This window comes from Dipteris shenzhenensis, chromosome 15, assembly GCF_047967505.1.
Source record: "Dipteris shenzhenensis isolate YYH24624 ecotype China chromosome 15, Dip_SZ_1.0, whole genome shotgun sequence".
Classification (NCBI taxonomy): Eukaryota; Viridiplantae; Streptophyta; class Polypodiopsida; order Gleicheniales; family Dipteridaceae; genus Dipteris; species Dipteris shenzhenensis.
In genome coordinates, this window is record NC_141610.1 from 43337154 (window position 1) to 43409242 (window position 72089).

The following is a 72089-nucleotide window of genomic DNA, read 5'->3' on the forward strand; positions in this document are numbered from 1 at the left end:
GCAAAAAGTTGGACGGCACTAACTATCCACTCTAGAAGTTCAAGATGAAGACCATCCTAAGCGCATACGAGCTTTGGGATACTGCTACTGGGGTGGACGTGAAGCCGGTTGCGAGATCGGATCTAGTCAATGCAGGACAACATATAGTACCAACTGCGGATCAAATTCTCACGTGGACAAGAAGAATTGCAGTTGCGTTGTGTTCTATTGTCTGCAGTGTAAGTGATTCTGTCATGGCGTTAATTCAACATGTCACCACAGCGGAGGAGGCATGGACGGTCTTGAAAAATTAGTACGAGACCACGAATCAGATGCGAATTCAGAATCTAGAGACTCAACTCGCGAATGAGAAACTGTCTGAGTCTGAAATGGCAAAGAAGTTCATCACCAGGGTGAAGAATCAGCACGATTAGATGACTGCGATGTAAAGAACAAGGGAGAGAGATAGGAGACTCAAGTTCAGCTTTCTTCACAACACACAAAAGAGAGAGGACACAAGGTTGGAGGGTGAAGCCTTTCTTCACTTTTGCACACAACAACAATACAATAGAAGAGGGAAATACCCTATATGTCAAAACCTAGAATACATGGTTCATATGTGAACCCAAACCAAAAACATACGTGGTAGTCTAACTACACCACGAGTACAACTAACATAGACGGTGACATAAATGATAGTCATCCAGGAGATATGTCGGGGATAGAGCTTGATATCTCAACACTCCCCCTCAAGCTCAAATCCATCTCATGTACACCAAGCAAGCTCCTAAATCTGCGAAGCTTCTCGGTACCCAATGCCTTCGTAAAAATATCAGCCACCTGCTCCTCAGTGCTGACATAGACAAGATCAATCTCACCAGCTAGAACCTTCTCTCTCACAAAGTGATAATGCACCTCAATGTGCTTCGTTCTAGCATGATAAACTGGGTTATTAGCAAGCATGATGCTGCTAATGTTGTCACAATGAATGACAACTGCTGCATGAACTGACTGTCCCATATCTCCAAGTAGCTTCCGTAACCAAGCTACCTCACATGCAGCCATTGCTGCACCCCTGTACTCAGCCTCTGTGCTCGACAAGGCAACTGTTGGCTGCTTCTTGCTGCTCCAACTGATGGCACCACTCCCAAGGGAAAACATAAAACCACTAGTAGATCTCCTGTCTGAGACACTACCAGCCCAGTCAGCATCTGTGTATCCATGTACCTGTAATGCACACCCAGCTTCATAAAACAGTCCATAATGCAATGTGGACTTCACATACCGCAGTATGCGCCTAGCCGCATCCAAATGTGGCTTCCTCGGTGCCTGCATAAACTGACTCACCAGCCCCATAGCATAGCTCAAGTCTGGTCGGGTTATAGTCATGTAAATCAAGCTACCTACTATGCGCCTGTACATAGTAATATCTTCAAGAAGCTCACCTGACTCTGCATTGAGCTTCACATTCTGCTCCAATGGAACAGAGATAGGCTTACAGCCTGTCATCCCATATTTGGACAGCATGTCCAAACCGTATTGCCTTTGCAACAGCCATATCCCACTCGGGGATCTAATAACCTCAATGCCCAAGAAGTAACGCAGCTCTCCCAAATCCTTCATCTCAAATTTCTGCTTCAACAGCAGCTTCACTTCATTAATGTCTGCATCACTATCACCTGTAATAATCAAGTCATCAACATAGATGACTATAAGCACAATCCCTCTGTTTGTCCTTTTCACATAAAGTGAAAAATCTGAATTGGAAATCTGAAATCCAATAGTGACAAGATATTGCCCTATCTTGTCTGACCATGCCCTCGGCGCCTGTTTTAAGCCATACAAGGCTTTGCGCAACCTGCATACAAAATCAGGGTGTGCATTATCCTCATAACCTTCTGGCTGCATCATATAAACCTCTTCCTGCAAGTCACCATGCAAGAAGGCATTTTTCACATCCATCTGATGCAAAGACCATCCCTTTGCAGCAGCCATAGCAATTACTGCTCTCACGGTTGCCATCCTTGCAACTGGGCTGAAAGTTTCCTCATAGTCAATTCCATATGTCTGTGCAAAACCTTTGGCAACCAATCTTGCCTTGTACCTGCTAACAGACCCATCAGCATTGTGCTTTACTTTGTAAACCCACTTGCAGCCAATAGCCTTCTTATCATGAGGCAAAGGCATCAAATCCCAAGTGTGGTTTGCATCCAAGGCAGCCATCTCTTCATCCATAGCTGCTTCCTAATTTTTATGCCCTGCTGCATCCTCAAAACATGTGGGCTCTGGCTCCTCTAGAACCTTGACCATATAAGCATAGTGATGTGCTGTATACCCATCATATCTCAGCCTGTCAACTGGATACTTAATACGAGTGGACCTCCGTACAACTGGATCAGTTGCAGGAGTCTTTAAATCATGCCTGCTTTTTCTTGCACCAGGTGTAACAACAGAAGGAATCCCAAGTTCCTCATCAAGACTCATTTCAGAGCCGCTTGACTCTCCATCAACATGAGAGCTACCAGCAGACACATCAAATACTGGAGCATGGTCCACTTTTTCTTTTCCCTTATGTGATACCTGCACAACACTATCAGGACTGCCATGTGACGATTCACTAGATCTCAATCTCCCTGTCCATGCATTAGATCCACTAGTAGAGGACTCTCTGGGTCCACTCAAGGCTTGAGATTGCTGCTCTGCATTTATTGCAGCATTCCCATTTCCTGCATCTGCATCTCCTACCATAACAGTTGGTGCATACCAGCTGCCCATTTCATCAAAAACAACATCTCTGCTCACTTGCATTTTGCGGGTGGAAGGGTTATAACAGCGATACCCTTTCTGGTGCTGAGCATATCCAATAAAGATGCATTTTTCTGCCTTTGGATCCAGCTTTGTTCTCTTCTCATCAGGAACATGAACATAAGCTATGCAACCAAATACCTTCAAGTGAGAAATATCTGGTTTTTGGCCTGTATACATTTCTTCAGGCGTCATGCCATGGACAGCTGCAGTGGGGGTTCTGTTCATAATATAAACAGCAGTTGCTACTGCTTCAGCCCAAAAATAATCAGGCATGTTTTTCTCATTTAGGATCGCCCGTCCTACTTCTGCAATATGCCTGTTCTTCCTTTCTGCAACCCCATTCTGCTGAGGGGTAGACCTGCATGAGTACTTCCTTTGAATTCCCTGTTCTTTCAGATATTCACAAAATTCTTCTGAAAAGTACTCTCCCCCTCCATCAGATCTTAGCACTTTAATATGCACACCTTTCTCTTTTTCAACCATGGCCTTAAAAGCCTTGAAATGGCTGAACACTTCACTTTTGTGCTTCATAAAATAAATCCACACCTTCCTAGTGTAGTCATCAATAAACGTCACATAATAATGGCATCCACCAATAGAAGCAGCTTTGGTTGTCCAAACATCTGAATGGATCACTTCCAAAGGTCTTCTGCTCACCTTAGCATTTTTGGGAAATGCATGTCTGGCCTGCTTACCCATTTGGCATGCTTCACATACCTTTTGCATTCCCTCAACTCTGAATTTAGGCAAACCTGCAACAATGTTTTTCGTTTGCATAGATTTCAGCCTTTGTATATTCACGTGCCCAATGCGCTTGTGCCATATCTCAATATCTGCAATGACACCTCTCCCATGCGCAAACATAGCAGCTTTCACCTCAGGCATATCAACATCCAAGGTGAACATTCTTCCATTTTTGTTGCCTTTCGCAACCAAGCGGCATTTATTTTTCAAGTCCTCAACAAAGCATCCATCAGGATTAAATCTAACCTGCACACCTTGCTCAACCATCTGGCCAACTGAAACCAGGTTCTTAGTGATTTTTGGAACATGAAGTACATCTGCCAAGTACTTTGTTTTGCCATCCTGCATAGCCAATGGCACTTTACCAACCTGCGTAATTGGGTGCGCAGTATCATCACCTGTTTCAACATAACCTGGCTTATCCAAATTTCTGACATCATGAAACCACTCACCATGACTGGTCATGTGGTTAGAGGCACCTGAATCAACATACCAAACATCATTGCAAGCTGCAGCATCTCCTGACATGGAGTTAACCATATGCTGCATCACAAAAAGGTGCTCATTTCTGTCGTCACCATGCCCACTTGATGATGCATAGTTGCTTTGCTGCAACTTCCCACTTTTGATGTCATTCTGCTTTTTATAGCATGTATTCTCCTTGTGTCCAGGCTTTCCACAATAATAGCATTCTATGCTGCTATTTACTTGCTGGTTCCTTTGCCATGAACCACGGCCTCTTTGGCTCCCCCTGCCTCTAGAACTACCACGTCCTCCTCCATAGGACTGGTTTTCCTGTTGTTGCTGTTGGTTCTGATTTCCTGCATGGCCACCAGAACGGCCTCTTCCTCTACCCCTGCCTCTACCTGTATTCGAGTAGAAAGCAGTCTCTTGAGAAGTTGAGGTGGCTGAACCACCATTCCTTTGCTCTTCACTCAGCAAGAGAGCAATAAGTTCCTGAAAATCAGGAAATGTTTCACGGACTCCAATGGATGTCCGAAATTGTGCATAATCTTTCCCAAGACCATTCAAGGTCACGGACACTAAGTCCTCATCATCAACAGGTGCTCCAATGGAGGCAAGAGAATCTGCAAGGCCTTTCACCTTCAAGGAATACTCATTTATATTCAGATTTTTCCTTTGCACATTGTGCAACTCCTGCTTTAGCTGCATCTTTCGTGCTTTGGTATTTGTGCTATACAGCTTCACCAATGTATCCCATGCCTCCTTAGGCGTCTCTAGATCCTGTATATGCACAATCATAGAATCTGAAATGCTAACGGACAGCCAATACAGGCATTTTCTGGCTTTTTCATGCCATTCTTTAAAGGCCTTCAATTCAGCAGGAGTGGGAGCAGCACCCAAAACTGGTTCTGCAGTTTCACCACTGATGTAATCCCAAACTCCCTTTCCCATAAAGAAGTTTGTCATCCTGAACTTCCATGCTTGGAAGTTGTTCTTGTCAAGCTTCTCACTGACAATGGTAGACAGATTCTCAGACATTTTACAAATCACGAATTGCAACAGCAACCTGTAAACACAGCAAATGCCTCAGAAGGGCAAATAGCAAAACTTCTGCAAAGAGCCTCACAGGGGCAGATCTGCAACACTGACGAAAGTGGTATTTCACCACACAGTCACTTCCTCGTGACGATTTTGCATCAACAGGCAACAGGCATGAATCTGCAACTCCCAATATCTCTGCACATAGGCATACGATGCAATTTCTATGGCACCTTTCCACCGACTAGCCGCGCGGTGGTCGCACAGCAAAAACAGGGCCTTTCTCTGAGTGCCTGCGAAGAACTTCCGCCTTCAAAACGGGCCCCAAAACGGCCTCAAATCAGAAAAATAAAGTCTCCAAGGGCTTTGCCCTTGCCCGCAGCATATACTGCGCTCTCGCCGCACCGCGAAGGGCCTCTCAATCTGAAGCAGTGCACTCCTGCACTTCTGGCTGTGCTACCTGCAGAGATTTGCTCCCAAACTCGAAATAGGAAAGCTACACTGGTCCTCTTACCAGGACACCACAAACTTGGCTAGCTTTCTTGAGATCCTTACCACGAACAAGGCTCTGATACCATGTAAAGAACAAGGGAGAGAGATAGGAGACTCAAGTTCAGCTTTCTTCACAACACACAAAAGAGAGAGGACACAAGGTTGGAGGGTGAAGCCTTTCTTCACTTTTGCACACAACAACAATACAATAGAAGAGGGAAATACCCTATATGTCAAAACCTAGAATACATGGTTCATATGTGAACCCAAACCAAAAACATACGTGGTAGTCTAACTACACCACGAGTACAACTAACATAGACGGTGACATAAATGATAGTCATCCAGGAGATATGTCGGGGATAGAGCTTGATATCTCAACATGCGATTGGCATCACCATCACTAGCAAGAATCTAGCACGAAGGTGCATACGGATTCTCCCACCAAAGTACGATGGTCTTGTTACGGCGCTGAATACACAGAACAGAAATCCGCCCCTCAACTTTGAGGATTTCAGTGCAATGCTTTTGGAGGAGGAGATGCGCCAAAAGATGAGGACTGGAGAAGATTCGGCTTTCTCGGCTGGATTGAAGAAAGGTAAGGGTAAGGACTCTGGTAACCCCATCTTCTTCTGATGATAAAAAGAGAAAGAAGAAGATCAAGTGCTTCTATTGCAACAAGGCAGGGCACAAGCAAAATGAGTGTCGAAAGAAGATTGCAGATAAGAAGAATGGAGTAAAGAAAGAGTCCAGCAATAGCGCGCAGGTAGAACCAGTAGAGCTGTTTGTAGCAATTGAGGAGATTTGCACGGAGGCAGTTCATGTACCTGTGGAAGAACCTTGGATTATTGAAAGTGGTGCTTCGCACCACATGACCAGTCGAAAGGATTGGTATACCTCTCTACATCCGGTAGGGAATGACATCCTGGTAGCAGTCGGCAATGATGCAAAATGTCCAGCAAAGGGAAAAGGTATGATTGCTCTCAAGTCAGATGGAGTTGTAAAACAGTTGTCCGATGTCCTTTATGTGCCAGATCTCAAGAGGAACTTGTTGTCTGTTTCTGCAATCATGGATCAAGATCTCAAAGTTCACTTCGATAAGAATGACGCACAGATTTTGGATCTTCAAGGGAAGGTCATTGGTAAAGGTACACGATGCAACAACATCTACGAACTGTCAGCTTTCAGTGCTCGAGCCGATGTGAGCAACACTAAGCTGTGGCATGAGAGGTTTGGTCATCTAAACCTTAGTTCTTTAAAGGAGATGCATAAAAGTGGAATGATTGCAGACCTACCAGAAATTACAGATTTGCCCGATGTATGTAAAGCTTGCATGATGGGCAGCCCTTTCCTAAAGAGGCCAGTAGGGCAAAGGCTCCTCTAGAGCTCGTTCACACAGACCTCTGCAGAAAGATGGAGACAGAAGCTTTGGGTGGTTCCTACTACTTCATGACGCTGATCGACGACTACAGTAGAAGGATATGGATATACTTCCTGAAGACTAAAGATGAGGCTTTTAGTAAGTTCAAAGAATGGCATGTAATGGTCGAGAAAGAAACGGGGAGGAAGGTGAAGAAGTTGAGATCAGACAGAGGTGGTGAGTTCACATCAAATGAACTCGAAAGTTACTGCAAAAGTCACGAGATCAAGAGGCAGAAACCGCCGCCACATACGCCACAGCAAAATGGAGTAGTAGAGCGCAATCTGCAAAATGGGCAGGGATATGACGAAAGGGAAAGATTTGCCAAAGACTTTATGGGCTGAAGAATGTAACACGGCAATTTACATTCTGAATCGTAGCTACACGAAGGCTATGAACTGGATGACTCTGTAAGAAAACAATACAACGTCTGTGCTCAACTGATAATAGGATTTCGTATGCAAGAGAGAAAAGCAGATAGTATGAGGAATCAAAAATATGATTACTGTAAAACTGATACAATAGATGGCGCTGCCTCCCAGCTGTGCGCTCCTGTGAGAGAAGCTTCGCTGGAAACAGTAGAGGACGGAGGCTGGATGCTAAGGAATCAGGGTTGCTGTAGCCAGTGATGATAATGGGCTTCACGGGCTTGATCTTATATAGTCACCACTCGTAATCGGTTAGACCCAATTGGGTGACTGACCCAGTCCGCCCAAAAAGGCTGACTAGGGGTCGATCTCGAAATAGGCCACTCACCACACAATAGAACTGTGGCACAAAATAGAGCATTTGACCTATGGTTACCGTTCGGCCCAGAGCCATCCAGGATCATCTGGGGCTCCAAACGGGCCCTGCAACCCAAGAGTGGTGGGCTGCCTCGGGAAATGCTCCGTCTACCCTAAGTGTGGTCAGTCATGGGATACCTTCCCGCACTTGCATGTAGCCTAGTTGGTAGTGTGCCAACTCTATCTAAAGCTTGTCTAGCCCATCAGGCCACACATGGCCCCCATCTGGTGTCCAACCACCGGATAACCGAGCTACTCAAATGCCTTCTCCTCATATGGGGGGCTTGTAAGTAGAGTTAGCTCGATCCCGCATAGTTACACGTGAGTGGAGCATTGATATCTAGCACCCCCCTCAATGTCCACCCGCAAGTGAACTTACTTTTTCGGCCCAATGTCAAGTCGATGAAGATGCCTCTCCAGCAAGTCTCTTCCAAGAGCCTTCGTGAAGATGTCCGCAGCATTCTCTATAGTCAGATAGTACACCAAGTCGACCTCTCCATCCATGATGAGCTCGCGTACAAAGTGATATTGAATCTCAATGTGTTTTGTGCAAGCATGGAACACAGGGTTCTTTGCAATCACCATGCAACTCTGATTGTCACTTGATAACTGCGTAGGCTTGTTTTGCACTCCACCCATGTCCCCTTAAATCTTCCTCAACCACATTGCCTCGCAAGAAGCAAAGCATGTAGATTTGTACTTAGCCTCGGTAGAAGAAAGAGCAATTGTGGGTTGCTTCTTGCTAACCCATGACACAGCTCTAGATCCAAGTGAGAAATAGTAACCTATCACTGATCTCCTGTTGTCCACGTCTCCTACCCAATCCGACTCACAGAATCTGATCAAGATGTTGCCTTTGGTATAGGTGATGCCATAATCAAGTGTGCCTTTGATGTATTTTAGCACCCACATCCCTGCCCTCCAATGGTTCTCCCGGGGCTTATTGGAAAACCTAGTTAATACACTAGTCGCAAAGCTGATGTCCAGCCGCATGTTGAACAAGTAAATCAAAATGCCCACAAGCCTTCTGTACTTTGCTTCATCCACCAGTGGTGATGAATCCTCGTTTAAGAGCTTCATGTCAACCTCCATAGGGGTGCCAACTGTCTTGCACTCAGCCATGCCAAATGCCTTCAGTATCTCTCCAGCATACTTCAGCTGTGAAATGAAGATCTGTTTTGGCTCTTGCCAAACTTCAATCCCCAAACAGAAATGCATCAGTCGGAGGTCTGTCATTTCAAACTCTCTTCCTAGCAAATGCTTTGTTTGTGAGATCTTTTCTTCATGGTTTCCTGTTATGACAAGGTCGTCCACATAAAGGACCACGATCATAGACTTGCCTCCTTCTCTAAAGATATACAAATTTGCACCAGATGGGCTCCTCGTGAACCCATTTTGCAGAAAGTGGGCATCAATCCCCTGGAACCATGTTCGTGGCGCTTGTTTCAGCCCATAAAGTGCCTTCTTTAGTTTACAGACTTTACCTTCTGAACCGGGGATCATAAAACCTGGTAGTTGTTCCACGTATACCTCCTCCTTGAGATCTCCCTTCAGAAAGGCAGATTTTACATCCATTTGAAATACGGGCCAACTTCCCTAGGCTGCTAAAGCCAAAACACTGCGAATTGTCGTTAGTCGAGCTATGGGAGCAAAAGTATCTTGATAATCAAAACCATGTACCTATGCAAATCCTTTTACCAGGAGCCGAACCTTGTACTTATCCAACGTGCCGTCGGACTTGTACTTGGTCTTGTACACCCACTTGGTCCCGATTACCTTGCGTTTTGGTGGTTGATCCACAAGGTCCCAAGTGTTGTTCTTCATTATGGAGCCATACTCCAACTGCATAGCCTCCATCCACCTATCATAACCCTGTGCCTCTTCAAGACACTTGGGTTCATCAGCACGGATCACCTCTGTCATCAAAGCATAGTTGACCAAGTGTTCTTGCACCCTTCTTTGCTCCTCTAATCTCTTGGATCGGCGGTGTTCGGATGGTTCCTCCTCAATGGCTGGAGGTTCTCTGCCATCCAAAAGCTGCTTTACCCACTTCGGGAATGGCCGTTGCCGTTGTGGTTCTGCAAGCTCTTCTTCCTCTGCTTTATCTTGAATCCTCCCAAGCACCATTGGGGGAGTTCGGTCTACTGTTGGTGGTTGTACTGGATGGATATCCTGGCCTGGTTGTCTAGGAAGGAAGCATCCTCCTCCAATTGATGTGGCTATTCTGAGAAGACCACATCGCGACTTACTATTACCTTCTTGGTAACAGGGTTATAGAGACGGTAACCCTTTGCCTCTTCACTATAGCCCAAGAAAATACACTTCCGGCTCTTCGGTTCCCATTTGGTCCTGTTAGCATCAAGGACACGCAAAAAACAGTCACATCCAAAAACTCTAAAATGTGCAGCTGAAGGTTTCTTACCAAAAAAGGCCTGCAATGGAGTCATCCCGTTCACAGCCTTCGTGTAGCAACGATTCAGAATGTAAACTACCAGGTTACATGCTTCAATGCAGAAAGTCTTTGGCAAATCTTTCCCTATCATCATACTCCTGCCTGTTTTGTAGATGATGCGCATCTTTCATTCAGCTACTCCATTTTGATGTGATGTATGTGGCGGGGGTTTCTACCTCTTGATCCCATGAATTTTGCAATAACTTTCAAATTCACTTGATGTAAACTCTCCACCTCTGTCTGATCTCAACTTCTTCACCTTCCTCCCCGTTTCTTTCTCGACCGTTACATGCCATTCTTTGAACTTACTAAAAGCCTCATCTTTAGTCTTCAGGAACTATATCCATATCCTTCTGCTGTAGTCGTCATCAGTGTCACGAAGTAGTAGGAACCACCCAAATCCTTCTACTGTAGACCCAATTGGGTGACTAACCCAGTCCGCCCAAAACGGCCGACCGGTCCCAAAATAGGCCACTGACAACACGATAGAACCGTGGTGCAAAATAGAGCTCAATGAGCAGTTGATTTTGTCATTCGAATTCATTAATGGTATAATACATGAAGTTGAGCTCTGTTCAAGAGCTTTGATCACAACATTAGCCATGCATGTATAAATGATGAGGCAACTCACCTTGAGAAAAAAACACACAGAGCATAGAATATGGTGAAGAGCTACTTTTTCCATCATGCTAGAGGCACTGGCTAGCAAATCTCTAGCATTCTAGTTTTGATTAGTAGGAGTATTACACATTGTTGCAACTATCTTCCCTTTGGGATAGCATGCTTAGACACAGTCTTGTTTGAGATAAGCACGCATTGCTATGATAGTTGGAATTGGAACAACAACTCAACATAGGACTAGAGATTTTGAAGAGAAGAAGAAGGCAATTTAGAGAAAGATTTTCCTTCAATTCTCCTTTGGACTTTATGGTACTTGATTAATTATGATTGCACTGATAAGTGAAGACACATTTCCCCATTTTTTAATGATTACATGGACTTGATAGAGGATTTTTTATTTAGGCATACATACATCCAAGTCAATTTATAATCATGGGATTACATGCTTAGCCACCTATTTTCATTTTCTTTTCCTCTAGACCATTGGAAACTACAAGAGACTATGAGCAACGAATGTTTGAAGATGTATAGCCCATGACTAATAGTTCAACTTGTTGTCCCAAAGTAAGATAATAATTAGGGATATACACATAATTAGAGAACTCCCTAATAGTTGTCGATTCTTTCACTTTAGTATATATTTTCACCAAATGATGTTAAGAAGAAAAAAAGAACAGATAACTAATGGTTCATCCTTTTACTATAGTTTTTTTTATGAGTGACTTTGATGGAATTTTATTAGCTGAGAACTTTTTATTAGCTGAGAACTATGGACCTCACAAGCTATGCATTATGCAATAGATTGGAGATTCCATAGGTCATACATTAAGCTTGGCACTTGAGATGTTTTGGACTCTTTTTATGTACTTAGAGCACCTAGGTAATATTTTACCCTTAGGATGGTATTGGGTTACACAACACTTTATACTTTGATATGTTACACTTTACACTTTATACTTTGATAAATGGAAAAGGCCATCATTTGTCATGAGTCGGTAACTTGCCAGTAGTCTTTTTTACATTGTGTTGCATTTCTTGAGAACTTCTCCTAATGTGACTAGGGAGAGAATTACCATCAGAGTATTCTTTTATCTTATTAGTTATTGTAAGAAAACAATACAATGTCTATCCTCAACAAATAATAGGATCTCGTATGCAAGAGAGAAAACCTAATAGTATGGAGAATCAAAAATTTGATTACTATAAAACTGATACAACAGATGGCGCTGCCTCCCACCCATGTGCTCCTGTGTGAGAAGCTTCGATGGCATGCTAGAAATAGTAGAGGACGGAGGTTGGATTCTAAGGAATGAGGGTTGCTATAGCTAGTGATTATATTGGGCTTCACAGGCTTGCTCTTATATGGCCACCAGTCATAGTTGGTTAGACCCGATTGGGTGACCGACCCAGTTCGCCCAAAACGGCCGACTAGGGGTTAGTTCCAAAATGGGCCACCAACCACACGATAGAACCGTGGCGCGAAATAGAACAACTAACCTACGGTTTTCCGTTTGGCCCAGAGCCATCCGGGATCATCTGGGGCTTCAAACGGGCCCTGCAACCTGACACTGGGCTGCCCCGAGAAATGCTCTGTCTACCCTCAGTGCGGTCATACATGGGATGCCTTCCCGCACTTGCATGTAGCCTAGTTGGCAGTGTGCCAACTCTATCTGAAGCTGTCCAGCCATCAAGCCACACATGGCCCCCATCTGGTGTCCAAACTAGGACCTACCAAATAAGCGAGCTACTCAAATGCCTTCTCCTCATATAGGGGGCATTGATATCTAACACCCCCCCTCAATGTCCACCCGCAAGTGAACTTACTTTCTCGGCCCAATGCCAAGTCAATGAAGATGCCTCTCCAGCAAGTCTCTTTCAAGAGCCTTCGTGAAGATGTCCGCAGCATTATCTGTAGTTGGACAGTTCACCAAGTCGACCTCTCCATCCATGATGAGCTCGCGTACAAAGTGATATTGAATCTCAATGTGTTTTGTGCGAGCGTGGAACACAGGGTTCTTTGCAATTGCCATGCAACTCTGATTGTCACATGATAACTGCGTAGGCTTGTTCTGCACTCTGCACCCATGTCCCCTAAAATCCTCCTCAACCACACTACCTCACAAGAAGCAAAACATGCTGACTTTGTACTAACTATGGGTTGCTTCTTGCTGACCCATGACACAGCTCCAAATCCAAGTGAAACACTAACTTGTCACTGATCTCCTGCTATCCACGTCTCCTACCCAATCTGAGTCACAGAATTTGGTCAAGATGTTCCCTTGGTATAGGTGATGCCATAATCAAGTGTGCCTTTACTGTATTTCAGCACCTACATCCCTACCCTCCAATGGTTCTCGCAGGGCTTATTGGAAAACCTGCTTAGTACACCAGTCGCAAAATTGATGTCCGGCTGCGTGTTGCACAAGTAAATCAAACTACCCACTAGCCTTCTGTACTTCACTTCGTCCACCAGTGGTGATGAATCCTCATTTGAGAGCTTCATGTCAACCTGCATAGGGATGCCAACTGCTGTCTTGCACTCAGCCATGCCAAATGCCTTCAGTATCTCTCTAGTATACTTCAGCTATGAAATGAAGATCTGTTTTGGCTCTTGCCAAACTTCGATCCCCAAACAAAAATGCATTAGTCCAAGGTCTATCATTTCAAACTCTCTTCCTAGCAAATGCTTTAGAGAGAGAGAATAAAATAAAATGTTATATTATATTATACATATTATTATATATGATACAGTATAGTATAGATTATCATAAGATATTATAGATATTTATATTTATATTTAAGAAAAATACTAGAGAGAGAGAGAGAGAACAAAAGAGAGAGAGAGAGAGAGAGAGATTCATGTCCCACCTTGGAAGAAGTGTTTGACAGTCGGGCCACTGATGTGGGAACAACTATGGCTAGGTTACATAGTGTAATCTCAACAATTAACTACACACATGAACAAGATCAGAACATAGGCCTCGAACATTGCATGTAGTTTTGATCTCAATATTTTGTGAGTGTGTATGCTCTAGATAGAAACAAGGGGTTTCGTCCCTTCTCTCTATAGAATTATGGATGTAAGAAAAGACAAAGCGAACTATTGTAATTAAAGGATTACAAATGCGAATTGCTCTATTACTCAAAGAATCTGACCACGCATGCACCAATCTTTCTAGCCTATTCTATGAGGAAAAGTAGGCTATGGATGATGTGGTTTTAAGAAATTGAGTTCCATGAAGTTTGGGTTGTAAGCTGTGATTCTGGGCACTAATTTCGTGACATTCCCTATAAATTTTGTATATGGTTATGATTAAACATAATTGTTTTAAACTTTTTTTTTGTTTTAACATGCATAAACAATATAGATAGAGATGAACAGAGGGAGAGAGAGAGAGAGAGAATATAATATAATATAATATTATATATACTATAATATACATATCATAATATATGACATAATATAGTATATATTATATTCTATAAAATATATAATATACATATATATATATATACATACATACATATAGAGAGAGATAGATAGATAGATAGATAGTTTTTTAACGTCGTAGGAACAATCCCAAGGAGCCAGTTCTGACTCATCCGACGTCGATCCCTGAGGATCGAACACCCAACACACAATGATAGAAACCAGAGCCTTAACCACCAAGACCCACGCGGGTTTTTTAAAACTTGGTGGGGAAGGATGGCCTTATACACCAGGATAGATAGTTTTTTAACGTCGTAGGAACAATCCCAAGGAGCCAGTTCTGACTCATCCGACGTCGATCCCTGAGGATCGAACATACAACACCCAACGACAGAAACCAGAGCCTTAACCACCAAGACCCACGCAGGTTTTTTAAAACTTGGTGGGGAAGGATGGCCTTATACACCAGGATAGATAGTTTTTTAACATCGTAGGAACAATCCCAAGCAGCCAGTTCTGACTCATCCGACGTCGATCCCTGAGGATCGAACACACAACACCTAACGATAGAAACCAGAGCCTTAACCACCAAGACCCACGCGGGTTTTAAAACGTCGATCCCTGAGGATCGAACACACAACACCCAATGATAGAAACCAGAGCCTTAACCACCAAGACCCACGCGGGTTTTTAAAAACTTGGTGGGGAAGGATGGCCTTATACACCAGGATAGATAGTTTTTTAACGTCGTAGGAACAATCCCAAGGAGCCAGTTCTGACTCATCCAACGTCGATCCCTGAGGATCGAACACACAACACCCAACGACAGAAACCAGAGCCTTAACCACCAAGACCCACGCGGGTTTTTTAAAACTTGGTGGGGAAGGATGGCCTTATACACCAAGATAGATAGTTTTTTAACGTCATAGGAACAATCCCAAGGAGCCAGTCTGACTCATCCGACGTCAATCCCTGAGGATCGAACACACAACACCCAATGACAGAAACCAAAGCCTTAACCACCAAGACCCACGCGGGTTTTTTAAAACTTGGTGGGGAAGGATGGCCTTATACACTAGGATAGATAGTTTTTTAACGTCGTAGGAACAATCCCAAGGAGCTGACTCATCCGACGTCGATCCCTGAGGATCGAACACACAACACCCAACGAGAGACACTGAGAGATAGAGAGAGAGAGAGAGGGGGGGGGGGTGGGAGGAGAGAGAGGGAGGGGGAGAGAGAGAGAGAGAGAGAGAGAGAGAGAGTATAATATTATATTATATTATACATATTATAATATATAATATAATATAGTATATTATATATATACATATATATAACGTAGTACATACATATATATATATATATATATTATATATATATATAATGTGTGTGTGTGTGTGTGTGTGTGTGGCAGAACACTATAAGACTGCATGGGTGATAGCGCGGGGCATAGAGCATTGCATTGCCATCTGGCACCACAACATTCGTCATCAATAGGGATAGGGGCCAGGGGCCGAGAGAGAGAGACAGAGAGAGAGATAGAGAGAGACAGAGTGAGAGAGAGAGAGAGAGAATAATATAAGATACTATATATATTTATATTTATATTTACAAAAAACATACTAGGGAGAGAGAGAGAGAGAGAACAAGAGAGTGAGCGAGCGAGCGAGCGAGAGAGAGAGAGAGAGAGAGAGAGAGAGAACAAAAGAATGAGTGAGCCAGAGGGAGAGATGAAACAAAAGAGCAAGAGAGAGAGACAGAACAAAAGAGCGAGAGAGAGAGAGAGAGAGAGAGAGAGAGAGAATAAAATAAAATATTATATTATACTATATTATACATATTACTATATATAATATAATACAGTAGATATTATCATAAGATATTTTATATATTTATATTTATATTTAAGAAAAATACGAGAGAGAGAGAGAGAGACATTCATGCTCCCACCTCGGAAGAAGTGTTTAACAGTCGGGCCACTGATGTGGGAACAATTATGGCTAGGTTACATAACGTAATCTCAACAATTAAGCAAGAACAAACTACACACATGAACAAAGATCAGCACATAGGTCTCGAACATTGCATGTAGTTTTGATCTCGATATTTTGTGAGTGCGTATGCTCTAGATAGAAACAAGGGGTTTCGTCCCTTCTCTCTATAGAATTATGGATGTAAAAAATGTCAAAGCGAACTATTATAATTAAAGGATTACAAATGCTAATTGCTCTATTACTCAAAGAATTTGACCACACATGCACCAATCTTTCTAGCCTATTCTATGAGGAAAAGTAGGTTGTGGATGATGTGGTTTTAAGAAATTGAGTTCCATGAAGTTTGGGTTATAAGCTATGATTCTAGGCATTATGACATTCCCTATAAATTTTGTATATGGTTATGATTAAACATAATTGTTTAAACTTTTTGTATATGGTTATGATTAAACATAATTGTTTAAACTTTTTGTTTGTTTTGACATGCATAAACAATAGTCTCATAAAATTATGGTTCAAAATCATGCCCTTCATTTCTCCATGCATGAACAGATGCAATGTTCCAATCAATATTTGTAGGGGTTTTACTTAGGTGGTGGACATCGTAGAGAGCACGATAATAGATTTGTGATGGGCAATATGGTAGATTTTACCAAGTACAACATGAAGAGCCAATGGAGATGGGATCGACAATCTTTATTGGCCTCCTTTATCTTTTGACTGATATTACATGTGCCATAACTCCCATTGCGGAACTTGAAATCTTTATTTCTTGGCGTTGCAAGCTTTTCATATTGATGAGCATATGGGTCTCAAAGAGCATATCAGTAAGGTTCGACCTTCAACCTCAACGTCTCGGCTAATTTCTTCTACAAGAGGCTGGCCCACCCTTTTTCACTTAATCGCCTGATAATAGAGCAATGTGGGCCACTATAAGAAAATACATGCATGGAGGGTGAGGCCTATGTAGGTACATAAAACTTTTTAAATACTTAAATAATCTTTGTATGTGTGTTTGTGTTTGTGTGTGTGTAGTTTTTAAATAATAGTTTTTAAAGATACTTTTTATTTAATGTTGATTTCTTTTTTGAGGCCTTAGAGAGAGAGAGAGAGAGAGAGAGAGAGAGAGAGAGCTAAGGTGTCATGTGGCACCCATGTGGGATATGATTGGCTCTCTTTGAACTCACTTTTCTAGATCGGAATGGGAAGGGAAAGAAGAAACTAGGCATCCATTTTGTTCATTCATTGGAGAGTGAACCTTACACCTTTAAATATCATGGAAGTATACATGTAACACATGGAAGATCAACAGATGGAGAGAGAGAGAGAGAGAGAGAGAGAGAGAGAGAGAGAGATTTTATATTATATATAAGACATTTATCTATATTTTTTCATTTCATCTTTATTTTTATTTTTTTTGGGTGTGTGTGTGTGATACTCTTTAAATAATCATTTTTTAATACTGAGAGAGAGAGAGTCTAAGGTGGCACATGGCACTCGAAGGGCAGTGCAATATGACACTGCTCATTAAGGGATGGATGTGATGGCTCTCTTTGAACTCACTTTGCTAAGTCGAAGTGGAAAGGATAAGCACAAGATGAACATTCATTTCATTCGTTCATTGGAGAGAGCAAACCGTACACCTTCAAGTATCGTGGAAATAAGTGATATGTGATTTCGTTGTTGTCTCTTTTGCTCCATAGCATTTTGATGTGAGTAGAAAGTGTGTCTGCCCTTTAGAGTAACAACCCATACCTTAAGGCTAGAAAAGCTAAACAACGACACCTTCCAATATATAATCATTTCTTCTCAATAAACCTATCTCTATCTCTATATTCCTTATTTGTGAGGTTGTATTCCTTATTTGTGAGATTGCAAAAATGCCATGTGGCACCCGTCCTTGCAACCTCTCTTATGAAGGTAAAGAGCAACACCTACCTCTATATAATTATCTCTTCTCTATATCTCTGTCTCTATATTCCTTATTTGTGAGGTTGCACTCAGAGCACACGTGGGTATGTGATGAAGAGAGAAATATGATATGTTCACTAACAGAGAGCGTGTGTGATATATATATATATATAGAGAGAGAGAGAGATTGTACATGTATGCTCAAGATAAAATACTCATGCATAGAGTAAACTAAGCATAAAGCCAAGGCCAGCAGTGCCTAGAGTGGAGGGGGTCTTGAAATCAATTCTAAAATCCTACCTTGAGACCCAACGGAGCGAGTCTATAGCCCGTCGTGTAATAGTCTCCGTATAGAATAGAATATATAGAATAGATAGATAGATGAACTTATTCTAATTCCCATAATCCCATTAATGAGTCTCCCACTCAACTCGAGTCTCCCGGCCTTTTCTATTTACAAACACTCACATGGCAAGCGATGGCAAGCGATGGAACAAGCCAACCAAAAAGTGAAGGGTGCCATAAATTCTAATCTCGTGGGAGAGGACGAGGACAGCCACCTGCCAAAAGCAAGCAAAGCAAAGCACATTCGTCTTCCATCACCATGGCTACCCAACTCGTAGAGGATCCACGGCGAGCCGATGCCCTCATCATCCATGGTGACCGCCCTTGCATCTCTAAAGCTGTCTCCCTCTTGGAGTCCATGGGCCTCCCCAACGGTCTCCTTCCTCTCGACGACATCGAGGAGGCCGGCAATGTCGAGTCGTCAGGCTTTTTCTGGATTAAGCAGGCGAATAACAACTCACAGCACTACTTTAACCCAATCAAAACGCTTTGCTCGTACGCCAAGGAGATCACTGGCTACCTCGAGGATCAGCGCCTGAAGAAGCTCACCGGAGTGAAGGTGAAGGAGCTCTTGATCTGGGTGTCTATAGTTGAAATTTACTGCGATGAGAGTCGGCCCGGGCAGGTTTACTTCAAATCTGCTGCGGGGCTCGGAAGATGGCACCCTTCAGAGACATTCTCTTTGGAAAAGTAGAGTATTTGGCTTTTTCTTACTGTGAAGTTCTGCGTGCGGACGCCGTATGTATTTTTTGTCGTCCATTTTGGACGTATGGATCGTTGAATTCCTGGTAAACTTCTCAACGGCGACCTTGGTACTTTGGAAATTATCATTCGTGCTTTTGCTCAAGCTATATTCTCAAGCTGGCATGGTGTTCACCGAAAATACTTGGAGCAACCAATACAAAAATCTTTGCAAGCTAGACTTTGCAAATTTTCCACAAAAGTTCAAAGTAAAGCTGAGAGCATATGTTTTATTTGAAATTTGTAATTTTAGCATATATAATTACACGTTTCGATTTTAAAATTTTAGATTTTGCACACAACAATTTAAATATGGCACATAGCACTTTGCATTTAGCACATAACCACATATTTGTGTGGGAGAGAGTTGGCACACTTCCTCTCCAAACGTCATACAAGCAAGGAGTGCGCCCTTTCTTAAGGTTTATTTCAATTTGCGTTTAGCACAAAGCAATTTGAAATTTGCAATAGCAATTTGAATTTGACACACATCACTTTGCATTTGGATTTAATACTTTGCATTCATCACATAACCACACATTTGTGAGGGGAGAGTTAGCACATTTTCTCTCCAAAAATTATAAGACCAAGGACCGTGGCTTTCCTTAGGTTCAACTTAATTTGCATTTTGCATAAAGCAATTTGAATTTTGCACGTAGAAATTTAAATTTGACACATAGCACCTTTGCATTTGGCTTATAGTACTTGCATTTAGCACATAATCACACAGTTGTGTGGACACACTTCCTCTCCAAAAATTATAAGACCAAAGGAACTTATCCTTCCTTGGGTTTCATATAGATTTGCATTTAGCACATAAAAATTTGCATATAGCATATAGCAATTTGAATTTGGCACATAGCACTTTGTAGTTGATAATAAGCATGAAGAATTTTGCATTTGCATTCAACAAATAGCACTTTGCATTTGCACTATATGCAATTGGCTAGTGTACTCAATTAAAGAAAAACCAGTATGGAAGAAAACTTTACCTTTGAGTAATTTGAATTTGACACATGGCATGTTGCGTTAAATAAATTTGAAAACATTTTACAAAGATAAGAATTTAAAAAATGTGATCTTCACTTTGAATTTTAGAAATGAGATAACCAATTATTGTATTATAACTAGATAACACTTTGCATTTTATAAATAGCAAAGTTCAAGACATTTTACAAAGTTTGGAAATAAAAAAATGTAATGTTGACTTTGAATTCTAGAAATGAGAAGTAATTATTGTATTATATAATTAAATAACACTTGACATTTTTTAAAATAACCACGTGTTTTGTTTTCCAAAAATTAAATTTAGCAGGGGGCAAAAGAAAATGCAATTACAACTTAATGATGATAGCATAGATTAATGCAATGACACAACCAAACATGAGATAGAAGCAGTTTTACCGTCACAAAGAGCTTTAAGTAGACCTACATCATCACAACAACTACCCAAGGCTGAGGCATCTCCTATCAATGATCAAACCTATATGACTTGGAAGCAATGACAACAGAGATGGTCATATTTTTTTGCTTGAAGCCTTCTACTTCATTTGACCAAATAGTTGTTGCAAAGCTGTCTATAGTTGGGCCAGTGAGCAAACTATCTCACATATAAGCACAGCTCACAAGATCTAAAGCATGGTCAGGACAAGGGCTGTTCTAAAGAGTAGATCCTCCATCTGCTTCATAAATTTGGCTTCTTACACATCTTAATAACCAAAGCTCCATCAATTCAATACCTTCCATTACGGCTAAAGCCACTAAGTCCACTAACATGGGTACATAGCAACACAAGCATTTACTAATATTCTACTAGATTGCTCCACCAACCCCACATTCCCCGCCCAAACCCCCCCCACCCCCCAGTGGCTCATAGCACGTTTAGTTATCTTCCTTCAGACGAACGCAATCACCAGTTTGGCATCCAACTTGTTCAAGACCACCCATTAAGGTGTCTCTCCAATTCAGGTGATCTTCTCATGTAATGAATACTCAAAATCAAGAAACGGAGTACTAAGGATGATAATTGCTCGAGTGAACATCCACATCTAAATCTATTATGCAATCATGCACTTCTACTCGAGCTGATCTTGTTCTACCTAAATGAAACTCTCACTGACATACATCAGTGGAGGACCATCTGCAATGTGTCCACAATACCTCTAGTCCATCGCAATCAGCTTCTTCAATTGTAGCATGGCAGCCAAGCTGGCCATCACATGCATATAGCATTTGCACTCAGTGTGTCCAGGCTTATTGCAAGGATTGCATTCAGAAGGTAGCATTAGGAAACTGCTTAGACAACAATGATACAATTCACACCTTTGCACAATTATAACACTAACACAGCATGACACTTAATTACAAACAAAATTATTTGAGAGAATTGAGTTGAACAAGAGCAACTATCCATTGCATAATCATTACACCCAACGTATATAAGCATGAACTACAATATCTAGACCATGGTTGGACTGAGGACCGCTCTGATAGTCAATGCCAGTGGACCTGCAATCTCCACTATACATCCCCCCTAACAACTACGGTAACATCAAATGTAGACCTTTCATTCATCTCTAAAGCCATTTAGTTGCAACCACTATCCTAGCAACCACGAACAAAAGCCCAGCCTTTTCTCACATTACAAAGGTTCTATATATAGATCTCTACATGATACCCAGACTGACTTCATCCTCCACCTCAAAGTATTCGGCCTACATTTGACCAAACAATTTTGCAGGACCCCCTTGCTATGCTATATGGCAGGACTTTGGCATACTCGTAATCATGGGAGACTTCCCCAAGATCACAATATCTTTACAGTAATCACATACTGTATGTGCACATAATTCATATGAGACAAAGGCACGGATATGAGACACAGGAAACCTCAATTCATCTCAAGCATAAAGGAAAAAATCTCACTTTCTCCTATCCGTGCAAATCCTATTCCGGGAGACTATATTTACAGGCACCCCACCAATTGTATCTGTTGGAAAAGCTTAGCACTTCCTCAATAAGCCCATGTTGCGCATACCCTACAAATTAATGTAGTCCATGAGACTATGTTTTGAACTGGAACCTTGCCGCAGTTACCATGCACATATGCAGGCCCCTTCTGTAGGTACTTCTCCGGATGCCAAGGCGTTAACGAAATAATCAGTTTTTGAGACATCGCCTATCGTAATACCCAAGTAGAATGGCCCTTGAAAGCCCCTCTTTCTATCATTAGGTCGGGCTGAAGCCATAAAGCAATAAACTAGAGTCCTAAAGAGTGATCGAAACCATATTGTTCTTTATGGAACGGGTTTCATAAATCGGTAAAAACTCCTTGATACCCATTAACAGGTCATCCTGGGTCCAATTGACTGAACGTCCATCTTTCGATTGCGTAACGCAAAGAGCAACCCACATTTTAAGCACATTGCTTCACAAATATGGGAACTACTTCATTGATTCAAAGTAAAATACCTGGTATCGGATGAAGGGGAAGATACCTACACCGAGGAATGCCCAAGGTGCCAAAGTAGGTCCGGATCGCTTGCTTGCAATTGTACCTGCTTGCACCACGCTTGCAAAGCAACTCATTCCACTCGACTACAAAACCCAAAAGGAGGTTCCAGGCTTTCCTGCTTTCGCTCCCTTAGAAGCCTTGTGCATGCTAAAGGCCATGTCGTTGGGTTTCACTCAAAAAACATATGTTGTCAGACATTGCGTAAACAAATTGACTAGATGTAAGCAAGGCGAGAGATACAGTGCAGGATACCTAACAATGACTCGGAGGATAAGAAAGGAGGACGTAGAGGAAAAGAAGGCTTATGGTCCTTCCAATTTCACATTTAAAATTCTTTTGTTTTTTATGTGTAGGTCAAAAAATTGCAAACCCTCAAACCTTGCAATTCATGAAACGTTCTAATTTATTTTTTCAAGGTTTTTTCTCAAATTTTCCAATTCACTTGACATTAAACCTCGGTTTTTCGTGAACACTGGCTGGCATACTGTAAGAGCCAGGCCCTATGCCCTGTCAAACGTACCGCCATCTGCGGATCTACATTTCCAGGTGGCGCAAATTTCACCACCCACCCATCGAAATGCGACGGAGGCCCCATGCCAACCAGATATGTCTCACCCGCTCCGTCAAGTGCGCGCCATCAACCGGTAGCCAATAGGTCAAGAACCGTTGGCACTCCACGATCCACCATGCCCTGTAGCAAAAGCTTTCCTCTCAATGATCTTCCATGCCCTGTAGCAAACCCTCCACTCTCTACGCATTCTTCATCCAATGGATCGTGAAGACCTTGCAGGCATTGCTGTTGCACCTATGGCAATCGGACTCTACATACAGCAGTGGCTTCACCTCATGCGCAATCTCCACGCTCAGACCACAACCTGCAGGACCTCTGCTTGAGGCAGACACTCTGCCAGACTACACGGACGGGGGAGATGAGTCGGACGAGGAGGAGTCGGAACTGCACCTACAGGCATTTGTCCTTTTCACAGCAGGTGCAATGGTGGATGAGTTCTTGAGAATCGAGAGTATTCACCTGGATTTTGGTACATCAAGCCCAGATCACTTCACTTGTCGAGGAATTTCTTCCACGTAGTGGATGATGATGACTTCTGGTTCGAGTCAGTAGTGTGGTTGCCCCGAGAACTGTGTCGTTTCATGTGCGACTTGCTATGGGACGATCTCTCCCAGAAACCCATCTCACCCTTGCAACCCCCCTAAATCCCTCTAAGTAGTCAGATGAGAGCACATTTGTCATTTGTGACTGGGCAATGATCCTCTATTTCTTGATCCATCTTCGATATTATTCATTTGGACTATATAATAAAAAGACCCTAAGGACAACTTTTCATAGAGCGCAAAGCACACAAACGTTGTAGATGTTTGGATAATTTAGAGTGAGAGGTGAGGTCTATGATTTGAGATAGGAATTCAAAACATCTCATTACAACTATCTAAACCATGTCCTCCCCAGGAAACCACCATCTAGAGCTTTCAACAATGTGTTGCTCTATCTAGGACGTAAGCATATTTTATCAATAGTAATTTCAAAACTCAATAGAATCCATTCACCGGCCATGTTTATAATGTATGTTAAACCTTTTGTTAGTATTATTGACATTCGAAAAATAAAGAACCCATTCACTGGCCATGTTTAGAATGTACCTTAACTTTCTTAACTATAAACTACAATTTGGGCCTCAAGCTCCTGTATTTTGTAATTCTCATAAGTTTTGGGATCCACTACAATGCTTTATTAAAAAGAGTATCCTGATAAGTATCCATGTATACTTCGAGGCATCAAAACCTGATTTGCCAGATCTACATGATAACCTTGGCTAAGGAAGAAATAGGATGGGAATGGAAAAAGGTGATCCATGGATATTTCTATCCTATTCCCATCCCACCATGTGCTAACAAAAAAGGAACTAGGGATGGCTTTAGGTGGAAGAGGACACATGGCATCATTTCATGTGTTTAGGGGCTGGGTACTACATGGGGAGGGTGCTTCCATGTTTTTTGAATCCTTAAAAAAGGGGAACCCATTCTGGTTGCCAATGTCTAGAGGCCGTGGTCCAGGAAGGTAGAAAAAGTGGCTACTCCCATTCTAGATCCGTCAAGGTCCGCAATTGACTGGAATTTAATTCCAATCGTTGGATCGTTGGCACTTCCTACGAGGAATTCCTCATGGACTCACATGTTAAATCATTGTTTGTAAATTGTGCAAGCTTTATTGGCTACTAGAAATACGCTTGCACATCGCAATCATCTTGGAAGATGAAGGAAGTAAGTTTGCATGTCATTTTCAAATCCTCTTGCGGGGCCCTCGACGTATGGGAAAATCCCAAGGTAGGCTTTTCTCAAAGGTTGCGAGCCATTTTTTCATCTTGGGGAAAATCCTACCTTGGGATTTTCCCTTATACATCCTAGACCATTTGGTCTAGGATGGGAGAAATAAATTCCCATCCTAAACCCATCCATCCTAAGATGGGCTTAGAGCCAGAACCCATGCCCCCGACGATGCACCTACAAACCACCATCTTGACTCAATGCCTCCCATGACCAGCCGGGTGGAATGCGGGATTGCTAAACTAGGAGTTAACAACTCGTCCAAGGAGTGTACAAGGCCACCCCTCACACCCGAATTCCTCCACTGGCCATTCTCGGGCCTTACATGAATGCATGCAACCGGTGGCCATGTCGATCACCACCCTCATCTTCACATCCTCCATAGTACCTCACACTGCCAAGTCGCAACGCGACATCCGTTTGGAGCTCCAATGTGCGTGCAACCATGGATTGATGTTCCTTCCTCTCACAACCGCACCTGAATGATGACTCGATCGAAACCAGACACAAGTTCTTAACGATGCATCAGTGGACATGATGCGTTTGCTCGACATTGTGTCGTCCACGCAGGTATCGGTCCTCTCTAGCGCAGGAGGAAATGCTCCTCCAGGTGTAACACAATGAAGGTCAAGCCCAAGAATGGGAAGCAAGGGAACTCGGCCAAGGCTGGTGCATCAAGGCAGGAACTTGGAGCTGCAAGAAAGAAACAGAAGACCAGTGGCACGGAGGCTCTTGACAAGACCAAGTGGAAGGAGTGGGAGGTTATGGTCTTGGTTGAGAGCAAGAATAAGTTCAACATGTTGCTTCAGGAGAAGAGCATACATGCATTGTGCAGGACCAATGGAGCAAGACTTTCGAATGGTGCATTTCTAGGAATGTGCTGCAAGCTTTTGGAGCATTGATACATGTGGCAAGCATTGAGGATTGATACATGTTCACACAGTCATAACATGGCATATTAAATATAGTAACAATGGTAGTACACACAAGTCGACTCATAAATGCATCACTATCTTTTGCATGTATTGGACTCAGGCTTGTGCGATCACGATGTTTACTCTATCGACTTGGGACAGGAAATTATTTTCATATGCAGATGTTTTAATGAAGCCAAATGGGTGTCTGCCACGTGGAATTTCAAAGAAAGACATTTTTCATACGCGAAAATTAGCTAATTTTTGCTTTGCTAAATTCCAACCCATGCTAAGGCTACCGGAGGGCAGGCCAAAAACTCCCCTATTTTAGCTTTGCCAAAGTAGAACCATTGCTAAGGCTACCCTCTGATGATGAAAGAGGAAAGAGTCTCTAATTCTAATGTCCTCCTCCTAGATGCAGGAGGTGTGAACCGAACCACGACCCCTATTGAATGCAAATCTCGTGGGTGGGAGAGGACAGCCACCTAACAAAAAGCAAGCAAACAAGCAAGCAAAATACTAATTTGTATTCAGATTTGTATCTGTTTCTTCTTCTCATTGTACATCACAGAGCTTTTGAAGCTTCTTCCATGGCTACCCAACTCTTAGAGGATCAGCGTCGAGTCGACGCCCTCATCTTCCATGGCCACCCTTCTTGCTTCTCCAAAGCTGTCTCCCTCTTGGAGTCCATGGGTCTCCCCAATGGTCTCCTTCCCCTCGACGACATCGAGGAGGTCGGGTTTGTTGAGTCTTCAGGATTTTTCTGGGTTAAGCAGTCCAAGAACAACTCGCAGCACTACTTCAAGCCCACCAAAACGCTTTGCTCCTACGCCAAGGAGGTCACTGGCTTCTTCGAGAACCGGCGTTTGAAGAAGCTCACCGGAGTGAAGGTGAAGGAGCTCCTGCTCTGGGTGTCTATCGTTGAGATTTTTTGCGATGAGAGTCGGCCCGGGCAGACTTACTTCAAATCTGGTGCGGGGCTCGGGAGATGGCACCCTTCAGAGGCATTCTCTTTGCAAAAGTAGACTTTGGAAGATAAGCTCGGTTACGTGCTAGCAATAATAGAGCTCAAGTGGGTATACACTTGTGCTCCGCAAGCCCATCTTAGTGCCACATTTTTCGTGGATGGACCGAAGCGTTATTGTCGTCCTCCCGTGTAGATCTCTCAAATCAGATTGTGATGCCCAGGAGTATACATGGATACTTACCAGGATACGCTTATTAGTACAGCGTTGTAGTGGATCCAGACGAACTTCTGAGAATGACAAAATACATGTTTAATTTGAAAACGTTTTCAAACTTAGTATGCAACAAATTTGGTGGTTTCTTCAGGTCCAAAATGCAGTTATCTTTTTAGTGGCTGAATATGTCTCTTGATCCTTTTCTGTTTTAATGTCTCTTTCGCTCGTATTGTAGTTTGGAAAGTTCTTTACTCCAGAAGGTTCCTTTGGTTCACCTACATTTTACTTACATTTCCAGTTTCTTGCCCTGCCACAGCTCAAGGTTTCAGTTGAACTGATTGCTCGTTACTTCTTACTAACAAAAGGTTGAAAGGTGCAGTATAAACATGGCCGGTGAATGGATTCTATTGAAAATGACAAACTCATTATGCCCACGAATATGCTTCTCTTACAGGTTGGTTTAAATTTGAAATTATTATTGATAAAATATGCTTCTGTCCTACGCATTGCTGAAAGCTGTCCATGGTGGATGCTTAAGATAGCTGTAATGAGGCGTTTGAGTTCCTATCTCGTATCTTAGACCTCACCTCTCGTCCTAAAGTCATCCAAGCGTCTGTAGCGTCTTTGTGCCTTGCTTACTATGAAATTCTTTCCTTATGGTACTTTCATGTTGTACTCTAATGAATCATATCAAAAAATAGAGGATCATCGCCTAGTCACAACCGACAAATGGGCTCTCACCTGACTGGTTAGAGAGATTTAGGACGGTTGCAAGGATGACTCTAGGACAACAGAGAGCAAAAGACTACAACGATAGGTCACACAGTGCACATAAATATAGCAGATTCAGTGCTTTACTTGCAGAGTGCACAAATTGAGAGTACACACACTTTCACATGCGCACAGGGCAGGGACGCAAGTATACCATAAAGCTTGGAGCATTGATACATCTGGCAGGCATAGAGGATTGAGACACACATGTTCACACAGTCATAACATGGTAGAGTGAATATAGTAACTGGCATTTGCATTGCAGTTACAGTAAACACAGGTCAACTCATACGTTGCCTTGGACAGAAATTATTCTCATGTGCAGATACCCAATACACAAGCACACTCAAGTTTTTTCTCATGATGCTGTACAGTAGTGGGACACACAAAATATGGTTTGCAAGTCAATTATAAAATAATACTTGCACAGTATAGACACTACCATGTCACTGCTGTTGGCAGTGTTTATTAGGTATGAGAAACTTTGCTGCTATTCAAAGAGTGCCGACATTCATGAAGTGTGAAGGTTACCATCTCCTTGCAAATGACTTATACTCTACTACTGTTGTTTTTTGCCATTGCTTGACGGTGTTAAGATAGAACCTTGATGTGTCGGTTTGTGCCAGCTCAAAACTGCCTTATCCCTTGATTGGCCTTCACCTTTATTGCTAGCCTTTGCCACTGCCTTCAACTTTGGAGTGCGGACAGACACTCAGTACAAAGTCCTTCGCATAAATGGATGCTCAAGTATGTGTGGGTGTGTGGATATGTATTTGTGAGAATATGCTTTATACTATGGTCTACAACCAAGAGATTTCGGAATCCTTTGAAATCCAGATGGCAGCAATGCTAGGGTAGTGATGGAACATGCGTAGCTTTACTTGCTAAGTTTTTTAATTTGTAATTTCTCTCATTTGCTCATAATTTTGTCTAAAGGTACTTACAAATTCCCTTCTTTCCTTTGTTCTTTTGTTTCTCGGTAAGATTTGATATATCCTAGATCTTATGAAGGTATAATATGGTCTACACCCACCGTTGGGTGCTGATGACATCGGTGGGGACGGCATAGTAACTAGTCCCTTCTATGCATGATGGAGATCATGGTTTTCAACCTTGTTGTCATGAGATTGAAAATGCACTGTGTTGTCTTCAGAGGATGACTTTGGGCATGTTCCCGGATTCATCTAGATATATGTTACTGCCATATTTCACCTTGTGAAGTTTTTGTGCATGTTGCAGCTTGCTGATATTGCGATAAATTCTTTCTATCTTAAAATGGTGCGTTGGCCTATTAGCTAGATTGTCTAACCATTTTTTGCTTATAAATGCTTGTTTGGGAGACGCTAAAATTGTATAGTCTATAGCTTGAATGAAGAGAATGTCGACTATTTTTTATTAGCCTTCTCCTTTAGTGTTAGCATTTGTGATGGCTGAGTCTGCCCTTCACCTATGGAGTGCTGAAAGAAGCTCTGTGTGAGGACCTTTGTATAAATGGATGCTCAAGTATTTGTGTGTGTGGACATGTATTTGTGAGAGCATATGTTCATACTATGGCTACACCCATAGTTGGGTGCTAATGACATCACTGGCGACGTCATACTAGCTAGTCCCTGCAATGCACGATGGAGATTCTTCTAGGTGTATGCAAAGCTTTGGAAGCTTCGACTTCTAATTCTTTCTGAGCTGGATAGCTAATGAATGAAGCGTCTCCATAGTGACTGACTGAAGTGGCTTGTACAGAACTGATTCTTGAGCTGATGTACGTGAAAGAACCCTTTTTTTTGGACCTGCAAGATCCTAGGCCAACTGGTCCCATCTAGACCTGGTTATTTGTGAGAGATGGTGTAATCCAACCTCCTGGCATTTCTCAAGTTCTGCTGGGGTATCTGGTAGTGTCATGACATCATCACACTTAATCTCATATCAAACCTTCATTGAATGTCTATCTTCATAACAATGGGTGTAATAAATTTATACCAAGACATGATGGGGTTTGATTCATTACTCCAGTCATTGAAGAAATGAAGCCTTCATGTGAGGCCCTACAATGAGGACGACAACGGGAATTGACGCTACAATAAGGGTGCCATGCAGGTGGCATGTGGACTGCTATATGCGCAGTACAAGCCTGTGATGTGGGCGTATCTGAACCCGTGGATGGCTTACATGGGATTAGTAAGTGTGATGTGGGCTCTGAACATGTAGATGACTGACATGGGATTAGTAGGTGTGATGTGTGCGTATCTGAACGTGTAGATGACTGACATGGGGTTAGTAGGTGTGCAGCATCATGGCCTGCCATGTGGGCAGCAGATCTGAAGGCCCAGCCTATTGACAGGCCAAGTACAGGCACACGGGCACTGGAACAAAGCTGACCAGGGGTTGCAGCTGTTGCTTGGGGGTTGGGCTGTATTTTGGCCTGGTTGCCCTATCTATGGTCAACCATGTAATGCGTTGGTAGCAGGGTCCGCATTCCTATATGGGGTCAGTGCTTGGAAATTCGGGGGGAGGGCATTGTACCCATCCACCAGTCCACTTTTTGGTGCTCAGTAGGAGCACAGGTAACACAACACTTTTGGCTGTAGTGGATCAGCCCTGGGTGGTCCACGTGGAGTTTTTTGTGACGCTAAAATCACTCCATGTCCACATGTTCGTAGAGTACGGTAAGGAATATGTTTCGCTGCCTACATTGTGCTGTACATCTCTGGACTTAGGTATGTGTTTGATCTACTTGTGTGTATACGTTGTGAGGGAGATCTGATCTATAGAAACTTCTGCCATGGGGGTTTGGCTACAGCAAGCATTTTCGGAGGGGGACCTGTGTGAAGGAAGGGGACTTGAGTTCAGTCATGGCTGCCAATTCTCAACTTTCAAAGCATGAACTTTGTTTGAGACTAGTGACTGTTCGAGGATCATTATGCTCGAGCATCAAATGTTCAGCATGAGGGTGGATTCTGGAAGAGGAAGATGTGCACATGATTACCTCATGAGAGTGAAGGAGGCCAGAGGTCAAGTGACGGCAGTTGGTTTGAAGGTGGTCATGCTCATACTCAACGTGCTTGCCAGGAGCTTCTTCCAAATGTAATCACCCTAGAGCGAAGCAAAACATTTGTGTCAAAGGACTTGGGTCATTCCTTTTGCAAGAGAACAGCTAGAGAGAAGCTATATAGAGGAGCAAGAGACCCGAAGGTCTTAGTTACTATGGGCAACGGCAAGTTGAAAGTAAGCATAAGCCTAGCAAGGGCAAGCCCAAGAAAGGAAGGATGACGTGGATACATTAGAAAAGGGTGAAGACTATTTAGTGAAGAAAGAGGTAAAAGTCAGAGAAGCTATTTGTTACAAGAACTAAGGTCCAAGCTATGTAGACATGGAGTGACAACGTATATGTAAGAGATTGAGAGAGGGCTTGTAGATTTTAGAGCCTTCAAAGACAATATTGAGAGATTGAAATGTGCTTAGATAATGGGACTGAGGACCTAGTAGCCATCTTTGGAGGAGATGGAGATTTGGATAGAGACTTTAGTAGGGACTTGGCTTGTTGTGTTGGTAGCAACATTGAGTTAAAGTCTAAATGAATGCTATGTGGCTAACCGTGGCTCCACGAGAGTTGGTCTCCAATGGATGGGAGGCAATTCTTGTGTATGTATTTATTCTACATTGTTTGATGATTTTAGTAGATAGCTTCGAGATGTTGTTTGTTCTAATGTTCTAAGATGAAGAATTGGAGGTTAAATGCCCTTTTGACAAATAAAGGAAAATATTTCTTTCGGCGCCACGGTGCATGGTGATTGTCATGCTTGATTAAGGAGGTCACTCCATGGTAGTCTAGTTGCAATATAGTAGAGAGATGAGTGGCTTGGACTTGGAATCGAAAACTCTATTATTAGAGAGTATGATGGTGACCTTGGTAGACTAAGAGCCCTTTTGACAAATAAAGGGAAATATTTCTTTCAGCGCCTCGGTGCATGGTGATTGTCATGCTTGATTAAGGAGGTCACTCCATGGTAGTCTAGTTGCAATCTATTATTAGAGAGTATGATGGTGACCTTGGTAGACTAAGAGTGCACTAGGTTTGTCTCCCAAGATGGAGGCCACAACCAAATGTTCCACAACAAAGTCATAGCAATTATCGTGATTATCTGCAAAATGTTCAACAACCAAATGTTTCACAACAAAGCCATAGCAATTATTGTGATTATTTGCAAAATGTTCCAGAACAAAGTCATAGCAATTATCGTGATCATTTGCAAAACATGAAATGTGCAAAGATTCAATGGGATATATGATAATTTCAAGGGATACTCAAACATGGTAAGCCAACCAGGGACTTGGCACTTTGCGAGTTTTTTTTGTGCGAGTTTCGCAAATTTTTAACCCTATAAAAATATAGATAGTGGCTAGCTATACATGCACCCTAAACATAATCTCCCTTTGCTCCCCTCTTCATCTCAACAAATAAAAGAGTTACCGTTGCTCCCCTCTTCATCTCAACAAATAAAAGAGTTACTGTTGCTCCCCTCTTCATCTTTGACAAATAGTGGGATTTCATAAATGTTTGTTGAAAAGTCTCATGCATTAGTTATTTCTAAGCCAAAAGCAAGACACATGTTAAAAGTAATAAGCTTGCAAAGACAAATTCTAAAGCTCAAAAAACCTTGCTCTCCTTAGCCAAAAAAATTAAGTTTGGATGTCCAAATGGATTGCTTAACAACATGAACAATAATTTCATATGTTAAGAGCCAACAACTTCCACAAATGTGATGCCAACAATTTCATATGTTTAGAGCCAAGAGCTACCACAAATGTGATGCCAAAAGCTTAGCAAAAAATGTAGATTTGCAATGTTTTGGATCTCATGAACAAAAAGTTTCTTAATAAATTTTAGGGAAATTCTAGAAGTCTCTCCACCCCAAAAAACTAATTGACCAACTTCCTACCACAATAACTCAAACAACCTTGTGGTTTCAAGAATGAGACAAAACTTGGAAGGGTTCCCTTGGAGAGAGTTGTGGTTGGTGGATGCACACATTATGGTTTATGCCAAGACTTAATACGACTATGTACATGAACTTCCATTTCTTAGGCCTCTGGACAAAGTTCACACATGTGCATTGTGGAGTCTTATTCATAGTCACATTGTATGTATTTCTAGAAAGAGCTATTGCATCACTTTGAAACTAAAAGACAACCTTCCTATTCCAGTTAATGACTTATTCTCACACAACTACCATGTTAAAATCTATAGCCTTCTTGATCTTGTTATTCGTTGTAGCAAAAATCGTTCTTCTTTATCTTCTTATTCCGCTTGTTGCAACCTTAACTATACATTTCATGTTATGATTTAATCCATAGAACAAGTGTTTGCATCCACCATTGTCTATAGGAGGCAACTGGATATACAATTTCCATCATACACAAGTGGAAGTTTTTACATAGGCACTAGGTTTCCTATCCCATCCACATACTTTTGTGACTTATTCTTTAATTGAAATCCCTTAATCAAGGCTCCAAATGTAGAATTAAGTCACTGAACTTGCTAGGCTTGTTTTATTCCAGGGGTGTAGAATAAGTGTTTGCATCCACTGTCCACAAGAGGAAACTTGAAAAGACAATCACCATCGTACAATGGTGAAAGTTCTTTCATAGGCACTATGTTTCCTATCCCACCCACATACCTTTGCACCTTATTCTTTAATGGCAATCCCCGGGAGGAGGAAGCGAGAAGGGCATTGGAGGACAGAGGAAGGCATTGGCTAAACTGGTCCTAGAGAGGTTGCCATGGAGCTCATTGTTGAAGAGGCTCACCTATTTCTTTTCCCCCTTATAGGAAGAGGGGGACTTTTTTTTTATTAAGTAAAAAACTTCCCCCCCTTCCTAGCATAGCTCGTGGGGTTATGCTATGAAGGGGGTTATTCTTTTCACGTCGGGAAGAGAATACAACATACTATGGTATAGGATGCCTACTTTTGGGATTTTTTTTCTCTCGCATCTATTTTAGGTGATCTAATCACATTATATTTAGGGATATATTGTTGTGTCAAATAGTTGAATTGCTTGGGAGAAACATTCTACTCATAGTTGCTCATTTGAATTGGTTTTTAAGTACATATTTGTTTTGGGATTGCATGTCAATTATAGCTAGCCACTAGCTATGCTCTTTGTGGTTCCATTTTATTGAAAAACTCGCAAAAAAGAAACTCGTAAAATGTCAAAACCTGCCAATACACAAGCTTTCACAAGGATACATTTGAGTTGTTCATTAGAGATCTGCTTCACCAATTTAATGCCAAATCGATGACTTAAAGGAGACAATTCAAAGATCTTATACTCGAATCATTGCAATAATCCAAGGATGACGATGTTCCTTTAGTTGTCCATGCTATTTAGCACTAAAATCAATTGTGTCCTTGTGTTCAACTTGTGTGGAACATACATGAGGATGATTGCATAGTGGTAGTGATAATAGTTGGGGGGTAGTAAGCCTACAAGTAGTTATGTCTCCCACTTTGTCCTTACAAATACTTTTTGTGTAGCCCACTTCAAAGCATTGGTGTGGTCCACTTTGTATTCTCGTGTGGCCCACTTCGTAGCATTGGTAACAAGGACTCTCTTTGGCAAGAGGACTTATAACTCCTAAGAAAGGCCTCGTTTAATGAACCTAGGGTGCAATTTTTTGGCCAGCACCTTTTGGTGAGCGTGCACAAGAATGGCGAGCACTTTTTGCCCCCAAAAAAGGTGAGGGCTCTCAACTAATGACACCAAGTCCATAGTATGAGAATAAAAAGGCACCAAATTCTCTAAACCTTTTGTTTTTCTTTGTGTGTGTGTGTGTGTGTGTGTGTGTGTGTGTTGAAACCATTGTATTTATATTAGAAAAAAGTTTTTACAATGAAACAACAAAAAAGTTTTTGGGTGTGGTGAAGCCATTGTATTTATATTAGAAAGGTTTTTGTATTAGAGAGCAAGCACACACACACACACACTTTTTGTGTGTGGTGAAACCACTGTATTTATATCAGAATGTTCTTTTAACAATGAGAGTAGTCTCGAGAAAAGATTGCACACAGAGCATGATGGTTCCTCGACAAGTCGTCAATGGTGGTCAGACTTCAGGATTCTCGATTGGATTTTAAAAAAGGCTTGAAGCTTGATGCTTGGCTAGTCGATCCACCAGAAGGAAGTGGAAGCAACGGTGGTTGCCTTGGCGCAGAGAGTATCAACTTGATGAAAAAGGTCGATGTTGAAAACTGCATTGAGGTTTATGCTAGATGCGGTTGGGATGATTCTGAGCACAGAGGACAACTGGTTGTGTGGAGGAATGATTACTTTTGGATTGGTGACTATTGAGAATGGTGTGTAAATTGCACCATAAGGGTTGTGGGACAAACCCTAACCCTAAACCTAAGGGGTCCATGTGTATATTCCTATTTTCCATTCTGAAAAATCAAAAGCAATGGGAAAACACCTCTAGAGAAGATACATCCACGTCATTCTCATGACAAGCATCATACAGAGATTGTCGTAATGATGCTAAAAAAAACTCATACGGTTTGAGCAATGGGTTCCCTAACAAAACTTGATTCCTTTGCTTGCAACTTGTCCACAGTGCCCAAAATATGACCCAATTAAAAAAAAGAGAGTATTAGGCTTGCCCCGGAGTAAATCTGCCAAATAATAAAAAAAGTTTACCAAACTGATGACCCAAAAATCTCAAGTGAAGATAGTGAGAGATGCTGTCCAATAGAGCTCTAAAATGAGGACAAAACCACAAAAGATATGGGATTGTCTCTGAAGAAAGAGAACACCTCAAGTAGTGAGGACCTTTAATATCACATTTGGCCAAAGTGACTCCCACAGAAAAAATCCCCACCAATCATCCCCAAACTTTCTTTGTAAGTCACTAGACACACACACACACACGCACGCACATGCACACGCACACGCACATGCACACGCACACATATTTTTTAGGGCGAGCTCTATATGCATGCATGTGTTCAATTACTACTCCTTTTTGTCAATGTTAATTGAGTATGATATTCTCTTAGTCTCTCCCCCTCTCCTAGCGCTCTCTTATGAACACACATTTATATAAAGTCACACCTTCACATATTAAAAAGTTTCTTTGTATTATATTGTGATTTTATAGAGTCATACACACATAGTCATGGGTAAGCCTGCTCACAAGATAACACCACATCCACCTTTGTCATCGAGAGCATAGGATCATGGATGAACTGTGCTCATGTTGACAAAGACCCATCACTTTTAGAAATACGAATTAGATATGCTTACATGGTAGGTACAATTTTATGGCATATGGTCATTTGGAAAGTCTGGGCATGTACACATAGGCCTTGTAGATATGTGCACATCATAATCCATTGCATGCATCCAGTCATCCACAGACTCAATAACAAACACCTTGCGCTTTGTTAGTGTGAGGATTGTGCCTCCTAAGGGCGATGCGTGAGGAATGCGCTTGTGTGCCGTGATATACAACTCCTATAATTAACCCTACTTCACGCTCATTATTGTAATTGGAACTTGAGGCCATACAAGTGCCATCTACACATTGTCCCTTAGGTAAATAGATACATGTCGCACCATTTGCTGATGTCTCAAGAGTGAATCCCCCAATAATCAATTAGGTTCGCCTCTAGCTTTGTGATGTTAGAATACACAAAGAAAATCTCTCCAAAATGGCTGCCTATAGAATGAAGGCCTACAACTATCATATTGTTTCTTGCTTACAAAATGACAGCTTACGACTATCATCTTGTTTCAAGCATGAGTCCATTGCAAGGATGCCACTGTTGTGCACTAGACTTACCCTCCACCATTGTTTGATCAGGGAAATTTGCAATCGGGTATCTTCCTTCATTATTGTTGTGTGCTATCTCTCACAAAGTTTTGTCTTCTTTTTTATCTATTCATCTCACATTCTTCATGGTGTGCAATTGCAATCTTTCTCCCATTGGAAAAGGAAAGAATTGTCCTTGCCTTCCATTATGAGACCATCATTGTAAGCCATCTACGCTACACTTCAACTTGTGACTTGTTTGAAATAGATGGAAAGGAATGGGTTGCATCATACCCAGCTTGACTCATGATTTCGTTCAACATTTTCCAAAATAGCACTTGTGAGTGCTTGTCCTCCATTTTACTATCATGATGATAAGCAACTCTTGCAAGCATGATGTGGGCAACCTTTGCCCCACTACAAGATGACATGAAGGTCATGGAATGTTGAAGATGGAGGTTACTTACCTTGGATAAAAAAAGTGGCAGCCCATGGTATATGTTTTTATCGAAGCTAAACTTTTATATTAATATTAAATCTTGGCAAAAGTTTATCAAGCTAATTTTTTAGTTTCACGATATTGACAAAATATAGTATTATTTTATATATTTTCTTTTGAATTTCTAAGTAAAATATGTAAATCTTGGAAAAACTTGTAAAATTTTTGCATAAAAGTTTCAAATCTTGGCGAATATTTCAAATTTTTATTTTTATTAGGGCATATAGACTTTCAATGCCAATATAAAAGTTTCACTTATTAACGAAACTGACATGAAAAAATAATCCATTTAATCCACTCTCTTGATCACCTCATTTGATTTAGACACAAGCTCATTGCATATCCCCATTTCCTTCCCATGGGATCCTATTCACAAGGTCTACCTTGGAGGAAGGCACCATTGTAGACACCTTCATGACAAAGAACTTGTTATGTCAACCATAATCATGGAAGCTAGAGGCTTGGTTATGGTGAGGCGAGAAACCAAAGGGCTTGACAACACTTGTAGTTAGTATCGACTTTGAGGTTTGGGTCTAGAATTGTTTCTAGGCCTAGGCATTTAAGAAGTGGTGCAAATAGAGAACCCATGAGAGAGATTTTAAGGTAAGGTTCCATATGGGAAACATGGCACCAAAAGAGGAGTCCAATTGGCAAGTGCTGGGTTTAGGGGGGTTCCTAGAGAGAGTCTCATTGTGGAAGAAGTGCTAGAAGTCTTGCGTAGAGGGAGGCACGCTGGAAGATGTGGCTGGGTGGAGAATGAGATTAGAGCCCTCATAATTGCTCATGTTTCATTGTATCAGAGCCAGATTATGCATCCTTCAGTTGAGTCTCTAGATTCTAAATCCACATCTGATTCGTGGTCTCGTACTAATTTTTCAAGACCATCCATGCCTCCTCCATTGTGGTGACATGTTGAATTAATGCCATGATAGAATCACTTACACTGCAGACAATAGAACACAGCACATTTGCATTTCTTCTTGTCCACGCGAGAATCTAGGTTGGTACTATCTGCTGTCCTGCATTGGCTGGATTCGGTCTCGCAGCTAGCTTCACGTCCACCCCAGTAGCAGTATCCCAAAGCTCATATGCACTTAGGATGGTCTTCATCTTGAACTTCCAGAGTGGATAGTTAATGCCATCCAACTTTCCGCTTTCACCAAATGGTGGGATTTGCAGTCTTGCGGGCTGGGCCATCTCTCACAATCTGCTCGCAAACAGAAACACACTACCAAATCTTCTTGCTAGAGCCCAAGCTCTAATATCATGTAAGAAAACAATACAACGTCTGTGCTCAACAGATAACAGGATCTCGTATGCAAGAGAGAAAAGCTGATAGTATGGAGAATGAAAAATTTGATTACTATAAAACTATTACAATAGATGGCGCTACCTCCCAGCCGTGCGCTCCTATGTGAGAAGCTTCGATGGCATGCTAGAAACAGTAGAGGATAGAGGCTGGATGCTAAGGAATCAGGTTGCTGTAGCCAGTGATGATAATGGGCTTCATGCGCTTGCTCTTATATAGCCACCAGTCGTAGTCAGTTAGACCCAATTGGGAGAGCGACCCAGTCAGCCCAAAACGGTCGACTAGAGGTCGGTCCCAAAATAGGCCATCGACCACATGTTAGAACCATGGCACAGAATAGATCAACTAACCTATGGTTTTTCGTTCGGCCCAGAGCCATCCGGGATCATCTGGGGCTCCAAACGGGCCTCGCAACCCAAGAGTGGGCTGCCTCAAAAAATGCTCCGTCTACCCTCAGTGCGGTCAGTCATGGGATGCCTTCCCGCACTTGCATGTAACCTAGTTGGTAGTGTGCCAACTCTATCTGAAGCCGTCCAGCCATCAGGCCACACATGGCCCCCATTTGGTGTCCAAACCAAGACCTATCGGATAACCGAGCTACTCAAATGCCTTCTCCTCATATGGGGGGCTTACAAGTAGAGTTCACTGGTTCCCGCGTAGTTACGCGAGAGTGGAGCATTGATATCTAACAAATATATCTGTCTATCTATTTATGTAAGTGTGTTTCTCTGTCTAACTGTTTTTGTAAGTGTATAACACAATCTATATCTATTTTAAATGTGTCTTTAATAGTATATCTCTTTCCTTTTTTGCAGTCCATATCATATGTTTGTCTAACTGTGTCTGTATTTTAAATTTGCAGTATCAGCATTCAGTTCACTTTTTGGGGCAATGTCAAGGTTTAAAGAACTCCACATTGACACTCCATGCCAGAAGGTGTTTTGCAAGACCAAGGAGGAATTCCACACAAAGTATGGCCTGAGCTTGGTGGGCCTAAACCCATGCCAACTCACAGAACTTGATGTTCTGGATAGGTTTTGGTTGGCTGTTTTTTCCCACCTTCGGTAGGGGAAAGAAAAAATAAAGTGACGGTTTGTCATGCCCGAGGTGTACTCCCAGCTTCTAGAATTTTATCTGAAGGTCTATCAAGAACCTCCAATCAACCTAGAGTTGTCCCTCTCATTTGTGAGAGGATTCGCTTATGAGTATGGACAGGATGGTTGTACAAACACAAGGTTGATTGCTTGGGCAAATTTTGTTGAGAGCATAACATCAAGACAAGCTCTAGCAAAAGTTCAACAAGTGTCTGAGCAAGAACAAGAAGGACGACAGTGAGAGGAAATTTAAAACTCTTCCCAAGCTTTTGTTGGAGGAAGTGTTTGTTTCGATGGGAGTAGCCAAGGATGGCCAACCCCAGGCACAAAATATGCCAAGTCGGAGAATTTCTCTCTCTCCCCTCTTTTGTTCTGCTTCCGTTGAGAGCACTCTCAACTGGTATCAGAGCCCGGGTGATCTAGCTGAGGATGCATGAATGCCTGGAAGCTCAACAGCTCTGTGGGAGGAAGGAGAAGCTCTGAGGGAAGCTTTGTGGGTGACTTTATTTGCATCCGAGTGCGCAGAGACCTTAAAGGAACCTTTGGAAAAGTCACTTTGTTTTGTGAAATGGTTTTGAGAGCCTGCTAAGTGTTTTCAAAGAAAAAGTCATTTTTTTAGCTTTTCCTTATTCCGTTCGACAACAGAGACTCCGTATTGACTTGTAGAGGCAACCATTGCCTGCTTTTGGTGTCCATTTCACTTTAGGAGCTTGGAAACACCTTCATTCTTGAATTTGGGATCATTTCATTGGAATTCTAACTCATTGTGTCAGTTTCAACGTTTTTCTGCTTGGGTGTTATAACTCAAGTTTGGAGCAACCATTTGCAGATCTGTCAGTTCTAGTGGACTCAGGAGGTCCTAAAACTTCTATGTTACTCATTGTTTGAGTTGCACATGAAGGAGGGAGTATCCATAGCTTTGCACTTGAATGAATTTAATATCATTTTCAGTCAGCTTCAAGCTCAAAAGTTGAATTTTGATGCAAAAATGAGGGCAATATTTCTCTTATGCTCATTACCATCCTCATGGGATACTTTCCGTACTACTATCAGTAACTCTGCACTTGGGGGAGTATTGAACTTTGATGATGTGGTTGGTAGCTTGTTGGCCGAGGAGATTAGATGGAATTTAATGGAAGGCAGCAAGCAGGATGCAACCTTAAATGTGCAAAGGGGCAGATCACAGTCTAGGGGGAAGTTTCAAGAAAGGGGAAAGTCCTGTAGCAAGTCCAAGGCATGGAACATTGAGTGTCACTATTGTGGCAAGAAGGGCCACATGAAAAAGGATTGCTACAAGCTTAAAAGAGAGCAAAAGGATAAGAAAAAGAATGCAAATTGGGGTGCAAATTAGAAGGAAGAGAGTCCAAGGGAGGACAAAGGAAAAGTGAAGATCGAGGAGATCAATGCAGTCACACGTGATAGTCACAATGACATTCTCTTCATGTCTAGTTTATTTGTAGAGTTGCTTACCACTTCAAATGATGCATATTCCTAGGATTGGATTTTGGATTCTGGTGCTTCATTCCATGTTACTCCCCATAGGGAATGGTTCTCCACTTATGACAGTGGAAAGATAGGTTGTGTGCATCTTGGAAATGACTATGCATGTGACATAGTGGGAGTAGGTGACAAAGTTTTCTTCTACAAATGGTTTGCATTTATTTTGAAAAATGTGAGACGTGCCTAAGCTGACCAAGAGTCTCATTTCAAAGGGTCAGCTAGATGATGCTGGTTTTCAGACCATCTTTGGTTCTGCGAGTTGGAAAATTCAAAAGGGCTCTATGCTTTTGGCCAGGGGTGCCAAGTGTGGGACTTTGTATCCCTTACACATATCAGGGGTGTTTGATCATGTTGTTGGAATAACCGAGCAGCCAAGCACTTCTTTATGGCATTGCCGGTTGGGCCATATGAGCCAAAATGGGATGAAACTCTTATGCCATTTGGGTTATGTACCGCATTTCAGTTTCTCTGATTTTGAATTTTGTGAGCATTGTCTCTATGGGAAGCAAACTAAATCAGCCCATAAAAGAAGGGGAAAGAAAGAGTTTGAAAAGCTTGATTTGGTGCATTCAGACGTATGTGGTCCCATGCCTACATGGTCATTAGGCGAAGCTGAGTACTATGTGACATTCATTGATGATGCAACTAGGAAAGTGTGGGCCTATGCTATAGCTCAGAAGAGTGATGTGTTCCAGGTATTTCAAAAATGGTTGGCCTTGGTTGAGAATCAGTCAGGTAGAGCACTTAAATGCCTACGGACTGACAATGGTGGAGAGTATCTCTCTCATGACTTTCAACATTTCTATGATACACATGGGATTAAGAGGGAGCTCACACCCCCTCATACTCTAGAGCAAAATCTAGTTGTAGAAAAGATGAACCGTACCATTCAAGAGAGGTTGCAATGCAAGCCTTTCTGGTGGTTTTTGGGCTGAGGCAATGAAGACTGCAGTGCACGTGATCAATAGATCACCTAGTAAGAGTTTGGATGGTGGTATTCCTGAAGAGGAATGGAGTGGCAAGAAGCCCTCTTACTCTCATTTGCGTATATTTGGGTGTGAGGGATATGCACATGTGCCAAAAGAGCTTCGAAAGAAATAGATCCTCAGTCTAGGAAATGCATCTTTCTGGGTTATGGTGAAAGTGGAGAGATGGGCTATCATCTCTGGGATCCAGAAGCAAAGAAGATCATATGCAGCCATGATGTAGCCTTCAATGAGAAGAAGATGCATAAGGCGCCCATGAGGGTGGAAATGAGGAGAATCACTTTCCAGGACATGAATCCACCTGCATCTGTTGATAGACAGCAAGCTATCCATGCACCAAATGTGCAAGAAATGGTACCACCAAGTACTCCCACAGGTATACAATCAGGGTAGATGATGGATCATCTATTGGTGGAAATGATGAGCCAAATGTGGCTGATATGCAAGTGGGACAACAAGCTGAAACGCCCTTGAGAAGATCATCTAGAGTGTCTAGACCGCCTGATAGGTTTGTTCGAGGGGTAGACTATGTGATGCTTACTGATTGTGGGGAGCCTTCTTACTACAGAGAGGCTATGATGCGCGAGGATCAACGCAAGTGGGAGTATGCTATGCAATCAGAAATGAGTTCACTTATGAAGAATAAGACTTGGGACTTGGTTTCTTTGCCACATTGAAAGAAAGCATTGCCATGTAAATGGGTCTACAAGATGGTCACAGGTGATGATGTGCCTAGGTACAAGGCCCATTTGGTTGCTAAAGGGTTCAAGCAAGAGAAGGGTGTGGAATTTATGAGATAGTCTCTCCGGTTGTGAAGATGACCACACTTAGATGCATGCTTGGACTAGTGGTAGCAGAGGATATGGAGCTTGTGCAGATGGATGTCAAGATAGCTTTCTTGCATGGGGATTTGCATGAGGAAATTTACATGGTGCAGTTGGAAGGCTTTGAAGAGAAGGGCAAAGAGCATTTAGTTTGCAAGCTGAAGAAGTTTTAAGCAAGCACCTAGATAATGGTATCAAAAGTTTGATGCTTTCATTTGGTCCCAGGGTTTTAGAAGGAGTGAAATTGATCACTGCCTCTACACCAAAAGGGCTAAGGATAATAGCCTGATACTCCTGGCACTATATGTGGATGATATGCTATTGGCTAGCAAGAATACTTATGAGCTAGATGCATTAAAGGCCAAGTTGCATGAGGCCTTTGATATGAAGGATTTGGGACTTGTAGGTCATATTCTTGGTATGCGCATCACACGTGATCGAAGTAGGAAACTCCTTTGGCTTCATAGAAGGAGTATGTTACAAAAGTATTGCAACGTTTCAATATGGAGGGGGGGAAGGCAGTGAGTATGCCATTGCCTCCATATGTGTGTGGCCAATCTAGGAAGAGGCATTGGGAGGCAGTTAAGTGCATCATTAGGTACACGAAGGGTACCGAGGAGATGTGCATCTGCTTTGGTAGAGGAGACATGCGTGTACTTGGGTACATAGATTCAGACTATGCAAGGCATGTGGATAGTAGGGGAGCCACTTCTGGTTATGTGCTCACCTTTGCAGGTGGTGCAGTGTCGTGGATGTCTCATGCACAGAAGTGCATTGCTTTGTCTACCACAGAGGTTGAGTATGTTGTAGCCACAGAGGGTTGCAAGGACGCTATATGGCTTGATCAGCTAGTGGGAGATTTGGGGATTCATACAAGTGTACCGACATTGCATAGTGATTCCATGAGTGCTATATTCAACTAGCATGGAATCCGGTCTTTCATGCAAAGACCAAACACATTGAGGTCAGGTACCATTTCATTAGTTGAGGACAAGTGCATAGAGCTTGTCAAGGTTTATACAGATGATAACCCTGTAGATATGCTGATGAAGAGTCAACCTAGTCAGCGGTTTGAGTATTGTCGTGTATTGATGGGCATTGGATAGTATGCTCACTGGTTGTTCTCCCTTAAAGGCACATTGTCCTTTAAGTGGGAGGTTGTGGGGGGTAAAGGTCACTGTGCCTTTACCTCGGTTATGTACAATACTCAAACACATATATAAATGAATGAAAAAGAAGATTAGGGTGTTTTGCATCCACCAAAAACTTGTGTGGCTCTCTGTTTCTCTCTCTCCCTCTTCCGTTCTGCTTTTGTTGAGAGCGGTCGCCCAAGGGAGTAGAGAATACCCTTAACATAGATCTAGAAATGACTCACTCATGTGGGTACACTAAGATTTAGAGCAAGGAGAGAGGAGATGGAAGAAGGATGAGGAAAAGGAAGCATGAACTTTATTCAAAACATCAAAAGCAAGAAGAGGGGTACAAAGTGAGAGCCTAATGCTCTAGGGAGAAGGTAAAAGATAGGCAAAGCTAGATACAAGTGATGGCATAATTATGAAGGGAGGGACCAGATGTTGGAGAGGAAGGAGAGAGGTCTCTTTTATAGAGCAATTCTTACCCTCCACCTTGTTACATTTTCAGCCAGTAAATTTCTTCAACCCCTAGTGACACAAGGACATGGGTCACCATCAAATGTCCTTTTGGGCACATTTTGACAAGTATCCCATCATAATATCCTCATGACTCCTTAAAAATTGAGAAAGTCAATAGTCTTTCCCTTGGAGCCCATAGGGACCCTCTCTTTTCCATATGTCAACATCCTCCATATACCACCTTGGAATTCTAGAAGGATTCCTCTTGACTTTACACTATTCCACACTCCTCCACATGCCCTCCATGTGCTTGGCATGTATATTATTTTAGTACATTATGGAGGCCATGTAGTCATCTGGCCCACTCAAAATACATGACTCATTTCTATTTTCCCAATTACAAAGCAAATAATATATCTCTCAAACCATTCTATCCCTATACTAAGGTATTTATAATTCATACCCATAGTATTTACAATGATGCACTCCACTAATAATCACATTTGGAATCATTTTTGCTAATTATTCTAATTAGTGTCAAACCCACATTAATGATTACATGAAATAAAGTAGTCGACATCAAAAGATTGACAAGCTGCAACAAGAGTAGCTGCAAAGAGCTGTCTCCCACCACCAAGTTCTCTGTCATGCTTCTTGGTTCTTTGTCTCCATGGCTAGCTTTTGTCACCTTGCGGGCCCCACAAATCCTCCCACAGTTTTTAAAACAAAATATCATTTTCTGTTGTCACATCTTTCCCCCCCAGTAGATCCCCGTGCTTGGCATGGGGGTCTGCTAGCCATAGTATCCACAGATAAAACAACTTTAACCAGTACTCATTGCCATGTCTAGGGACCTCTTGACCATTTGCATCTTCCAAAAGATAAGTGTTATTTTTGAAAATTTTCTTCACCCTGAAGGGACCTTCCAAGCACCGAAGGAGTTTCTTGTCTAGTCGCTTCTCCATGCGACCATCAAACTTCATGACCAAGCTTCCTTCTTTGAGTTCTAGCTTCTTCTTCTTCTTGGTAAGAGCATCATACCTTGCTTTACGACGTTGTTGTGCTACCTCCAAATGTTGAAGTGCTTGAAGCCACTTCTCATCTAAGGTCTCCAGCTGTACTAGATGTTGGGCATGTGTTTCTTCTTCATTGCACAATCGAGAAAAAGATGTGCGAAGGCTTGAGATTTCCAATTCTATTGGCAAGATGGCCTCCACTCCATAAACTAGCTGAAAAGGTGTGAAACCAAGGAAGAGCTTATGAGTGGTTCTATAAGCCCACAAAACCCCTGGTATATGCACAAACTTGCAAAACAGCTTCCTTTAACTCCATCGCTCTTTTATAAAGATCTTGTAGATTAGGACTCCGTGCCTTATAAACACCTTTCATTTGCCTAAGGACTAGTTGAGAGTCTCCTTTAACCTCTACCTCTTTCATTCCTTCCTTTACGCAATCTTCTAATCCACAAATCAATGCATTGTACTCAGCCACATTATTTGACATTGCTACACCTTGGCCCATACCTCTTTTCCTTCTGGATCAAATAGAATTATCCCCTCAATCCCACGTTTCCTAGAAGGGCTAAAGGCTCCATCAAAATGTAGCTTGAAAGATGTTGGCGGGGTCTCCAACTCTTCATCTAAGTCTTTTGTCTTTGTTACTTCTTCTTCCTCCTTACCTGTAAGCAAATCTACCAGAGAAGCTCTATGGTGCTTTCTGTAATAAAAGTGAAAAAAAACTCTTGAAGCTCACAAATCCACTTAGCAAACTTTCCAGCAGGATTGGGTTTGTAGACCAAAAATTGTAAAGCAGGTTGAGACGTAAGGAAGAAAAAAGGGCGAGGCAGCAAGTATGACCTAAACGCATATGGTTGAGTCTTCTTCATCTTCTACGGGAGATTCTAAAGGTCATGGGCAATGGAACATCTCAAGATGAGAAAATTTGTTTATGGTTTAGATTCTACCTTGCATGGAAAGGTTCTAAGCAAAAATCTCAATAATTTCAAAGAGGCTCTTGACATTGCTTTGAAGAAGGAGGCGGCCCATCAAATTGAGTCCGCATTTCAGCCATCTACAAGTGTCATGACTCTGGCACATCAGGTAGAGGTAGCCTCAACATCCCAGGTATTTGCTCCCTCACTGGATAATAATTTGCACAATTGATGGTAGAATTTGCTGATTTGAAGTTGCACTTAGTGAATGCCAAGCCACCTAGGGCTCCACGAACTGAGGATAAGCCTAGGGATAAAAGCAATGTTACCTGTTATGAATGTCAAGAGAGGGGACACTATCATCCCAAATGTCCAAAATTGAAAAAAAGAGAAGACAAGGGTGCAGTCTTCTTAGAAGGAACATGTTCAGAGGAGGAAGATGAGAAAAAACTTTGATGCCATTGATGACAAGAAGTCATAAAACTAGGAGTGACGAGGAAGAGGAGGAGAAGAAAGAACGAAAACATAAGAAGAAAAAATCATCCCGAAGAAAGATTGGACAATCTGATTTTCCTCTTGGACAAGGGACTCTTAGTTATGATCTATTGACAAACCTTAGAGAGAAGACTACACAAATCACATTTGGGCAGCTTTTGGCACTCTCTCCAAGACTTAGGAAGGAATGGAGTAAATTGGCCAGCACTAGGGAGTCTAAGAAAAAGAAGAAAAAGGATAATGGGACACCTATGGCAAAAACGCTAGACATAGATGTGGGAGATGATGTACCTGTTGTTGATGTCATCATAGATATTCAAACAAATTTTAATAAAATCAACCAAAATAGCATTATGAGCAACAAAATCACAAATACAAAGTTTTGCGACTTTGCACTCTTACATGCATCACTTGCCATTAAAGTTTTTCTACTTAAAAAAAAACTCATTTACATGCTAAACCCCATCATAAAGCTTCACAATGAAGTGAATTTTGATGCTTGCTGTGGACTCCGTTGTGATGCTTTCGAAGTAGACTCTAACTCTCGAGGCTTTGATGCTTTAGGCATATATGGACTCTTCCTTCATGCATAGAATTTGTCTACTTCCAAGCATGGACTCAGTTGTGATGCTTTAGGTGTAGAATCCAGTGGAGGTTGTGATTCTCCGGGCATATATTGATTCTCTACTTTTGAGTGTGGGGTAGATGGTGATTTCTTGGGCATAGACTCCTCGGGAGGATGTGATGCCTGTAGTGTAGAATGAGTCTCTACTTCGTGACTCATGGACTTTGCTAGGATGCTTTCAGCGTAGACTCCCCAAAATGGTGTGATGCTTTGGCCGTAGATTGAGTCTCTACTTTTGCAAGTGGACTCCCTTCTAATGCTTTGGGTTTATACTCCTTGGGGGTATGTTGAATTCCTAATTTTGCTGCAGCTGGGACTCAATTGTGATGCTTCGGGAGTAGACTCCTTTAAAGGCTATGATGGATTGGGAATATTGAGTCTCTACTTCCTCAAGAGTCTTTGATGCAGACTTGGGTGTCTCAATTACTTTAATGGAGATTGAGAAATTATGAATAGAATGGTATGAGCCACAAATGTATATAGTTCTGCATCAAAATATGTAGACATCAATGAGGATTGTGAGCCCTTCACATCAAATATTTCATCTAGGAGCAACTTTCAGTTGTAGCACACTCTCCACCCGCAGCTGTATGGATCATTTTGCTCTACAACCTTGCATCGTTGTAAGTCCATTGCTTCTTGCAAGTCACCATCATAGTTTGTGGCTTGTTCAATTCTCAAGCGGGTCACTATGTATAAACCCTCTATATCATGTGTATTCAAGGCCTATTTCTAAAATCCCTTATCTGTAAATTTTTCATTTATAAAATGTACCCCTTTTCTATACAAATCTATAAATTTTTTCCAAAACTATTTTAAATAGTCCCTTATCTATATTTAAATCTGTAAATTTTAGAAATAAAAAATATCCTTCTGTTGAACTCACGTGATAGGGTTACATATGATGAGTGACCCCCCCAAGGTTCAATTGCACTTATTAACCTTGATGTGGACCTATCCATCATAACATACAAGGGAATGAATAAGTGTATCACAAAAGATACATACCATGCAAGTTACAATGCATTAAGAGTAAGTGTACCACAAAAGTTACAATGCATTAAGAGTATACTTACGCTAACACATTGCCATGATATCTTGGCATTGAATTGGCAAAATAGCATTTATTGGCTTGTAGGTACAAAGCTACCAAACTTCAATGTTTCCTGCATGGCCAATTAAGAATCTTTATTATTTGAATTCATCTTACATCTCACAAAAGTAAATATGACATTGCGGTGTCACTTACATCTCATAATATGGAAAAACAATAACTCGTACATTGTCCATATTGAGAGTTTGTAGCCAGTTTTGTAGATTTCTTCTATTGACTTTTTATTATTATTGAGCCATGTAGAAAGCTGGGAATCTATGACATATACACACTTGCCAAAATTTGTAGGAAACCAAGATATCATTATACTGCATCAAAAATAACCAAACATTAGCTCATTAGATTTAATCAATATATAAATACTAAGCCAAGATAAAGTTTGTATCAAACCTGAGGGTAGCCATTATAACTTTATCATTAACCTCTTTCCCTCGATATCTTAGGTTTCGAAACTCTTCTGCACCAAATGATAGATATTAAGGTCGTTGTCCAATACAACCTGCTCAACATCAAAGTTTCTTCCTATTTCTTGTAGCTTAGACAAATCTTCTAAATTTTTCAGCTTAAGCCACGCCATCATCATATGCTCTGAGCTCCCATATAAGCGATGTAGTTAACTCTCTATGTTAGGAAAGTATTTCGGTGATCCTTTTTTATCTTAAATATTTCACTTTTAGGTTTTCCAGTAATCACCATATTGATTAAACTTGAAGGAAATATTGTCGCTTCCTGACTTAAGATCCATATGAACTCATTTCTTCTTCCTTCCCCTTTGCTATCTGTAAAATATACAAAAGCTTATGAGATTGATAGGTTATAGTTAAATGTAATGCTTGTAAAAGAAAAGTAAAGGGTCATACCATGATATATGTCCGTGATTTCTTTGTGTAATCTTGCAAGCCAGGAAGATCATCCATGTCATTGTCTGCAATCATACATGTGCATCACCTTCATTTTTATCCTGGGAGCCATCAAGCTCTTCCATGTCATCATCTCCAATCCTCTTATGTTCCACCTCTTTCTTGTAGCTGACATTTAGATCAGATTACAAGTAGAAGTGTGCCATCCAAGCCTTTCTTTCAATACTATTAGTGGAATATCCTTTTCTAATGAGATCTTTGAAAAGATATCCCATCCATAATAAGGTGACCTCCCAATTAGGCGGTTGTAAGTATTCTAGCATATTAATCAAAAGAATTCTACTTTTTGGAGGAATGATTCATAGATTTTGGAGTGCACTTGATGACGAGAGGACCTGTGGATTTCTTTCTCCTCTAGCATGAGACACAAATTCTTAGAAGTCCCCCTTATGTTATGTTGTAGGGATTGGTCAGGATACGGACTATGCATGCATAAGAGCAATGATTTGAGGTATTGGATCTTTAATCCACATTCTCTCTTGCTTGTCTTGGATGCATACACACCATTGTAGATCTTGAAATCATAGGCATAAAATTTGTCCAAAGTGTTATGTATTTCTTCCTAGCGAATATCATTGGAAGAAACCTCATCAATACAGAATACTTGGGGCTTATCCCAACTTGTTTCATCAAGTAAAAAGTCCTCATCTAAAATGCCCCTGTATGCTATAAGCTTTCTAGATTCTAAAGCGATGTTCACATTGAATTGAAAATCGTGGTTAACTGCACTTGTTATTCTGAGTTTATGTTCATTCACAAGCTTCTCAACATATGCAATCACTTGTGGTGGGATTTGGGCTCTCATGAATGAGGTGACTACTTTGGCCCCATCTTCTTGATTCCTCATCCACGTATGTGCCCATGCCTTTTCCTTAGCTGTGGGGATAAAGCAGTTATCTGCTTCACAATATTAGGGTGAATATTGCATTGACCAGTAGGCATATCTTTTTCTATGAGAAAATATCTAATTGCACTATCCACTGCATCATGTTTCACCTATATGTTGATGCACTTCTCTAAGCAATGATCTTTATCCTTCTTACTAAACAACCATTCTTTCTTGAGGAGTTTTTTTGTTGCCATTATTACATAGCTATCAGGCAAATACTTTATGGGCATCCACATTCTTGTTGTTACCTCTTTTTTCTCAACCTTTGACTTTTGTGATAGTAACTAAGGACCTTCATAAGTAACGTTACCCTTCTCTTATGCACGCCAAACTACCACAAGTTGCTCAAACACCTCATCAGGTCAAAAAATTATACTTGTGTAGTAAGGATACCTATCTCTCGCTACCTTGAAGCTTGTGAGAGATTCTCTCGTTCTTGACTTCCCCTTGGTACAACTACACTTAAACATGTATAAAAATTGACTAATGTGTTTGCATCCACTTTCATGGTAGTTCTTTTCAAATGTGTTGCTGGAGAACCAAGTGTCATCCATAGACACCTCGCTTTCATTAGGATTTCTAATGTCGAGGTTATCTTACGTTTTGCAAAAATATCATGATTCAGTCTTTCGAACTCAATCAAATATTTTGTTGGATGCTTAAAAATACATATTGTGGCCATATAAAAATTGAAGGGAAGAATCTTTGAAATTTGCTCTGCAGTGAGTCTTCTAGAGTCCCTTTCTTGTCTAGCAAGTTCATTACAGGCATGTGCATAATGCTGACCACCATCAATCGGCTCAAATTTACAATGCAGCAAGAAATTTCTCTTTGCCTCTTTTAAAAATTTCTTGGAATTTGCCTCTTCACCCTGTTCATGTGGAATTTGTCGAAGGCTTTGTGTGAAGAATTTGCTACAAGTCTCCTCAAAATGGGTAGGTCCTTCAAACATAATTCCATTGTCATGGCTACCTATATTTGGAAGAACATGATTGGACATAGGGCTACATTAGAGACCACGGGTTTCTTGCCATCCACCAAAGCCTTGAATATTTGCATCGTATAAGATATATCAAGATTCCTATTATTAGTAAAAATAGTTGCTGACTCCACACCTCGAGCATTCATAGCATAGGGCATTTGTCCCCATATATATCCGACATCATCTTCAGTGATCATCTCATTAAGATGCAAATTAAGATTCTTTATTGACATGAGCTCATCTTGATCTTCCTCAACCTCTTGATCTGACTCTTCTTCCTCTATATTTTCTATGTCTTTCTCTTTCTCTTGTACCTTTTTTTCAAAGTAGCCTTTGGAATTGTGTCCTCTTTATCTTTTACTTGTACTTTCTGAACGGAGGAATGTTGTCTTTTTTTGAAAGTAGCCTTTGGAACTGTGGCCCTTGCAGTATTAATCTTTTCTAATTTACGTCTTTCTTTCCTTTGATAGGTTGCACCAACATGGCCATGTCGCCCTTCCTCTTCCACTATCTTTTGTAATTCTTTAGGCTGCAATGGTTGTGGTGCTTCTTCATTTTCAGTTCAAATGTAGCATTTTCTTCTATTTCTATCTCAAAGAGTTTACGTGTAGACCCTTGATGTGGGGCTCCTTGTCCTGCTTCTGAGCTAAACTAGGAGCTCTCTCTTGTGCCCTCCCTACTCTTGATTGAATTCATGGCCTATCTTGAGTGATGATGTCTTAAAGTACTCAACCATAATCTTTTAACGCAACCTACTTGCCTCTGCATTTGGAAATGTACTCCATTCATCCATTTAGAGTCAAATTGATGTATAGTTATGTGCCTAAGGGCTAGGAGTCCTATGCTAGGAGTGTGTGTGTATGTGTGCATGGTTAGGTGTCAGTAGGTGTGATTGAGTGAATCTAGGTGTGTGGTGTGTGATTGAGAGATTCATGGAGGTGGTGGCTTGATTATAGGATCTTGGTGGCTTTTTTTGTGACATCACATATGATGTACATTGGCTATAACATGGTGCCTATATAATGGCCCTCTATTCATGAATACATTGCTTTTGCCTTTGCTTCTATCTCATATACTCTCTGCCTCTACCATGATCTCCATTATGTTCCTACAAGTGGTATCATGAGCCATACTACCCTCCATAGCATCCCTCATCCTCAGCCTGTGCGCCTTGAGCTCTTCTCCTCCATCCTTTCTTCTCCTTGGAAGGAACCCATTAGGGGAGAATTGGGGTCTCAAAAGAGCCTCATAAGGAATGGATTAGGGAATGCTTAGTGGGCTAATGCAAGGGGCTTGGAGGGTCCCAAAGAGGCCTAACCAGCCCAACCTAGGTGGGTTAAGCCCACATTTGAGCCCACCTCTCCCCCCATCAATGAGGGGAGGGGGCCACTTTTTGAAATTTGAATTTCAAATTTCGAATCTCCCTCGCTCCCTCTCTCTCTCTCTCTCTCCCTCCCTCCCTCTCTCCCTCCCTCCCTACCTCCCTCCCTCCTCCTCCTCCCTCCCCCTCTCCCTCTCCCTCCCTCCCCCTCCCCCTCTCCCTCCCCCTCCCTCCTCCTCTGTCTTGCTCGTCCTCCTCCGTCCTCCCTCTCCCCTCCTCCTCCTTTTGGCTCATCCTCCTCCTTCTAGCTCCTCCTCCCTCCTTCCTCTCCCCTCCTTCTCCAGCCCCCCAGGATTCCTCTCCTCTGCTCCTCCCTCTTGCAGAATCTCTCCCCTCCTCCTCCCTCTTGTAGCATCTCTCCCCTCCTCCTCCCTTCTAGAGCAGCTCCTTCCCTCCCTTCTACACCTATCGCCCTACTCTTCTCCTCCTCTTCCTCTTGCCCTCATCTGCTTCTCCTCCTCCCTCTTCCTTGCTACTCTCTCCCTCTCACTGCTCCATCTTTGCCAGCTCTCCCCTACATTTTAGCATGCATCACTAATACCTCTCTTTTAGTACTCATGGCACCATTCGAGGACATATCCAACAAGTACCATGTGAACCTACAACTGGAGGCAGAATATGAAAGCACACATTTTTTGGGATATAGTGGAACTCCTCAAAGTGTGCTCCACAGTCTTCAATTGCAAGGGAAGAAGCATCTTGACCTTTGGGTGGACGGAAACTTGTATCCTTTAGACCCTGCCACCCAAAAGAGTCTTACTTTTCATACAGTGCATGATGTTGTTTGGTTTGTTGGCAAGGGACATGCTTGATTGCTTGGTTATTACAATCGATTGAACCATTCTCAGACATTGGCTATGCAAGCAAGCGAGGTGTAGAGAGCCAAGCAGAAGAACTTGCACATTTGGGAAATATTACTATTGTGGCAATGCATAATAGTATGCAAGATCTCCAATTGCAAAACAAAGAACTTAGTGACAAAGCACATGCACTGGACTTGGAGCGACATGAATTGGAAGAATCAATCTAGAAGCTTGCTGAAAGCAAATAAGATTTGGAAAGGTCTATCTATGGCCAAGTTCAACGTGCTGTGGAGAAGGAACGAGAGAAGTCAATAGAACGAGTATAAAAGTTGAAGGGAACACCTTTGGAATTGAAGGAGAGGAAAAGACAATTGCAATCTATGGATGCTTTGTCAACCAATAGTGGTGCCTGAAAGAGGAGAATACGAGCTACAAGGTTAGTTCCCCAAATTTTCAATGAAATTTCTTACCCCAAAATATTTGTGGTGTTGCATTCTTTCCACTAAGACTCATTTGTACTCTACTTTAGGAATTTCATGGAGGATGTGATGGGAACAATGGAAATGGATGATAGTGATCCTTCATATGTTCTAATAAGTTTAATAAAGCTAAGTGATGTCATGGAAGTGTTGAAGGACCATAGATAAAAAGGGCTACGTAAATAAGTTACTAGAGAGGTGATGAAGGATTTCAAGGGCCTCATCCAAGCAAAGGAGGTGCTTGCAGCTTGTGATGCTGCTGGTGTAAGTCGTGAAGCTTACAACTTTGTTTTAAAATTTTCAAGTCTGCTATGGAGAAAAAGTATAAGATATCTACAATGCCATTGCCAACACTATGGTCTATAAGGCTTGCACATCAAGAAACAAACCAATGTGCTAGAGAAAAGCTTGGAGGATACCATTGTGTAAGTGGCACAATGACTTGGAAGAGTAAAAAGAAATCTGGCATCCAAATGTTTGAGATGAATGCTTTGAATAATGTTTATGTGGATGTAGAGAATTTGCAAAGAGCCATGGTCAAATTCTATGGGATGAGAGAAGAAGGTAAGAGAAATTCCCTCTTCACATTCAACTTTATTTCTTCTGATTTCTATATCCTTATGGAATTTCTCTTTCATTCTACAGATGGAAAGCTAGTATTTGTTATAAAAATGGATGAAGCTCAGTTGGTAAAAGAGCACAAGCTAGAGAGGGTGAGCATTTGTATTATGAATGATGCCTTGCATTTTGCTCAAGGGGATGAGGAAGTTGAGCAAGGTTTCTCAGTACAATCTAAGAAGGACATATGGTGGCTTGCAGCCTTTGAAACCCAAAGGAGTGCCACGAGACATTGAAGTGGGTTTTGGAGAGAACCAGCATCCCGTCGATTATTCGAAGACAAGAGGCAGGGCAAACATTAATTGTGGATGGGCATGGAGCATTTCAAGTTGAATAGAATCTAGCTGGTGATTTGAAGACCCTCAACTGCTTGTATGGTTGTGATACAGGTGCAGATGCAAAATGGACATGCTTGTATTGTGCCCACTCTTAGAAGATGCAAAAGGGAAGCCTAGAGTGGGAAAATGGCATCCTTTCTTGCAACCAAAGTGTATCCCTTGATTGTCACAAAAAGGATCCTAAGTGGGACCCCATTCTACCAATTCCATTGGAGCGGGTACACGTGTGTACTTTGCATGCTGAACTGCATATACTTGATAAGTTACTCTATCTCCATCTAGTTTATGCTTGGAATTTGAGGCCACAGCAAGTATTTGCACAATGCATTGCAAGAGCTGAAGAACTACTATCACTAATGGGACTTCACGGAGGTAATGTGAAGCTTAAGCAAAACAAGAAACAATCAGGAAAGACACAAAATCTTCCTGCTAAAGTGTCCATGGGTGGAGGAAAGGCAAGGAGGTTCTTTCCAACCACAATGCTGATAAAGAAAAACATACATTGGCTCAAAGCACCCTAGGTTGGGAGTATTGGAAAGATTTGTGTGAGTGCACCACAAATCAAGCTTCACATCGATGAATTGCTACTTTGAGAGAAAAACTGTGGACAAAGCTTGATGCATTTATAAAGTTGCTTAGATAAGGTCAAAGAGATGAGCTTTATTATGAGAGATTCAGGACAGCATTGGGAGAATTCATATCACTGATGATAGAAGCATGGGGGGAGTCACATATTACACATTACATGGTAATCCTCCTCAGGTTGAAAATTTGTACTTTAAACTTGAGTCAGTTTATGTTTCTAATACAATGTTTTTCTTTACAGCATATTCTTTACGCACATGCACCATGGTTTGTGGAGCAATGGGGCCCTCTATCCATTTGGAATACTCAAGGAATGGAGAAATCACACTACAGAGCAAAGGCAACATACTTCAAGAATACAAGGCATGGGGGTGGTATCGCATGAAGCAATGCACTACACAAAATGTTCGATTGGTTTTATAGATGTCTAGAGGCCAAGACTCTCAAGCGTGATAAGGTAGAGGTCTGAAGACTCGCAAAAGCGGTTCAACATGTCAAGAAGACCAGGAGATGATCTGCTTGGAAGTCCTCAATAGGGAGCCAAGGGGTTGCGCTTTGGTTGCAATGTAGAGTTAGACAGGGGAGGCATTGGGCCCTAAGAGAGCCCCAAATGTAAAATGTTTGATGAATAAAGTTAACACTATTTTGAGTCAATTATAGATTCCAAAATTCACAAATTTGTTTGGAAATTGCAGAATTGCATGTGCGACATGGTAGGGCAGAGGGGTGAGTGGGTTGGGAGGGAGGGTGGTGAAGATTAAGTATTACCGAACTAGCGACAAAAGAATTGGGGGGAGGAGGTGCACTCAAAAAACCCTAATTTAAAAGAAAAACCCTAAAGTGCTTTAAAAAAGACGATATAAAGCACTTCAAAACCCTAAAATCCCTCATTTCTATGGCACGAGTTAAACAAACTACTAGATCCACTGGACACCATTTGGACGCTATCCATTGTCCTCCTCACAACGCCATGGCCTCCGAACACACTGCAAGCCCCAGTGGCCAAGAGGGCAATGATCACCAAGGATCTGAAGGTGGTTCTCATCATCAGGAGTCCAAGCAACGTGAGTCCCCACCATCCGACTCTCATGGGGGATCCCAGGGATCTCAGCACCATGAGGAATCCCAACACGATGAAGAATCCAAGCATGATGAGGTGTCCTCTCAGTCCTTCCACACAACTAATCATGGAAGTAGAGAGGTCTCCCGAGAGAGGCAAAATAGTCCATTCAATCCTGATCAACTGCCCCTCCCTCCTTTGTGGGCCTCCTCCGTGGGGTCTTGGTGTGGAGCATCTAGACCAACAAGGGGAGCAAGAAAGGCAAAGAGAGGAGATGGAGAGATTATAGGGGCCACAACAAGAGGAAGTATTTGGCGGGCTCGTAGATATAATGAACCTTGGCCCCAATCCTCCAACCAAGCAGACTGCACGGAAGAGCACCATCAACCCTCTGTGCCTTGAGATGATCAGATATGAGGAGCCTCTAGTACGAGTTGAGCAAGAGCCTCAACGTGCTGTCTCATTGCCTCGTCAAAAGGAAAAGAGACCAAGGACAACAAAGCAGACCCCTAGGCATAAGAGGCCACCTCGAATGACCCAGCAGACACAGGAAGAGGAGTCTGAAGAGGTGGTGCCAAGGGAGGAGAAGCGAAAGAAGTTCAAAGCGGACAAGCGGCCATGGAGCCATGTCCAAAGGCCAGTGCAGGGTCCCCCAAAGATTAAGAGGCACAAAAAATCAGGAGTGAAGGCACTTCAGGAGATCCGTGAGTTCCAAAACACTGTGGACAATCTCATTCCCCGTGCACCCTTCCAGCGTGTTGTACGTGAAATAGCACATCATTACAAGAGTGATGTGTGTTTCACTTCAGGTACTATGGGAGCAATTCAAGAGGCAACGGAGCAAATGATAGTAGGTCTTTTTGAAGACGCGGACTTATGTGCTATCCATGCCAAAAGAGTAACAGTGATGGACAAGGACCTTGCACTCGCCAAGCGCATCTGCTCTGATCCCTCCCTTAGGCCCTAGATGTTTAGGTTCATTTGGTGTGACCTAAATTATTTTGTAAATCTCTGCCCTTTGAGGCCAATGAATAAAAGATATTTTTATGTTCTATTACTGTTCCCATGTTATTATACATGTTACGTGATGCTTTCCATCAGTTTATGCAATCAATGTGAATTTGAGTGGTCAAATGATGTTTTTTCACCGCGCGGCAGAAGGCAAATGGTAAAACCCACTATGGCACGTATGGGGCATGTTTGACCAAATATGCGCCATAGCGGGTTTTGCCATTTTTGGGCTCCCCATGCGATGCCGAACACATTTGCCTTCTATCGTGCAGTGAGATTCTTACTAGATTGCTCAGAAATGACCACTATAGCACAATATTTATCTGATCGCATGCTTTTGAACAGAATAGTGAATGAAAATATTAATGCCAACAACAATTAAAGTTACAAAATACAATGTCAGTATTAAATAAATTTTGTAAAAGAATACAAAATGGGGCACTGTATAAAAAGTATAGCTGTATTCATATAAAATAAAATTTCTATATAATAAGGCTTCAGAGCCTTTCTCTCTTCTCTAAAACACTAAGAACATTGGACTTTGAATTCCCAAATACATTGCTAGCTCTAAACTTAGTCAATAGAGAGTCATTGCTATTGTTGTTGCTGGCCAGGGACATATTGTTGCCATCAATGCCATACCTTGAAAATTGGCTCCAAAGGCATTGAGGGTAGCCATGCGGTTCACCAAAATGACCTTGTCAGCATTGTGATTGATGTCAGCATGACCAATCACTCTTGACAAGGCCTTGCACTTCAGGAGGTCATCAGTGCCATGTGGAGAAAACTTTTTGTGGATAACCACAAAGCGCCCTTTTGCTTGGCCAAGGTAATGTGCCAATGAGTGATCTCAGTCGAAGCTAGTGCGAACAAGGTGTTGCCGAGATGAGAATAGGTCGACCTCACACACCATCCAATATGCTTTGTCTGGTCGATCAAGAATTAAACATCATTTTTGCCTTAGAGTCATGCACAACCATAAAAAAACATGGTCCTAGGTGAGTTATTCGAACAAGTACTTATCATATGGGCCCGCAACTTTGCATGCAAGTCCATACCATCTAGATTGAGGTGCGTGCAAATTATTGTGCCCATCACATATGCTTTGACTGGTTGATCATGAATTTAACATTGTTTTTGCCTTAGTGTTGTGCACAACAAAAAAAAAAAGGTCCTAGGTATGTTATTCCAACACTAGTTATCGGATGGGCATGCCACTTTGCACGCATGTAAAAACCACCTAGGTTGAGATGTGTGCAAAGTATTGTATCCATCAAATATGATTTCAATGGTCGATCATGCATTATACACCATTTTCTCCCTAGTGTTATGCACCACCATCAAAAAACACGATCCTTGGTGTATTATTTTCTAACACAATACCACCAAGGTTGAGGTGCATGCAAAGTATTGTGCCCATCCGATATGCTTTCCATGGTCTCTTCTTGCCTTAAACACCATTTAAAGTATTATGTCCATCAGATATGATTTACATGCTCTCGATCACGCATTATACACTGTTCTTTTCTAGTGTTATGCACCACGGTCAAAAAACGCACTCCTAAGTGTGTTATCCAAACAAGTACTTATGGGATGGGCATGCCACTTTGCATGCAAGTAAATACCACTTGGATAGAGGCCTCTACAAAGTATTGTGCCCATCGGATATGATTTGCATGGTCGACCAAGCATTAAACTCCATTTTTGCCTTAGTGTCACGCACAAGCATAAAAAAACATTGTCCTAGGTGTGTTATTCCAACAAGTACTTATCGTATTGGTGCACCACATTACATGTAACTCAATACCATGTAGGTTGCTCGGGGGGGTCACTCATCATATGTAACCCTATCATGTGAGTTCAAAAGAAGGATATTTTTTATTCCTAAAATTTACAGAAATAAATATACATAAGGGACTATTTAAAATAGTTTTGGAAAAAATTTATAGATTTGTATAGAAAAGGGATGAAAAATTTTACAGATAAGGGATTTTAAATATAGGCCTTGAACGCACGTGATATAGAGGGTTTATACATAGTGACCCCTCCGAGGTAGGTTGAGGTGCATTCAAAGTATTGTGCCCATCGAATATGGTTTGCATGGTCCATCATGCATTATGAACCGTTTTCCCCCTAGTGTTATGCACAACCATAAAAAAATGCACTCCCAGGTGTGTTATGCAAAAAATAACTATGGGATGGATGTGCCACTTTGCATGCAAGTAAATACCACCCAAGTTGAGGTGCATGCTAAGTATTGTGCCCATCAGATAAGCTTTGCATTGTTGATCAAGCATTAAATAGTGTTTTTGTCTCAGTGTGATTCACATCCGTAAAAACACTCACTCCTAAGTGTGTTATCCGAACAAGTACTTATCGGATCGGTTCACAACATTGCATGAAACTCAATATCACCTAGGTTGAGGTGTGTACAAAGTATTGTGCCCATCGGATATGCTATGCATGGTTGATCACGCGCTCCCAGGTGTGTTATCTGAAAAAGTACTTATGGGATGGGTGCACCACTTTGCATGCAAGTAAATATCACCCAGGTTGAGGTGCATGCAAAGTATTGTGCCCATTTGATATGCTTTGCATGGTTGATTCTTGCATTAAACAGCATTTTTGACTCATTGTGATGCACATTCATCAAAAAACACACTCCTACGTGTGTTATCTAAACAAGTACTTATCGAATGGGCCTGCCACTTTACATGCAAGTCAATACAATATAGGTTGAGATGTGTGAAATGTAGTATATCCATCGGATATTATTTGCATTCTCGATCACGCATTATACACCGTTTTCCTCCTAGTGTTATGCACGGCCATCGTTAAAAAATGCACTCCCAAGTGTGTTATTCGAACAAGTACTTATGAGATGGGCATGCCACTTTGCATGCAGGTTAATACCACCTCGATAGAGGCCTATGAAAAGTATGGATCCCATTGAATATGATTTGCATGGTCGACCAACAATTAAACTCCGTTTTTGCCTTAGTGTGGTCATGCACAACCATAAAAAAACATTGTCCTAGGTGTGTTATTCTGAAATTATTGGATTGGTGCACCACATTGCATGCAACTCAATACCAACTAGGCTGAGGTGTGTGCAAAGTATTGTGCCCATCGGATATGCTTTGCATGATCGATCAAGCATTATCCACTGTTATCCCCCTAGTGTTATGCACAAGCATAAAAAAGCATGCTCCCAGGAGTGTTATGCACACAAGTACTTATGGGATGGCCACGCCACTTTGCAAGCACATAACCACCACCTACATGTGCCAAGTATTGTGCCCATTGGATAGGCTTTGCATCGTCGATCAAGCATCAAACACCGTTTTTGCCTTAGTGTGATGCACATCGGTAAAAAAACATGCTCCTAAGCCTGTTATCAAAACAAGTACTTATCGGATGGGCACGCCACATTGCATGCAGCTCTATACCACCTAGGTTGAGGTGCATGCAGAGTATTGTTCCCATTGGATATCCTATGCATGGTCGATTATGCATTATATACCTTTTTTCCCCTAGTGTTATGCACAACTGTCAAAAAACGCACTCCCAAGTGTGTTATCTGAATATGTACTTATGGGATAGGTGCGCCACTTTGCATGCAAGTAAATACCACCTATTTTGAGGCTTGTGCAAAGTATTGTGTCCATCCGATATGCTTTGCATGGTTGATTCTCACATTAAACACCGTTTTTACCTCAGTGTGATGCATATTCGTCAAAAAACACACTCCTAGGTGTGTTATCCGAACAAGTATTTATCGGATGGGTGCCCCAATTTGTGTGCAAGTCAATACCATCTAGGTTGAGATGCGTACAAATTATTGTGTCCATTGGATATGATTTGCATGCTTGATCACACATTATATACCGTTTTTCTCTTAGTGTTATGCACCACCGTCAAAAAATGTGCTCCTAGGTGTGTTATCCAAATAGGTAATTATGGGATGGGTGTGCCACTTTGCATGTAAGTAAATAACACCTAGATAGAGGCCTGTGCAAAGTATTGAGCCCATTGGATTATCACGTCACATTGCATGCAACTCAATACCACCTAGTTTGAGGTGTTTGCAAACTCTTGTTCCCATCAAACATGCTTTGCATGGTCGATCATGCATTATACACGGTTTTTCGCCTAGTGTTATGCACAACCGTTAAAAAACGTGCTCCCATTGTGTTATCTGAACAAGTATCGGATGGGTGCCCCACTTTTCATTCAAGTAAACACCACCTAATTTTGAGGCACGTGCAAAGTATTATGCCCATACGATATGCTTTGCATGGTCGATTCTCGCATTAAACACCGTTTTCGCCTCAATGTGATACACATCCGTAAAAAAACACGATCCTAGGTGTTTTATCCAAACAAGTACTTATTGGATGGGTACACCAATTTGCACGCAAGTAAATACCATGTAGTTTGAGATGTGTGCAAAGTATTGTGTCCATTGTATATGATTTGCATGCTCAATCACGCATTATACACCGTTTTTCTCCTAGTGTTATGCACCACCGTAAAAAAATGTGCTCCTAGGTGTGTTATCCGAACAAGTACTTATGCAATGGGCATGCCACTTGGCATACAGGTCAATACCACCTTATTAGAGGCTTGTGCAAAGTATTGTTTGCATCGGATATGATTTGCATGGTCAACCAAGCATTAAACTTCATTTTTGCCTTAGTGTCATGCATAAGCATAAAAAAAAATTATCCTAGGTGTGTTATTCCAATAAGTACTTATCAGATTGGCACACCACATTGAATGCAACTCAATACCAAATAGTTTGAGGTCTATAGAAAGTATTTTGCCCATCAGATATGCTTTGCATGGTCGATCATGCATTATGCACTAGTGTTATGCACAACCATAAAAAATCGCGCACCTAGGTGTGTTATATGAACAAGAACTTATGGGACGGGCTGCGTCACTTTGCATGAAAGTAGATACCACCTATTTTTAGATGCGTGCAAAGTATTATTCCCATCGGATAGGCTTCGCATTGTCGATCAAGAAGTAAACACTGTTTTTGCCTCAGTGTTATGCACATCCGTAAAAAAACACGTTCCTAAGTGTGTTATCCCAACAAGTACTTGTCGAATGGGCATCCCACATTGCATGCAGCTCAATAGCACCTAGTTTGAGGTATGTGGAGAGTATTGTGACCATCGGATATGCTATGCATTGTCGATCACACATTATACACTGTTTTCTTCCTAGTGTTATGCACAACCATCAAAAAACGTGATTTCGGGTGTGTCATATGAAAATGTACTTATGGTATCGGTATGCCACCTTGGATGCAAGTAAATACCACCTAGGTTAAGGCATGTGCAAAGTATTGTGCCCATACTATATGCTTTGCATGGTTGATTCTCGCATTAAACACCATTTTTGCCTCAGTGGGATGCACATCCTTTAAAAAACACGCTTCTAGGTGTATTATCCGAACACAAGTACTTATTGGATGGGCACGCCACTTTGCACGCAAATCAATACCATCTAGTTGATATGCGTGCAAATTATTATGTCCATCGGATATCATTTGCATGCTCGATCACGCATTCTAGACTATTTTCCTCCTAGTGTTATGCACCACCATCAAAAAATGCACTCACACGTGTGTTATCCAAACAAGTACTTATGGGATAGGTGTGCCACTTTGCATGCAGGTTAATACCACCTAGATAGAGGCCTATGAAAATTATTGAGCCCATTAGATATGATTTTCATGGTTGACCAAGCATTAAACTCCATTTTTGCCTTAGTGTGATGCACAAGCATCATTAAACACCATCCTAGGTGTGTTATTCCAACAAGTACTTATCGGATTGGCACGCCACATTGCATGCAACTGAATACCACCTAGGTTGAGGTTTGTGCAAACTCTTGTTCCCATTGGATATGCTTTGCATGATCGATCACGCATTATGCACCATTTTCCCCCTAGTGTTATGCACAACCGTAAAAAAACACGCTCCCAGGTGTGTTATGCAAACAAGTACTTATGGGATGGGAGCGCCACTTTGCATGAAAGTAAATACCACCTTGGTTGAGGTGCGTGCAAAGTATTGTGCCCATAGAATAGGCTTTGCATTGTTGATCTAAACACCGTTTTGGCCTTAGTACGAGGCACATCCGTAAAAAAACACGCTCCTAAGTGTGTTATCCGAACAAGTACTTATGGGATGGGCGTGCTACATTACATGAAACTCAATACCACATAGGTGGAGGTGGGTGTAGAGTATTGTGCCCATCGGATATGCTATGCATGGTCGATCACGCATTATACATTGTTTTCCTATAGTGTTATAATGCACAACTGTAAAAAAACATGCTCCCAGGTGTGTTATCTGAAAACATACTTATGGGATGGATGCGTTTGGACTCATACGTCTACTCTTGGACTAATCCCAAAAATCCTTCCCAAATGAAAAGTTTACTTTACTAGATGCATTTCTTTGCTCGAGATTGAAGTTAAGAGATAGTAAGGTTCTTCGGGTTTCCATGTTGTATCATGAGAATAGTGTTGCCACTGCATCACTAGTTTTTCATCCTTTAAGAAAAAGCAAAAGTAGTGTGGAGTGCTGATCTGACGAGAATCAAGCCATCACCACCTTTTTGTATGAAAGGTAGAATAAAGCTCTTCCAATCATACATCCTTTCAACCATGGAGCCTATTGTACCTTTCTTGTGGCCTCCAACTTGCCTCCCACATTTTCTTATCAAGTCATCCATCGTCTCCATATCCTTGTGTTTTAGGACTCTTGAGATTGTGCTAAAAACCTGATCGTTATCCTGATCATGTGTGTGTCCAACCAATAAAAACCCAACTTCAATCTCATTGAAGATTCTATGAGCAATTAGCATTGAGCAAAATGCAAAAAATAGTACATTCTTATTCTCTCATCGGCAATTGTTTGCCTGTATTCTCAAATTTGCTTGTAGGTGACCTTTTTCTCCATGTACATTGTGAATTGCCTTTCATAATTGACGTTACAACTTGATTGCTATCATGTAGATGCAAGGAATTAATCCATATGTCTGCAAAAAACTTAAATCCATGCACTATCTCTCCACATAAATGTGTCTTCAAAAAGTATTTTTCGTGTAGCTTAGGTGGAGCATTAATGAATCAAGGTAATGTTGTTGTGTTCTGATCCATACCATCTACAATAATGCACATGTGTACTCATTTGGATGAGAAATAGCTTAGTCCTTCCAAAATGTATATTTTAGTCTAGAATGCCGAATCAATCCATAATGATGTTCTCTTTTTTTTGGGTATGATTCTCTTTGTTCTAGAGACGTTGCACTCTCAAGTGCTCCCTTTAGATCATCACAATCACTACACTTTGATATTTTTACCTTTTTGGTATTTGAACATGTATAAAGCTCTTCTTCTGAAAAGATGTCGAAGTATGCTCTCTTTGCCTCTATATTTCTCCAATAGACTTAAAACTTCCTTTTTTGTCAAACCTATCGAAAGATGCATTTCAAATAGATGGGGTTTAGGTAAAGCATTTTCATGAATGTAGTCTTTTAAAATTGATGTTGCCCAGACCATTGAGGCTCTTGTTTTGGACCTTCTTGTGTTTCCATGAATGTTAAACTTTACTCCATAGTTTGCGTTGTTAGCCAAATCCCAGTATGTGCCATGTGATAATCCTGGAGTACTGCAATATGCATTATTGCAAATACATTTTCCATTTATACGAGGCTTTATCCCTTGTTCAAAATTTGGCTTTTTCATGTCATTTACCAGAAAGCAAGAGAGCCTCGTGAGTAGGTATTCATTTATTTTGCTCCCTCTTCTTTGCAACACTTGTTCTCTACATCCCTTGATGTCAAGTAAGTTAATGGAATGCATACACCTTCACTTGCAACATGTAGATCACATTGCCTTTAGTATAACATCTTCATTCATTACTCTTATTCTCTTTGGTTGCTTTTCTACATCTGCTAGGACTCGCTTGTATGTTTGTACACTTCTCCCTGTCAAGTTTATTTGTCACTTTATTTTCATGGGATGTTGCATCCTTCATCTTATTACAATCAAACAAAGTCAAATACCAAATAGTCCTTTGTTGGCTTTTTTTGTACATCCAAGTTTTTGGAAATTGTGCACTTCTCCTCGTCGAATTTATTTATCATCGTGTTTTCATGGGATGTTGCATCGTTTATCTTATCATTGTCAAAGTCAAATAACAAATATTCCTTTGTTGATTTCATTCTTGTCTTTGAAGTAATCTGCGAACCATTTGAGTCAATATCCATGTCATCCATGTTTGATAAGCCAACACTTTTGAGCTCTTTGCACTCCTTGAAAATGTATATGAATTCATCCACTCTAGATGAGACATCACTTCTGAAACCTTTTGCTTTATTGGTACCAATGAACTCATCCATTCCTGACAAGATATCACTTCTATTAAGTGCATTGAAATCATTCGAGGAGACAACACAAATGATATCTTTATCTTTCTTGATGTGCATGAATTCATCGACTCCAAATAAGACATCACTTCGAAAGTCTTTTGCCTTCAAAGTACCATTGAACTCATAGATGATATCTTTATCTTTCTTGATGTGCGTGAATTCATTAGCTCCAGATAAGACATTGCTTTTAAAGTCTTTTGCCTTCACAATACCGCTGAACTCATCCACTCTTGATAAGATGTCACTTCTATAGAGGATTGCATTTCAAAATCATCTAATTCTGAAGAGACAACACTTTTGATGCCTTTGCCTTTACTCATCCACTCTAGATAAGATGTCACTTCTATACTTGAGATCATTGAAATCATCCACGTCTGAAGGGACAAAGCTTGGCTTGTAGGCATATTCTTTAAGTCCTTTGAAATTGTAGTATACTCTATCTTTGTCATTGAAAACCACATGTCCCTTTTTATTCTTCAAAAATTGCATGCTCAATCTCAAATATTGGACTATCCATGGCAGAGCACCTTATTGACTCAAACATATAAATGAATACATAATGAATGTAAATCTCTCGAGATGAGAGACGTTCCCTGAGTAGCTTCCTGCACATAAGTGTGCACATCTTCCATGTCGGTGATATGTCAATGAAGTTCATGGCAAAAATGCCCCAAAAGATGTTGGTGAAGTTGATGGGAGCAGCTACTAAGGGCAATTAGCCCGTGACTCTCAAAATGTCCAACTGAGAAGTCACCAATGTCAGAGTAGAGGGCCTTAAAGTTGTTAGTTTCACTTAACGTAGCAAAATGTATGCAATTCTTACAAAAGCCCCAAATGTTCACATAAGAGAGGCTTCAATCTTGAGTAAGGAACTAACATTACTTGGCTAGAGCTAGATCTTGTAGACAGTCTATCGCTCAGATAGAAATACAGGCAGCAACCAATCTGCACAATTTATATTGCTGCTTTCACACAATCATGCCATTCTTGTAGATGATCTTAGTGTTGAGATATCAAGCTCTACCCCTGATATATCTCCTGGATGACTATCATTTATGTCACCGCCTATGTTAGTTGTACTCGTGGTGTAGTTAGACTACCACATATGTTTTTGGTTTGGGTTCACATATGAACCACGTATTCTAGGGTTTGACATATAGGGTATTTCCCTCTTCTATTGTATCGTTGTTGTGTGCAAAAGTGAAGAAAGGCTTCACCCTCCAACCTTGTGTCCTCTCTCTTTTGTGTGTTGTGAAGAAAGCTGAACTTGAGTCTTCTATCTCTCTCCCTTATTCTTTACATGGTATCAGAGCCTTGTTCGTGGTAAGGAGCTCAAGAAAGCAAGCCAAGTTTGTGGTCTCCTGGTAAGAGGACCAGTGTTGCTTTCCTATTTCGAGTTTGGGAGCAAATCTCTGCAGGTAGCACAGCCAGAAGTGCAGGAGTGCACTGTTTCAGATTGAGAGGCCCTTTGCGGTGTGGCGAGAGCGCAGTATATGCTGCGAGCGAGGGCGAAGCCCTCGTTGACTTTATTTTTTTGATTTGAGGCCGTTTCAGGGCCCGTTTTGAAGGCAGAAGTTCTTTGCAGGCACTCAGAAAAAGGCCCTGTTTTTCGCTGTGTGACCACTGTGCGGCTAGTCGGTGGAAAGGTGCCACAGAAATTGCATTGTATGCCTGTGTGCAGAGATATTGGGAGTTGCAGATTCATGCCTGTTGCCTGTTGATGCAAAATCGTCACTAGGAAGTGACTGTGTGGTGAAATACCACTTTCGTCAGTGTTGCAGATCTGCCCCTGTGAGGCTTTTTGCAGAAGTTTTGCTATTTGCCCTTGTGAGGCATTTGCTGTGTTTACAGGTTGCTATTGCAATTTGTGATTTGTAAAATGTCTGAGAATCTGTCTACCATTGTCAGTGAGAAGCTTGACAAGAACAACTTCCAAGCATGGAAGTTCAGGATGACAAACTTCCTTATGGGAAAGGGAGTTTGGGAGTACATCAGTGGTGAAACTGCAGAACCAGTTTTGGGTGCTGCTCCCACTCCTGCTGAATTGAAGGCCTTTAAAGAATGGCATGAAAAAGCCAGAAAATGCCTGTATTGGCTGTCTGTTAGCATTTCAGATTCTATGATTTGCATATACAGGATGTAGAGACGCCTAAGGAGGCATGGGATACATTGGTGAAGCCGTATAGCACAAATACCAAAGCACAAAAGATGCAGCTAAAGCAGGAGTTGCACAATGTGCAAAGGAAAAATCTGAATATAAATGAGTATTCCTTGAAGGTGAAAGGCCTTGCAGATTCTCTTGCCTCCATTGGAGCACCTGTTGATGATGAGGACTTAGTGTCCGTGACCTTGAATGGTCTTGGGAAAGATTATGCACAGTTTCGGACATCCATTGGAGTCCGTGAAACATTTCCTGATTTTCAGGAACTTATTGCTCTCTTGCTGAGTGAAGAGCAAAGGAATGGTGGTTCAGCCACCTCAACTTCTCAAGAGACTGCTTTCTACTCAAATACAGGTAGAGGCAGGGGTAGAGGAAGAGGCCGTTTTGGTGGCCGTGTAGGAAATCAGAACCAACAGCAACAACAGGAAAACCAGTCCTATGGAGGAGGACGTGGTAGTTCTAGAGGCAGGGGGAGCCAAAGAGGCCGTGGTTCATGGCAAAGGAACCAGCAAGTAAATAGCAGCACAGAATGCTATTATTGTGGAAAGCCTGGACACAAGGAGAATACATGCTATAAAAAGCAGAATGACATCAAAAATGGGAAGTTGCAGCAAAGCAACTATGCATCATCAAGTGGGCATGGTGACGACAGAAATGAGCACCTTTTTGTGATGCAGCATATGGTTAACTCCATGTCAGGAGATGCTGCAGCTTGTAATGATGTTTGGTATGTTGATTCAGGTGCCTCTAACCACATGACCAGTCATGGTGAGTGGTTTCATGATGTTAGAAATTTGGATAAGCCAGGTTATGTTGAAACAGGTGATGATACTGCGCACCCAATTACGCAGGTTGGTAAAGTGCCATTGGCTATGCAGGATGGAAAAACGAAGTACTTGGCAGATGTACTTCATGTTCCAAAAATCACTAAGAACCTGGTTTCAGTTGGCCAGATGGTTGAGCAAGGTCTGCAGGTTAGATTTAATCTTGATGGATGCTTTGTTGAGGACTTGAAAAATAAGTGCCGCTTGGTTGCGAAAGGCAACAAAAATGGCAGAATGTTCACCTTGGATGTTGATATGCCTGAGGTGAAAGTTGCTATGTTTGCGCATGGGAGAGGTGTCATTGCAGATATTGAGATATGGCACAAGCGCATTGGGCACGTGAATATACAAAGGCTGAAATCTATGCAAACGAAAAACATTGTTGCAGGTTTGCCTAAATTCAGAGTTGAGGGAATGCAAAAGGTATGTGAAGCATGCCAAATGGGTAAGCAGGCCAGACATGCATTTCCCAAAAATGCTAAGGTGAGCAGAAGACCTTTGGAAGTGATCCATTCAGATGTTTGGACAACCAAAACTGCTTCTATTGGTGGATGCCATTATTATGTGACGTTTATTGATGACTACACTAGGAAGGTGTGGATTTATTTTATGAAGCACAAAAGTGAAGTGTTCAGCCATTTCAAGGCTTTTAAGGCCATGGTTGAAAAAGAGAAAGGTGTGCATATTAAAGTGCTAAGATCTGATGGAGGGGGAGAGTACTTTTCAGAAGAATTTTGTGAATATCTGAAAGAACAGGGAATTCAAAGGAAGTACTCATGCAGGTCTACCCCTCAGCAGAATGGGGTTGCAGAAAGGAAGAACAGGCATATTGCAGAAGTAGGACGGGCGATCCTAAATGAGAAAAACATGCCTGATTATTTTTGGGCTGAAGCAGTAGCAACTACAGTTTATATTATGAACAGAACCCCCACTGCAGCTGTCCATGGCATGACGCCTGAAGAAATGTATACAGGCCAAAAACCAGATATTTCTCACTTGAAGTTATTTGGTTGCATAGCTTATGTTCATGTTCCTGATGAGAAGAGAACAAAGCTGGATCCAAAGGCAGAAAAATGCATCTTTATTGGATATGCTCTGCACCAGAAAGGGTATCGCTGTTATAACCCTTCCACCCGCAAAATGCAAGTGAGCAGAGATGTTGTTTTTGATGAAATGAGCAGCTGGTATGCACCAACTGTTATGGTAGGAGATGCAGATGCAGGAAATGGGAATGCTGCAATAAATGCAGAGCAGCAATCTCAAGCCTTGAGTGGACCCAGAGAGTCCTCTACTAGTGGATCTAATGCATGGACAGGGAGATTGAGATCTAGTGAATCGTCACATGGCAGCCCTGATAGTGTTGTGCAGGTATCACATAAGGGAAAAGAAAAAGTAGACCATGCTCCAGTGTTTGATGTGTCTGCTGGTAGCTCTCATGTTGATGGAGAGTCAAGCGGCTCTGAAATGAGCCTTGATGAGGAACTTGGGATTCCTTCTGTTGTTACACCTGGTGCAAGGAAAAGCAGGCATGACTTAAAGACTCCTGCAACTGATCCAGTTGTACGGAGGTCCACTCGTATTAAGTATCCAGTTGACAGGCTGAGATATGATGGGTATACAGCACATCACTATGCTTATATGGTCAAGGTTCTAGAGGAGCCAGAGCCCACATGTTTTGAGGATGCAGCAGGGCATAAAAATTGGGAAGCAGCTATGGATGAAGAGATGGCTGCCTTGGATGCAAACCACACTTGGGATTTGATGCCTTTGCCTCATGATAAGAAGGCTATTGGCTGCAAGTGGGTTTACAAAGTAAAGCACAATGCTGATGGGTCTGTTAGCAGGTACAAGGCAAGATTGGTTGCCAAAGGTTTTGCGTAGACATATGGAATTGACTATGAGGAAACTTTCAGCCCAGTTGCAAGGATGGCAACCGTGAGAGCAGTAATTGCTATGGCTGCTGCAAAGGGATGGTCTTTGCATCAGATGGATGTGAAAAATGCCTTCTTGCATCGTGATTTGCAGGAAGAGGTTTATATGATGCAGCCAGAAGGTTATGAGGATAATTCACACCCCGATTTTGTATGCAGGTTGCGCAAAGCCTTGTATGGCTTAAAACAGGCGCCGAGGGCATGGTCAGACAAGATAGGGCAATATCTTGTCACTATTGGATTTTAGATTTCCAATTCAGATTTTTCACTTTATGTGAAAAGGACAAACAGAGGGATTGTGCTTATAGTCATCTATGTTGATGACTTGATTATTACAGGTGATAGTGATGCAGACATTAATGAAGTGAAGCTGCTGTTGAAGCAGAAATTTGAGATGAAGGATTTGGGAGAGCTGCGTTACTTCTTGGGCATTGAGGTTATTAGATCCCCGAGTGGGATATGGCTGTTGCAAAGGCAATACGGTTTGGACATGCTGTCCAAATATGGGATGACAGGCTGTAAGCCTATCTCTGTTCCATTGGAGCAGAATGTGAAGCTCAATGCAGAGACAGGTGAGCTTCTTAAAGATATTACTATGTACAGGCGCATAGTAGGTAGCTTGATTTACATGACTATAACCAGACCAAATTTGAGCTATGCTGTGGGGCTGGTGAGTCAGTTTATGCAGGCACCGAGGAAGCCACATTTGGATGCGTCTAGGCGCATACTGCGGTATGTGAAGTCCACATTGCATTATGGATTGTTTTATGAAGCTGGGTGTGCATTACAGGTACATGGATACACAGATGCTGACTGGGCTGGTAGTGTCTCAGACAGGAGATCTACTAGTGGTTTTATGTTTTCCCTTGGGAGTGGTGCCATCAGTTGGAGTAGCAAGAAGCAGCCAACAGTTGCCTTGTCGAGCACAGAG

At 41.7% G+C, this 72089-nt stretch overlaps 2 protein-coding genes across 2 annotated transcripts; both read left to right on the forward strand.

Annotated features, from left to right (window-relative positions):
- The first annotated feature begins 18697 nt into the window (after positions 1–18697).
- On the forward strand, positions 18698–19280 carry LOC147893848 (uncharacterized). Its single transcript, XM_087386639.1, has one exon. The coding sequence runs from the start codon at positions 18747–18749 to the stop codon at positions 19179–19181; it is 435 nt and encodes a 144-aa protein (XP_087242765.1). The 5' UTR covers positions 18698–18746; the 3' UTR covers positions 19182–19280.
- A 7163-nt stretch (positions 19281–26443) lies between these two features.
- Positions 26444–27328, forward strand: LOC147893849 (uncharacterized). Its single transcript, XM_087386219.1, has one exon. The coding sequence runs from the start codon at positions 26452–26454 to the stop codon at positions 27022–27024; it is 573 nt and encodes a 190-aa protein (XP_087242345.1). The 5' UTR covers positions 26444–26451; the 3' UTR covers positions 27025–27328.
- Positions 27329–72089: the final 44761 nt, after the last annotated feature.

What these genes read in the sequence shown, in the direction of transcription:
- LOC147893848 (XM_087386639.1), top strand. Translation starts at nt 18,747, where the DNA reads ATGGCTACCCAACTCGTAGAGGATCCACGGCGAGCCGATGCCCTCATC.
- LOC147893849 (XM_087386219.1), top strand. Translation starts at nt 26,452, where the DNA reads ATGCAAATCTCGTGGGTGGGAGAGGACAGCCACCTAACAAAAAGCAAG.